At 48.8% G+C, this 66553-nt stretch overlaps 9 protein-coding genes across 13 annotated transcripts in view; 4 read left to right on the top strand and 5 right to left on the bottom strand.

Moving 5' to 3' along the window:
• Window positions 1–1706, bottom strand: part of LOC124482533 (mitochondrial ornithine transporter 1-like) — a 2054-nt gene extending 348 nt beyond the window's left edge. Inside the window, exons 1-5 of the mRNA XM_047042889.1 lie at window positions 1634–1706; window positions 1148–1406; window positions 775–915; window positions 294–460; window positions 1–43 (exon numbers count right to left, since the gene is read on the bottom strand). The exon at window positions 1–43 is cut by the window's left edge and continues 116 nt beyond it. Of these exons, the coding sequence (XP_046898845.1) occupies window positions 1–43; window positions 294–460; window positions 775–915; window positions 1148–1406; window positions 1634–1706 (683 nt within the window). The remainder of the gene's footprint in view (window positions 44–293; window positions 461–774; window positions 916–1147; window positions 1407–1633) is intronic.
• A 638-nt stretch (window positions 1707–2344) lies between these two features.
• On the bottom strand, window positions 2345–6854 carry hmgb3b (high mobility group box 3b). Of its 2 annotated transcripts, none has more exons than XM_047043100.1 (5): window positions 6780–6854; window positions 4971–5155; window positions 4668–4819; window positions 4311–4485; window positions 2345–4056 (listed from the first exon to the last, which is right to left on the bottom strand). In XM_047043100.1, exons 2-5 carry the CDS (start codon window positions 5118–5120, stop codon window positions 3916–3918), a joined length of 618 nt encoding a protein of 205 aa, XP_046899056.1. In that variant the 5' UTR covers window positions 5121–5155; window positions 6780–6854; the 3' UTR covers window positions 2345–3915. The 2 variants fall into 2 exon arrangements, with proteins under 2 accessions (XP_046899056.1, XP_046899055.1); XM_047043099.1 differs by having other exon boundaries at window positions 4971–5186; window positions 6780–6834.
• An 87-nt stretch (window positions 6855–6941) lies between these two features.
• map4k6 (mitogen-activated protein kinase kinase kinase kinase 6) lies at window positions 6942–19598 on the bottom strand. Its single transcript, XM_047043056.1, has 31 exons — window positions 19178–19598; window positions 17569–17626; window positions 16506–16596; window positions 16294–16358; window positions 16089–16144; window positions 15613–15660; window positions 15274–15316; window positions 14984–15056; window positions 14766–14897; window positions 14490–14552; window positions 14266–14347; window positions 13629–13739; window positions 13359–13437; window positions 13180–13232; window positions 12693–12739; window positions 12217–12255; window positions 11997–12030; window positions 11611–11869; window positions 11405–11499; window positions 11202–11243; window positions 10592–10676; window positions 10116–10195; window positions 9785–9845; window positions 9488–9605; window positions 9249–9307; window positions 8941–9044; window positions 8521–8776; window positions 8314–8397; window positions 8164–8234; window positions 7495–7550; window positions 6942–7392 (listed from the first exon to the last, which is right to left on the bottom strand). Exons 1-31 carry the CDS (start codon window positions 19268–19270, stop codon window positions 7305–7307), a joined length of 2625 nt encoding a protein of 874 aa, XP_046899012.1. The 5' UTR covers window positions 19271–19598; the 3' UTR covers window positions 6942–7304.
• Window positions 19599–20036: 438 nt separating this feature from the next.
• On the top strand, window positions 20037–24835 carry LOC124482652 (reticulon-3-B-like). The gene is made up of 8 exons (XM_047043097.1): window positions 20037–20138; window positions 20260–20357; window positions 21859–22066; window positions 22256–22394; window positions 23034–23103; window positions 23440–23486; window positions 23556–23614; window positions 23815–24835. Exons 2-8 carry the CDS (start codon window positions 20279–20281, stop codon window positions 23861–23863), a joined length of 651 nt encoding a protein of 216 aa, XP_046899053.1. The 5' UTR covers window positions 20037–20138; window positions 20260–20278; the 3' UTR covers window positions 23864–24835.
• Window positions 24836–27612: 2777 nt separating this feature from the next.
• Window positions 27613–34853, top strand: oatx (organic anion transporter X). The gene is made up of 9 exons (XM_047043117.1): window positions 27613–28248; window positions 28628–28731; window positions 30314–30468; window positions 30712–30880; window positions 31572–31695; window positions 31895–32010; window positions 32954–33168; window positions 34374–34482; window positions 34643–34853. The coding sequence occupies exons 1-9, from the start codon at window positions 27829–27831 to the stop codon at window positions 34851–34853; spliced, it is 1623 nt and encodes a 540-aa protein (XP_046899073.1). The 5' UTR covers window positions 27613–27828.
• A 1766-nt stretch (window positions 34854–36619) lies between these two features.
• Window positions 36620–49154, top strand: LOC124482621 (arf-GAP with Rho-GAP domain, ANK repeat and PH domain-containing protein 1). Of its 3 annotated transcripts, XM_047043045.1 has the most exons (25): window positions 36620–36761; window positions 37321–37418; window positions 37537–37595; window positions 38753–39062; window positions 39301–39405; window positions 39784–39912; window positions 39990–40050; window positions 40385–40505; window positions 40883–41040; window positions 41241–41347; window positions 41666–41865; window positions 42348–42433; window positions 42630–42812; window positions 42946–43114; window positions 44098–44175; window positions 44849–44972; window positions 45060–45159; window positions 45879–46071; window positions 46175–46217; window positions 46308–46480; window positions 46971–47180; window positions 47320–47425; window positions 47596–47758; window positions 48567–48635; window positions 48864–49154. In XM_047043045.1, the coding sequence occupies exons 2-24, from the start codon at window positions 37321–37323 to the stop codon at window positions 48597–48599; spliced, it is 3009 nt and encodes a 1002-aa protein (XP_046899001.1). In that variant the 5' UTR covers window positions 36620–36761; the 3' UTR covers window positions 48600–48635; window positions 48864–49154. The 3 variants fall into 3 exon arrangements, with proteins under 3 accessions (XP_046899001.1, XP_046899000.1, XP_046898999.1); XM_047043044.1 differs by lacking the exon at window positions 48567–48635 and having other exon boundaries at window positions 36621–36761; window positions 38756–39062; XM_047043043.1 differs by lacking the exon at window positions 48567–48635 and having other exon boundaries at window positions 36621–36761.
• On the bottom strand, window positions 48863–56051 carry ik (IK cytokine). The gene is made up of 19 exons (XM_047043065.1): window positions 55886–56051; window positions 55514–55580; window positions 55290–55382; window positions 54974–55033; window positions 54557–54839; window positions 53361–53431; window positions 53079–53125; window positions 52650–52813; window positions 52267–52375; window positions 52056–52095; window positions 51291–51480; window positions 51118–51136; window positions 50942–51023; window positions 50746–50829; window positions 50461–50518; window positions 50259–50347; window positions 50034–50142; window positions 49922–49956; window positions 48863–49482 (listed from the first exon to the last, which is right to left on the bottom strand). The coding sequence occupies exons 1-19, from the start codon at window positions 55899–55901 to the stop codon at window positions 49455–49457; spliced, it is 1644 nt and encodes a 547-aa protein (XP_046899021.1). The 5' UTR covers window positions 55902–56051; the 3' UTR covers window positions 48863–49454.
• A 174-nt stretch (window positions 56052–56225) lies between these two features.
• Window positions 56226–57345, top strand: ndufa2 (NADH:ubiquinone oxidoreductase subunit A2). Its single transcript, XM_047043115.1, has 3 exons — window positions 56226–56359; window positions 56949–57055; window positions 57160–57345. The coding sequence occupies exons 1-3, from the start codon at window positions 56256–56258 to the stop codon at window positions 57243–57245; spliced, it is 297 nt and encodes a 98-aa protein (XP_046899071.1). The 5' UTR covers window positions 56226–56255; the 3' UTR covers window positions 57246–57345.
• A 191-nt stretch (window positions 57346–57536) lies between these two features.
• Window positions 57537–65751, bottom strand: LOC124482630 (nucleolar protein dao-5-like). Of its 2 annotated transcripts, none has more exons than XM_047043062.1 (16): window positions 65514–65751; window positions 64927–64982; window positions 64552–64709; window positions 63867–63982; window positions 63584–63691; window positions 63346–63435; window positions 62153–62350; window positions 61687–61821; window positions 61507–61582; window positions 61302–61330; window positions 60900–60999; window positions 60468–60710; window positions 59702–60298; window positions 59401–59465; window positions 59112–59148; window positions 57537–58514 (listed from the first exon to the last, which is right to left on the bottom strand). In XM_047043062.1, exons 1-15 carry the CDS (start codon window positions 65628–65630, stop codon window positions 59119–59121), a joined length of 2118 nt encoding a protein of 705 aa, XP_046899018.1. In that variant the 5' UTR covers window positions 65631–65751; the 3' UTR covers window positions 57537–58514; window positions 59112–59118. The 2 variants fall into 2 exon arrangements, with proteins under 2 accessions (XP_046899018.1, XP_046899019.1); XM_047043063.1 differs by having other exon boundaries at window positions 63885–63982.
• Window positions 65752–66553: the final 802 nt, after the last annotated feature.

Here is a 66553-nt window from a genome sequence, read left to right as displayed (position 1 = left end):
AACGACCCGCCCACTCCTCCACTCACCAATAGAGACACAGCATCTGACCGGGAAGAAGGAGGAGGCAGTTACACAACCGGAGATTAACATCGGAGGAGAGAGATGGAGGAGAGTTGAGGAGAGATGGAGGAGAGGAGAGCGGAGAGGAGGAGAGTAAGAGAGAGGAGAGAGAAGGAGGACAGGAGAAAGGGTTGTAGGAGAGGAGGAGGCGAGTTAAGGAGGAGAGATGAGAGAGGAGAGGAGGGAAGAAAGAGGAGACGAGAAGCTCTAGAAGAGAGGAGAGAAGAGGTCACCCAGGTCCTCCTTGCGTCCTCCGGCAGGGGTCAGCAGGGTTCTGCAGGTCTCATAACCACCGAAGAAGAAGAAGTATCCAGGCACCTCCCTCAGCCAGGTGCTGGTCAGACCTTGCATTAGGCCACGCCCCCCCTCCGCTTTCACAATCTCCCTCACCACGGCCCAGCTGGAGCTGCACACACACACACAGTCCTTTGTATGGATGGAGGAACAAATCGGACCTGTCTGACTCCCATACACACACACCCACATACACACACTGAGTCTAGAGGAGGGCATCCCTTCCTGAATTGTTCCTTCAAAGTGTTTTTATCCGTTTTCTCTCTGAGTGCTCCTGGGAGTTTTTCCTTGTCTTCCTTGAGGGCTTAGGTAGGTGTAGCAGTTCTATGGGCAAGTATCAAGCCCTTTTGTGTCATAGCTTGTAAAAAGGCCTATCCAAATGAAATTTGTTTTGACTCACACACACACACAGACACTTACACGTGTGTCTCCATGCTGGTTCTGCCCAGCGCCCTCAGCTCACTCAGAGCCTGAAGGCGACACTTGACCAGCTCTGTGGGGCTAAGGACCAGGGAGGAGGCGACCGATGCCAGGGAGCCAGCCACCGCGCTCTGGAAATCACTGAGGAGGAGGGAAGAGTCTGGGGTTAGACACTGTCCTGCGGAAAGGAGAGGACAGGGCCGGCCCGACCCAATAAACAAATTAAACATTTGTTTAGGGCCCTGCGATTGGTTCGCCCTCCCCCCCAAAAAATCATGACTAAAAAAAATATTTTGCCAATCAAAGGGCCCCCTACACTACTTGTGTTTAGGGCCCCCAAAACCATAGGGCGGGCCCTGGGAGAGGAATCCACCTGAGCGCCGCGTGTTCATCCAGACCGAACCCGATTCTGGTGACCTGCTGGCAGGAGCTGTAGCACGCGAACAGCACGGCATTCTCCGCCACGTTAGAGAGAAGCGCGGCTGCGGTGCCGCGGTAGAGTCCGCGCAGCCCGTCCTGACGGTAGCTGTGCAGGCTGCAGTGAAGGAAGCCACGGTACATACGCGGGAATGTTTGCATCTTCACTTTCACCGTGTCGAACGGCTGACCGCTCAGAACGCACGCGACACCACCTGATCAATACATCTCATTAGTCCAATCTTTCGTACTTAGCCTACATGTTCTTCTAATAAACATCGTATCTGTTTGCAACGCTTGAGGTTTGTTGTTGTATACCATAAAACGGAACTTTCAAACATTGTGCAGTGGGCTACATAATATTTATCAGTAGCCTTTTCCAAGTAATAAAATAAAGTTTATTGGTCAGGAGAGGTTTATAAAGTTTTAAAAGTGTACTTGCCCATAGCCCCGGCCATGAAGTCAATGACAGTGCCGGTAAAGGAATGCAGAGAACATCTCTCCTCCGCCGCCATAGATCCGAAGATGATACACACAAAAATAAGCAGCACCAGCAACAAAAACACGCAAAACGAGTCTGCCTGTAATAGATGCGCTGTGAACGATTGCTCTTTAGACCCGTGATGTCTCGGTGTTGATGCGTCTGGCTGGCTGATAGCTTAGTCCCTGCCGCTGGAGAAATGACGCTCATAGATTGAGCTATCTCTCCACAACAATCAATCAATCAATCAATCGAATTTAAACACAGTAGGAAAACTCTCTTGGCAGATGATCACATGTCATGCCTAGTCTGGTCTAACCCTGGTCTAGTCTGGTCTAACCCTGGTCTGTATTAATTTTGGCTTGGTCTGGTCCAACCGTGGTTTACTCTGGTCTAAACCTGGTCTGTACTAATTCTGGCCTGGTCTAACCGTAGTTTAGTCTGGTTTAACCCTGGTCTGTACTAATTCTGGCTTGGTCTGGTCTAACCCTGGTCTAGTCTGGTCTAACCCTGGTCTAGTCTGGTCTAACCCTGGTCTGTACTAATTCAGGCCTGGTCTGGTCCAACCCTGGTGTAGTCCGGCCCAGCCCTGGTCTAGTCTGGCCTAACCCTGCCCCATCCCCTCTGCAGCCGTTATGCCATCAGGTTAAAAAAAAAGCCAATAAACACATGTAAAAATCTAGTACTTTATTTGGAACCACCCTAAACATATAATACATTACAGGTGTCAAAACCTTCCGTTCATTAGCACAAGGTTACCTTCAACCTAAAGCGGTCCATCCAAACGTAATATTCAAAACACAGACCTGATATTTGTGACCGAGCAAGGAGACAGCAGGGAGGAGACCGGGGGCCTCATTTATTAACATTGCGTACGCACAATTAATGCAAACACCAGTTTGTACGGCAAACTTTAGAATTTATAAAAACAAACTTGACGTGAGTCCTCCACGCACTCTGTTACCCATACGTATGCACAAAACCTTGAGAAATGGGAAACTGCGACTCCGATGGCAGGAGGATGAAACTCGAGAGAAGCCTTCAAGTTGATAACATTGTGAAAAAGAAATCAAAAGATAACCTCACACGTGTTACATTTGAAGAGTTCACTAGAGTGCACGCACAAAATACATGATTTCCAATAGATACAAACGAGATATCTGTTCATGCAAAATAACCCCTCCAATATGTGTACGGTTTAATCTGGAATAATATTTAATTGGATCGATAATCAGTCAACACTTGCATGTTATGAAATGTATTCTCATAAATAATTAGGTGAACATATGGACACATTTGGTTTAAACTGATGCCGTTGCTTTAGTCAGGAATGCTCAGTGTCATGTGTTTTCACATATTCGTTGCGCATAACTGTCAATGTGATAATGGCCCTGTAATTGTCAATGACAGTCAGTGCAATTATCACACCTGAAAGTGTTACAAACCCTAACCCTATTCATATTAATTTGACCCTTTATAAGCAATTATGGGCGTTACTTGGGTGGGACGAAACACTTGCGTACGTGCACTTAACTGCCAGCAAGTTGTGATTTATAACGGAAAACGTGCATGTTGAGCGGAATGTGCATGTGTTTTATAAATCTGAATACATTTGTGCGCACGCACTTTGTGTTTTGTTCGCACGCAACGTTTTTCCGTGAAATCTACTCATAGTTTTATGAATGAGCTCCCAGGGGCGGATAACTGGGGAGAGACCAAGGGGGAGCCCAGCGAGGATCAGGGAGAGACTAGGGAGAGCCAGGAGAGAGCAGGGGGGGGGGGGTCAGGGAGAGGGGTGGGGTTAAAAACATTTGACCTCTTAAACCCCTCTCTTCCTACGGGTCGGGGTCACGACCTCCCAGGGCTTCTTTCTCCAAACCATGGCCTCTCACTCAAAACAAACCCTACATCTATTCCAACACCGTAATATATACACAGCACAAATCCTAAATAAGGGGAGGAGTCCTACTAGCACAGACAGGGCTGTCTGGAGAAGGAGGGGTCAGGAGAACACTGGCCTGCAGAGAAAGGGGAACCGTCACAGGTCATGCAACCCTTAGGTTCTGTAGATGTCAACAAGGATCAGGACCTCCGCGGGCTGCAGAGCTGGGACTCTGAACGGCCTACGGTGGTCTTACAGTAAGGTGATCCCGTACAAACTTAAAGCCAGTGTTTTCGTAACCCCCGAACCATTCGAAGGGCGGAAAAAGAAAATAAGTAGTGTCTAGAAAAGGAACGGCCAGCTATTCGTCATCGTCGTCGTCGTCATCGTCGTCTTCCTCCTCGTCGTCTTCCTCGTCGTCATCGTCGTCGTCCGCAGCCTTCTTCGATTTGGAGGCGGACGCCCCGCCCATTTTGCCTTTCCCTCTGTAGTCTGCCATGTCCTGCGGGACAGGAAGGAAGTGTCTTAGAAACCGGAAGTTAGACAGCCCGGTAAACAAACCCCCTTACTGCCTCCTCAAAATGGCGGCCATTAATTCAACAAGAATGACTTCAGGAATTCTCAGCAATTAGCTCGGCTGTCGCGCCTGGTAGCTGACGTGGTTGTTATTACACTGTGCCTGGAAGCTGAGATGTGGTTCATGGGCACTGTGCAAGGTGAAACACAGGCCGCGAAAACCCTCTTAGAACTATGCACCTTCTGGTACTTATCCTTCAGCTTGTTGGCCTTGGCCACGTAGGGCTGCTTGCTGGAGTCGGACAGGTTGTTCCACATCTCGCCCAGCTTCTTAGCCACGTCCCCGATGCCAAAGCTGGGGTTCTGGGATTTGATGTTGGGGCGTTGCTCAGCACAGAAGAGGAAGAACCCAGACCTGGAGGGAGGGGGGGGGGGAAAGAAAGAAATAAAGAAAAAAAGAGAGAGAGAAAGAGACAGACATACAGAAACACAGACAGAGAAACAGAGACAGAGAGAGGATCAGAGTGTACACAGACAGTGTTTAGGCTCGGTGTTATGGAGGTCCGTAGTGAGAGTTCAGAGAGGGTATAAACATACGGGGGTCTTTTGGGGGCGTTGGGGTCCTTCCGAGCCTTCTTGCCCCTGCCCGCACCCTTGCTGGGTGTGTAACCCTTCATCTCCTGGTCAAAGCGAGCCTTGTCCTGCTTGGCCTGGTCCTCGAACCTCGACTTCTCCTTGGGAGACATGGTCTACAGGAAGACAACACACACAGGACTGTATGGACAGGCTGTGTGCGTGTAGGAGCAGGCCCTATGTGTGTGTGTGTGTGTGTATAGGAGCAGGCTGTGTGTAGGAGTAGAAACAGGCCCTGTGTGTGTGTATAGGAGCTGCTTCTCTCACCTTCCACCTTCCGGAGCACTTCTTAGAGAACTCAGAGAAGTTGACCGGGACATCTGGGTTCTTCTTCTTGTGTTCGTCACGGCAGGTCTGAACGAAGAAAGCGTAGGCGGACATCTTGCCCTTGGGCTTCCGAGGGTCACCTTTGGCCATCCTGAGTAGCAGTTGATGCAGTCTCTTTTCACTTCCTGTAGGACCAGAAACACTTGGTAGCACTTCCTGCAAGACCAGGAAACAGTGGGTCACACTTCCTGTAAGACCAGGAAAGACCAGCGGTGACAAGACGTAGCAAAACATTTAAAGAAAACTGTGTGTTTGAACACCCCCAGTGTGAAACGTTGCCAGCTTCGCACTGCCTTCTTAATATTGTGATGTTTATATCTACAGGTTGCTTCTAATTGCGTAATACCTCACAGACACACCAGACGCCCCTGCTTGCCGTATTTGAGGAACGTGTCCTTTCTGGGTTGAAGGAACGTGTCCTTTAACCCAGAAACCATAACAGATTTTTATGCACCGTTTTATGATTGAACTTGATTGAACTGTGCCCCAAGGTCACAGCAGGTTTACAATTGGCCTACTGCACTCAATAATGTCTGTAATATCCACTTTAGAGGTGCATAAACCACAGGTAATACAACTATTCATCTAATTGGATCGTTATATGCTTAGCCTATCCCTCATGCAACAAGAGAGTTTAATAAGGCTATTTGAGGGTAAATATGATTAAACCCACGTTGTTATCCATTCGTTTATGTTGATAAAATATCCTGAGTATTGAAGTGATGAAGAATGAGACTAGACCTCATGAACGTGTCCGACGTCCACGAACGCTATTGCATCACGTAATCACCTATTTCGTATCCTTGTCCGAGTTTACAACTTAATTATCTTCCATTTTGTGAAATGTCATCTCATGACAGAAACAACCCTTGAATTTGAACTATGTTTTTAAATCCTCCCCCTGCTCTTTAAAAAAGCGACGATGTGAGGTATATTTGAACTCACTTTCATGACGCGATCGCAAAGCTATGAATTGACAAGCACACTTTAAAGCGAGGGGTTGAGGCAATGGGAGCTTTCGCTCTGTAAAATGGCTTCAGCTCGCTGTTGTAAGCTTCTATAGCTGAGCGCAAAGACACACAACCTTGGATTACACTCAACATTAGACCAGTGTCAACGCTCAATACATATTCAGATCCTATTTATAAAAGTGGACTACAAACTCTGTCCTTTTTCACGACGTTTCTGAAATATAGCACACAATAACGCAGTTTGTTAAAGTTGCGAGGTATAGCGCAGCCACAGTCAGAAGCGAAGGCTGTATCAGCCAGCCAGGACTGGTATGGAGGCGACAGTCAGCAGACCAACAAAGCGCAAACTAAAGTAGAGATGCCAGTTGGAAAAATATTTATTTGTAGCGGATACAGAAAGAAAACAATTAACATTTTAAACTTTAAGTAATGATTATTTTTGTAGCGGTTATTTGACATCTGATGGACGGTCGTGGTTAAAATGGCTTAGCGTTCAGCCAGCCATCTTATTACGCCGACTACAAAACATATTCAACTGATCTGTTTCAAATAATTTCACGAATGTAACAATTTTCCAATCTAAGTGGGTCACGGTTTAATCAACCAATTAAGGTTTTGTTCTAACATTCTCATCTTTAGCCAACAAATGAACATCACTCATCTATTTTCAGGAAAATATAACCGTACAACCATTAAGAGTATTGCATATTATAATAAACTACTGTTTTAAGATTGAGACTTTAAACAATTGTTTTTGTTAGGCCGCTCGGTCGCCTACCTGAGTTGTTTGTTTGAGCGCAGCAGCCGGTCACACGGTCTCGGTTCCTTTAATAGCTCTGTACTCAGGCTCGCGCTACCTTACTACGAGACTGGCGTGATTGGCTCAAGCGCGCAGCAGCTGAATCAGCTGCCACGAGGGGCTCCGGGCAGCATCTTGTAAAAGGATAGTCATACTGCACAGTACAGTGCTACTGCTACAGTAACGGGCTAATACTCGGTTGAAGGATAATTCTGTTGAAAGTGATAGGTGTAAGGTTGGGTGTACGATGTAGAAAGACACAGGACATTGAGGCATGATTATTTATAAAATAAATAAATACATGTAGACGTTTATTTCCCCAAATTGGATCAAAAAACAGCTGAAACATTTAATAGTCCTGGCTGAGAAGCATTCATAAACCAGGGTGGAAGTGACAGCCATCTTGTCCTGTTTCTGGTCTTGGTCCTGGGTCTAGAATGGGGTCTGGGTACTGTTTCTGGTCTTGGTATTTGTCCTTGGTCCTGGTCATGGTCTGGTTCCCTGTCAGTAACTGCTCTCGTGTCCAGTCAGGATGTACAGGTTGCTGGGGGAGGAAGCGTCCTCGGTAGGGGTGCTCTGGAGAATGATGTCCCTGGGGGGGTTGGGGTGGTGGTTAACCCAGCAGGCCAGCTGAGAGGTGTGTGTGGTCAAGTCAGTAGAGAGGTGTGTGTGTGTGAGTCTGATGCTACTCTACCTGGTATCTCCCAGGACCTTGAACACTCGGCTCTCATCAGTGATGTCCTGAGTCACCTGTAGGGGCACAACACACCTGTGTTACACTGGAGCTGTTACAACTGTGGCTATTACAACTGTAGCTGTTAGCTGTAGCTGTTAGCTGTAGCTGTTAACTTTACCTGTTATAACTGTTGCTGTAATAAATGATAGCTGTAATAACTGATAACTGTAGCTGTTATAACTGTAGCTGTAGTTGTTAGCTGTAGCGGTTAACTGTAGCTGTTATCACTGAGAGCCATTAACACACAATACCATTAACACGCCATTAACAAAAAGCGTACCCGTTATAACCGTAGCTGTTATAACTAATACCCGTACCTGATATAACTGTAGCTGTTATAACTGATAACTGTAGCCTACCTGTTATAACTGTATATTTTTTGTACTGTAGCTATTATAACTAATAACTGTATTTGTAACTGAAGCAATACTGATAACTGTAGCTGTTATAACTGTAGCTGTTATAAATGATAACTAGCTATTCTGTGTCTGTTATAACTGTACCTGCTTTAACAGTAGCTGTTTTAACGATAGCTGTAGGTGTTATAACTGTATTTATTACTGATGACTCTAGCTTTTATAACTGTGGCTGTTATAACTGATATCTGATGTATGATTGGACAATCACCTCGTCTCTGTCCAGGCTCCTGCCCCTCAGGCCATGTCTCCAGAACACCAGAACACTGTCCTGCAAACACACTGGAGACAGAAAAACAGTCAGTCAGCCATCAGTCAGCCAATCAGTCAGTCAGCTGAGGCTACAGACTTCCTGTCTTACCTAGAGTCTGGATGGGAAAGTCAAAGGTCATGGAGGTCATTCCTGGGTTGACCATGCCCTCCAGGTTCACCACCTCCACCGAATCTACACAGAGACAACCAATCAGAATGGTCCTATTCTGTATCTGTGTCGACGTCACCCTCCATGACAGTCAGTCATGTCTCAGTTCAGGTGTGTGCGCGATACGTGTGTGTGTGTAGACCTCACCCTTCAGGACGATGAGGATGGAGTCCCTGTCCCTCTGGGTCACCTGCACCACCTGTAGCGGCGGCCATGTTGGGGGCGGGGTTAGCGGAGGAGAGTCATCCAGAGGGATGATGTGAAAGCTGATGTGTCCGGGGGCGTGGCTTTGGTCGGGTGACTGGCGTCTGCTCACGCCCACGCAAAGCTGCGGAAGCTCCTCCCTCTCTCTGACCAGCAGCTCAAACACAGGAGGAGACTCTGGCAGGGTGATGGTTATGTGCTGGGGGGAGAGGGGGGGACATCAGGCGGGCAGGGGAAGGAGGGGGGGAGGCAGATGGGGGGTGGACATATGTTGATCAATACATTTCATTCTATCTATCCATCTACCCATCGATCTATCCACCCGCCCACCCACCTACCCATCCATCCATCCATTGGACTCACCTTCAACTGCATGAACTTCTGCAGGGGTTCGTACCAGAGCAGCAGAACCAGGCCTGTAGGAACCAGCGCACACAGGAACACACTGTCTGTGTAGGGGCTACGCACTGGGCAGGAGGAGGAGGGGCGCAGGGAAGGGGGAAGGAGAGGAGGGGGGGGCAGAGAGAGGGGGGCAGACAGGATGGGGGAGGGAGGAGAGACAGAGAAGAGGGAGAGAAGGAGGGAGGAGAATTGGAGAGGGAGGAGAAGGACATTAGCTATACAGAGAAAACACCCGTTCTGTGTTCCCCAAACGTTCCGGCCTTCCTCACCTACAGCACAGCGCCGACAACCCTTAGTGTCTGGAACCTTCCCTGATATGGAGAACTTCCTGGAGAGAAAGGGGGGGGGAGGGAGAGCAAGAGAGAGGGGTATAGAGAGAGGGGTATAGAGAGAGGGAGGGGTGTGATCAAGGGAGGGAGAAAGGAAGGTTGTAGAGAGAGAACTTATTCAGTAACTCCTGGTCAGTCTTTTAGGCTGCCTCTGTAGTACACTATCCAGGCCCGCCTACCTGGAGTTTATCCTCTCTGATAGGCGGTGAGCGTTGATTGACAGCTGCCCTTGCCTCTTGCATCTGCGCTGGTCGAAGAGGGAGGTGAGCCGCTGGGAGCAAAGCTGAGAAGACTTACCTGAGGGAGAAGTTCTTGTTTCACGTACTAGTTTATCGTCATTTGTCACATACAATAAGACTTTTACATTTGCAGTCAAGTGCTTCACATTTCTGGATAAGTAGACCGGAGAATACAAGGTGTAAAAGCGAAACGATCGAACCTTAAAGTGACGTAAAAACAATGTCATCCTTTACTACCTGAGACAGACATGAGGACGTTGTTCATCACATACAACCACGTACACCTCTGAGCCACCAACTGGAGGAGCAGGAGGAGGAGAAGGAGGTGGAGGAACAAGGGGTGGAACGTAGAGAACAGGAGGAAAGGGAGGTGGAGGAACAGTAGGAGGAACAGATGAAGGAAGGATGGAAAAGGAAGGGCGGGGAGAAGAGGAGGGGAGGAGAGAGAAGGATCAGTATATATACAGCATATGTTGTGAACATGATGATCGAATCAAAGTTCTTTTTACAGCCCTCGAGCCGAGCCCCTACAATACCAAAGATGGCTTCACAGATAAGTGGTCCCTACCTTCTCCATGCTGTCCTCGTGGAGCTCGTTGAGGTTCAGGGTGTAGATGCCCTGCTCTGTGCCCAGGATCAGGTGCTGGTCTGGAGGGGGGGAGAGAGAGAGTGAGATAGAGAGGGAGGGAGAGAGAGAGAGAGAGAGAGAGAGAGAGAGAGAGAGAGAGAGAGAGAAGAGAGGGAGGGAGAGAGAGAATGAGAGAGAGAGAGAGAGAGAGAGAGAGAGAGAGAGAGAGAGAGAGAGAGAGAGAGAGAGAGAGAGAGAGAGAGAGAGAGAGAGAGAGAGGACCACAGGGTCTGGCTGCTGAACATCCCAATGATCTGGTGCATCAAGTTATCCCTTCCACGACCTTGAACTTTGACCCAGACTCCCAGTCGGATCCTCAACTCCCAGCCTGATGCTAGACATCCAACCTGATCCCAGCCTGACCCCAACCTGACCTCTGACCCCCCGTTTGACCCCAGCCTGACTCTTGATCCTACCTTTGGTCTTGGGTAGAACCCATGTGGCCGCACAGTGGACAGTCAGTGGACATCCGTTGAACACTTTGGAGAAACACGCCCCCATCTGGAGAGGCAAGGTCTTACAGCTCAGCACTCACAAGCCGGGGGGAAGTATTACACTGAATGTTCTGGTGTATAGACTGACTGACTGGTTCTGGTGGTCAGATGAGGTGTGCAAATTTGATTTTATTTCTTGCTTTTTGACTGTTTTGAATGTCTTATTGAATGTTCTTAATTGTTTTTTCCATCTTGTTTTCTTTTGCATTATGTTTTGATGCGTTTAATGGTTTTAAGTGAAGCACTTTGAATTGCCTTGTTGTTGAAATGTGCTATACAAATAAACTTGCCTTGCCTTGCCTAGACTGATTAGTTCTGACTGATTGGTTCAGGTGTTGAGGTATGTAACCTGACTGATTGGTTCGGACTCACTGGTTGTGAGGTTGAGGTATGTAACCTGACTGACTGGTTCAGACTGACTGACTGGTTCTGGTCTTGAGGTGTGTAGAGTAGACTGACTGACTGGTTCTGACTGACTGACTGGTTCTGACTTACTGACTGGTTCTGGTATTATAATGAGACGTGTACTCACGTGGACTTTGGGTGTGGGTGGAAGTCCATGACAAACCCCCCCCTGGAAAAAAAGGCATCACATAGTTTGTCCTCCACTTTTTGAGAAGTGTGTGTGTGTGAGAGAGAGAGAGAGAGAGAGAGAGGAGTATGTGTGTGTAAGAATGAAAGAGGAGAGTGTATGTGTGTATGAGATAGACAGGAGAGTATGTGTGTGTGTCTGACCGTGTCCTCGGTGTTCCTCCTCAGGGTCCAGGCTGGGGATGGGAGGGGGCGGGGCCTCTCCTCCGCCCTCTGACCCCGCGCCTCACTGTTGCCCTCTGCAGCAACAAACACGGTGTGTGAGTGTGTGGGGGGGGAAGAGAGCGTGTGTGTGTGAGTGACTGAGTGTACAAGCATGTGTGTGTGTGAGAGAGTGTGTGTGTGTGTACCTTCTGGGGAGTCCAACAGAGTGAGCTCAGAGAAGACGGAGTCATCAGTGAAAAGGGAGTTGCTGAAGAGTAAAGCGTCTGATGACAAGGCTTTTGATTGGTCTGTTGATGTGCTGGTGGGAGTGAAGGGGGTGGGGCCAGTGGAGGGGGAGGGGTCTGTATAACCTGGGTAACCTTCGGGGGGGTAAATGGGGACGGTCGACAGCAAGGGGGTGGGGCTTCGCTTCACTGTGCCGCCCCAGTCCTCCTCTGGAGAGTCCTACACACACACACACACACAAACACACACACACGTACATACCATGCACACACACACAGATATGGTGTTTTTGGTGTATTTCTCTGTGGCCTGAGCAAGGCTGAGTGTGTCTGCAGTTCTCTCTTACCCCACCCGAGGGCGCCCTCTTCATGGTCAGACTCCTGCAACACAACACAAACTAAGTTAATATCTGCTTCAGCTTAGATTCGTTATGTATACAAGGACACATACATGTATCACACATACACGCCGCACATAGACACACAATCACCACACACACCCACACCACAATCACACACCACACCACACAGTTACGTATTCAGCTGAAGTGTTCTCGAAAGGCTCACCTGCCCTGAAGGGCCTCCTCCACACTCTCTAGTAGACCCCTGGAAGACAGACAGAGAGAGAGGGAGTGAAGAAGAAAGAGAGAAAGACGAAGAAACAGAGAGAGGGAGTAGGAGAGGAGGGAGAGAGGAGGTGAAAGGGAGGCATAGGGAGAGACAGAGGGAGGGAGAGATTTGGATTTCTGACAGCCTTTCTTGGGTATTAAAAACAACCAGTAACACCCCCATAGCACAATAGCATATTCGACGGGAGGACTGCAAACACATTTGACCCATGGAGACAGTTCAAGTTAAAAGAGGGAGAGAGCAAGACGCGACAAAGAGAAACAGAGCGAGGGAGAGAGACAAAGACAGAGAGGGGGGGGGAGAGAAATGGAGACAGCAGACGGACACAAAGAGTAAGAGGGGGAATAAGAGAGAGCGAAGAAGAGAGACAGCGAAGGAGGGAGAGAAGGAGAGAGAGAGAAGGAGGGACTTACAGAGAGCTGCTCTCCTCTTCAACCATACACCAGTCCTCATAGCTGCCCTACAGGGGAGGGAAGGGGGGTGGGGGAGTGTTAGCTGATGTGAGTGTGGGGCAGGTGCAGAGGGACAGGGGGTAGAGGGAGAGACAGAGAGAAAGAGAGAGGAGGAGAGACAGAGAGAGAGAGAGAGAGAGAGAGAGAGAGAGGAGGAGAGAGAGAGAGAGAGAGAGAGAGAGAGAGAGAGAGAGAGAGAGAGAGAGAGAGAGAGAGGGAGAGGAGAAAGAGAGAGATAGAGAGAGATAGAGAGAGAGAGAGAGAGAGAGAGAGATAGAGAGAGAGAGAGAGAGAGAGAGAGAGAGAGAGAGAGAGAGAGAGAGAGGGGAGAGAGAGAGAGAGAGAGAGAGAGAAAGAGGGAGAGAGAGAGGGAGGGAGAGGAGGAGTGGGAGAGAGGGAAATCAAAAGGAGGGCCGGGGGGAGGGGGGGTAGCAGGGTTGTGACCCACCAGATCAGGCTCTGTCTCCTTCCTCAGAGGGCAGGGGAACAGCACCTGACCAACTGACACACAAAACAACCCTCAGTCAACTGGACCTCATGAGTATGTGTGTGTGGTGAGGGTACATGTGCGTGTATATGTGGTTTATGTGTGTGTGTGTTGACGGGGGGGTGGGGGGGGTCACTCACACTTCTCCTCCGACTGTGTCCTCTGGGGAGGCTGTTGTTTCGCCAATGACTGGATCTTATCAGGGAATGCACTGCAGGTCTGCGGACACACAGACGCATGCTCATACACACACACGCACCACAAGCACATAAACACACCCCACACACGCGCACGCACACAAGGAAAAATGAAGCCATAGAAATGACAGAGTTAGAGGAGAGTGGAGGAAAGGAGGAGGTTGGAGGGAACAGAAGCACAGTGACGACAGGAGAGGAGGAGAGGGGAGGTACCTCCAGGTCCGACTCGTCCATGGAGTGCGAGGTCAGAAGGTCGGCGTTCCCTGCATGGTCCAGCAGCTCGATGGCCAGGTTCCTGGTGAGCAGCTGGGTCACGAAGACATGCTGGGAGAGGGGAGAGGGGGGTCAGGGGTCAGGGAGGTCAGAGGTCATGGGGACAGGTGGGACCTGGAGGTCAGAGGGTGAGAGGAGCAGTCGAACATCCTTCCACACACTGTGGGAGACATTAAACGGTGTAATGCTAATTTATCAGGCACATTTATCCTGAACAGGGTTTAGGAGTGAGGTGAGGGTGAGGGAGGGAGGACTGGAGCCAGGTTAGGGTGAGGGTTGGAGGGAGGGAGGTAAGGGAGGAAGGCAAGGCCGTAGCCATGGAGCCAACATTGGGGGGGACGAAATCTGCTGGGGAGTCTGAGGGTCCACCCCTGAAAACATTTTAGGGTTAGTTCTGTCCCCCCCCAATATGTATTATGATTACGACCCTGGATGAAGGTGAGGGTTAGGAGAGAGGGAGGGGGCCAGGTGAGGGAGGTTAGGGTTAGGAGAGAGGGAGGTGAGGGTTAGGAGGGAGGAAGGGGGTGGAGGGTTGGGTGGGAGGGGAGGGAGGGTCAGGAGGGAGGTGAGCTCCTACCTGCAGCATCTTCTCTGCTGTGGGTCTCTTGCGAGGGTTCTTGGTCAGAGACAGTTTCACAAAACTGTGCATGGCAGCTGACCTGGGTGGGGGGGGGGGGCGTTACTATGGATGCTCCTGGGAGGGGGGCAGTCATGAGCCTCATACACAGTCACACACAATCCCGGTACAACCCATGGATCGCACCTTTCACTCGTCACATGACAGGAAGTAGTTTACTGTACCACTTGGCCTTGTCCTTCAGCTTGGGAGGCTGGAAGCTGCTCTTCGACATCAACATCAATGCCCTGGAAGAGAGAGCAGAGTATAGTTCAACATAGCACAGTATAACCTAACATAGCGTTGGTAGCTTAACATAGCAGGGTTTGGTTTTGTTTAGCATTGTCTAGCATAGCATAGCATAGTCTTGCATGGCATAGCAGATAACGGCATAGCATAGCATGGTTTAGCATAACATAGCATAAAATAGCATCGCATTGGTTTAGCGTCGCATAGCTCACCTCATGGGGTGCAGGTCGAACATGGGCGGCTGCAGCTCAGCCAGCTCGATGGCCGTTATGCCCAACGCCCAGACGTCACACAGCTGGTCGTACCCGCCCTTTTTCTCCACCGCTGCCACCTCGGGCGCCATCCTGCAGGGGTAGGACAAGGCTTCAGTTCACAGGGCTAACACAGGACCAACACCGTGGTCACAAGGGGGGGCGGTTCGGGGACTCACCAGTAGGGGGTGCCGATGAAGGATTTCCTTTTGGCCACTGAGGCGTTGATCTCGGCCGCTACGCCAAAGTCCGCTGGGGTGAGAAGGGGGAGAGAGGAGGGGAAGATAGGGGGAAGGAAAGGAGGAGGAAGGGAAGGGGGGGATGGGGTTTTAGGGAGATAAGGGTTAGGGAGTGGGGGTTAAGATTAGTGCGGAGGTGCTCAGACTGAGATAGTCAGAGATACTGAGAGGGTCAGTGCTGACAGTGTTCGTGGAGAGGAATGAGCTGGGAGGGGGAGGTGCTGACTTACCCAGTTTGACGTCTCCTCTCTCTGTCAGTAAGATGTTGGCTCCCTGAGAGAAACACACACTGACACAATGAGTTCAAAGTACAGTACGCACACACACACACACACTCTGACACAATGAGTTCACAGTACACACACACTCATACAATGACCTCACGGGACATGGAAGATCCACCCAAAGTTAGAATCACACATGTACACACTGCATAGATACAAACACACACACAATTGACATACTTACATACAGTATACACACATTACACACACAAACACTACATACACACACAAGTACCCTAACCCACATCTCCCACACACACACAGTTCATTCAACTCCAGTCTCACCTTTATATCTCTGTGCATTTTACCAGCTTGGTGCAGGTGATGTAGTCCCTGCCAGAAAACACAGTAAAACAGGATACAGTTTAACAGGATACAGTTAAACAGGATACAGTTATACAGGATACAGTTATACACGATAAGACTACCTTTTGTCCAATACAACATACAAATAGTGTGCACTGAAACTACAGCAGGAAATCAAGAATCAGAATTGTATTGTTTTAACAGTGTTTTGTTGGTCAGAGTCAAGGAACAGTCTGTATTTTGGTTGGTATGTCTTTACCATGCACAGTGCCAAGGAACCACATTAACCACATCATACCAGGCACGATGGACAATAATCATATCTCAACTGAAATGGTAGACAGACAAACAGGCAGGCAGGCAGGCAGGCAGGCAGGCAGGCAGGCAGGCAGGCAGGCAGGCAGGCAGGCAGGCAGGCAGGCAGGCAGGCAGGCAGGCAGGCAGGCAGGCCTCACCTGTAGTGTCTCTCTGCAGACATACGCTATCTGTCTCTCCTTCAGAGGGCCCGTCACTACGGATACAAGACAACAACGTCAAAGGATGAGAAGAGGAGAAACTCCAGTTAAAGGAGGAGGTGGAAGAGGTGAGCTGGAGGAGGTAAAGGCAGAGGAGGTGAAGGAGGAGGTGGTGGAGGTGAAGGGCGAACAGAGAGTGGTTTACCTCTGTAGAGATCCTGAAGGGATCCTCCTCCACATAACTCCATACAGATCCAAAGCTTGTTGTTCCTGACCAACGGCACGTAACAACCAGTCATTAACATCACTAGTAAGGATGGCAAATGTGTGTGCGCGTGTGAATGTATGTGTGCTATGAGTGTGTGTGTGCATGTGTGTGGGAAGTAAGTGTGTGTAGCAGGTGTGTGCGAAGCTCACCTGTTGTAGCTGCCGTAGTACGCCACTATGTTTCTGTGTGAGCATTCCCTCATCATGGTAATCTCCTGCTGGATACATGTGATGTCATCACCTGGGGACAGCAGAGCACATGTGATGTCTTCACCGGTGGACGGCAGGGGGAGAGAACCCCTATACCCAGTGCAGTGGCGGTTCTTTATCATTCCCCAAAGCGATAAAAAATATTATGTCAATCAATCATGAGCTGTGTTAGGGGGTTTCAGGGGAAAAGGGGTCAGGGGTGTCTGGAGGGACAGGGAGGGGTGTCTGGAGGGACGGGGAGGGGTGTCTGGAGGGACAGGGAGGGGTGTCTGGAGGGACAGGGAGGGGTGTCTGGAGGGACAGGGAGGGGTGTCTGGAGGGACGGGGAGGGGTGTCTGGAGGGACGGGGAGGGGTGTCTGGAGGGACGGGGAGGGGTGTCTGGAGGGACGGGGAGGGGTGTCTGGAGGGACGGGGAGGGGTGTCTGGAGGGACAGGGAGGGGTGTCTGGAGGGACGGGGAGGGGTGTCTGGAGGGACAGGGAGGGGTGTCTGGAGGGACAGGGAGGGGTGTCTGGAGGGACAGGGAGGGACAGGGAAGGACAGGGAGGGACAGGGAGGGACAGGGAGGGGTGTCTGGAGGGACAGGGAGGGACAGGGAGGGACAGGGAGGGGTGTCTGGAGGGACAGGGAGGGACAGGCAGGGGTGTCTGGAGGGATAGGGAGGGGTGTGTGAAGGGACAGGGAGGGGTGTCTGGAGGGACAGGGAGGGATAGGGAGGGACAGGGAAGGACAGGGAGGGATAGGGAGGGACAGGGAGGGACAGGGAGGGACAGGGAGGGGTGTCTGGAGGGACAGGGAGGGACAGGGAGGGGTGTCTGGAGGGACAGGGAGGGTTGTCTGGAGGGACAGGGAGGGACAGGGAGGGGTGTCTGGAGGGACAGGGAGGGACAGGGAGGGGTGTCTGGAGGGACAGGGAGGGTTGTCTGGAGGGCCAGACAGAGGCAATGCTGTTTGGAAGGGTAGTAGAACAGCTGGAGCTGTGAGGAGGATGAGGAGCACTCACCAGGGTCCAGTTTGACCACCTTGATGGCAGAAATCTCAGACGTCTGGAGGTTCCGAGCCTGAAGGAGGAGGAGGGTCAAACAGGGTGAAACAATGGGTTCATTCAGAAGCTGCTTTTAGAAAAAGCGACCTGTGGGGGAATTTGAACCCGTGACCTCTTGAGTCTGACCTCTGCAGTCACAAGCTATACCACAGAGCTGCACTGCAATTATACAGTGAATCATCATCATCATCATCATCATGATAATAATAGTGGTAATCACCATAACAATGTTCAGGTGTGGACGTGGCATATCTTAACGAGAACTGCAGAAAAGGGATTAGAAACGTGAATGCAGAAGTAAGCCCGTCTCTATGACAACCAGGAGAGCAATCTCACTTCCTGTGGGTGTGGGACAGGGATGTCTATTGTCATTGCACGTCCCAATGGGGACTGCAAGCTCTCGGGTTCTGGGGATGTCTGATGTATATATCAGATCATTTGGACCGAGAGTTCCAACAATTGCCGGAAACAAATGACGGGAAGGGATGAGGGTGCAAAAACCCATGAAAACTGTCAGGATGATAAATAATCTGATATGATAACACTCTCAAATAGAACTACGTTATAGCGGTACCCCACTTCCTGTTTCCTGTGTGTAGAGTGAGACACTTCCTATGAGCAGAGATCCTCTTGCAGGCCTGGACCCCAGCACAGCCCCTTCAGGCCTGGTTGTTACGGTTATGGTTACGGTACAGTACGGTTCCTACGGTTACGATGCGGCATGGTTGTGTTGTCTGTGTATAATGGGCCTCATTCAACCCAGTTAAGAAATCCACAGTTACTAACTTCCTCCTTCACTTTCTCAATTCTCTGGCTTACTGTCATGAACTGTTTACACATCTCTACGCTCTCCGCAGACGCGCATAACCAGCCAGCCAACCCTGAACATAACAACACCTCAATAGATTTAACAAGTGTATATAAGTGTAGGTATCATATGATATAATATAACATGCACAGGAACAGGAAGTTAGCTTCCGCAGATGCTGTTCCCACGGGCTTGTTGACATCAGTCAGGCATCATCATCATTATAAACAACAACATACCTCTCTGGAACTGTTGCAACCATACTGCCTAATAATAATGATAATAATAATATGACAAGACTGCACCACAGACTGGTTATCAGTTGCAGAGTTTACCTCACAACACGTTTGCACTAAGGCATTCTCTACAGGTGATCACAGACAGGGATGCACAACGTTCCTTGAGTGTAACCACAAATACTGTTAGAACTGCACTTCTGATTTACTGCTGTACTTTCTGCTCTATTTGTGTGTCGCTTTGGATAAAAGCCTCTGGCTAATGAATACAATGTAATGTAGCCAACTGAAACTAACACCAGCCGCAACAAATACTATTTCTAAGCCCATTTTGGACCGTGATGGCCAACTGACGCGGCAATCGGTCACGGACACGGCGGAACAACAGGTGTCTCTCCTGGGACGGAGAAAAACGGTTATGCAGCTTCCTTGGTGTAGGGCCACCTTTGAGACCGTAAATGGAACCTGAACTGGTGTGGAAACGTGTTCGTATGTGGAATTAGGAAAGACGTTATGGAAATACCTTAAAAACGTCCCCGTATGTGCCGCTCCCAATTCGGTGTATTAGCTCGTAGTCATCTAACGGGTTCGTATAGGAAACACCGATTGCATCCATTGCTGCGGCAAGAGCAGGCGCGCGGGCTGTTTCGTCGCCGACTCCTTTGTGAATATCATTCACTTCCTCCGCTGCCGTCCACTACACAGCTTTCGTGAAACATCACAGGCTGTACACGGGAGCCAAAAGACAGCTAGCGGTAGGGCTGTGATGCTGTCTGAAGTGCCTGAATTAGGCTACATGAGATGCCCGAATTGCATATTGTGAACAAACACAACAACAACAACACAACAAGTTATCTAAAGAACCTAAGTGAATTCTCCCTCAGGCTCACTTCATCTCTCTCTATTTCGCTCTATCTCTCTATTTTCCTCTCTCTCTATTTTCCTCTCTCTATCTCTCTCTCTCTCTCTTTCCCTCTCTCTCTCCCCCTCTCTCTCTCCCCCTCTCTCTCTCTCTCTCTCTCTCTTTCTATCTCTCGCTTTGTCCATATCCCTTTCCTTCTCTCTCCCCCTTTCTCTCCCCCTTTCTCTCCCTCCCGTTCCCTCTCTCTCTTTCTATCTCTCTCTTTCGCTCTATTTCTGTCTGTCTGTCTGTCTGTCTGTCTGTCTGTCTGTCTGTCTGTCTGTCTGTCTGTCTGTCTCTCTCTCTCTCTCTCTCTTTCCCTCTCTCTCTCTCTCTCTCTCTCTCTCTCTCTCTTTCTCTCTCTGTCTTTCTGTCTCTCATACATCAAACAAACATACATTCTTTATCTGTATTTTTTCTGTCCACACCCCCCCTCCCGTTCCAATTTCGGCAAGTTCAAATGTAGGTGGCCTGTTACTTTAACGGAATATGGGGTACCACACCTTCAAAGCCCCCACTCTTAAAGACACGCCCCTCGTTGTGCTGAGAAAACACCATTTTCACAGCAACGGCGGGACTAGTTGTAAGCCAGCTAGTCATCTATTACTATTTGCGTAATCAATCCGAATTTGCCCAAATTTAAGCTGAGTGTACATGTCTGTAGTATTTGTCTAATTTGGGGGTTTCTTGTTCAATTGCTTTAGAGGCGATATCATCCTAAAAATGGACCCTACGGCCCAGTCTGCTGACATCTCGTCCTCTCAAAACTCCGCCGCAGCGATGAAAGAATCCACGTTATCAGGTCTGTATTCATTCAGCTGCATTAACGAATCGAATTTAATGTATAGAGGGGACTGCATTTATGTCAAACTCTAATGTCGAAACCCATTTTCAACAGTATGTTTTGCGTTGCTGGTTTCTCCTGTTCAGCAGCATCATTATTTCGGAAGAACAGGATGATGAAAATGCTAGGTTAGGTCTAGCCTGCTACTACTATCCAGCTAGCTAGAGCCAGGGCGCAGGGTTTGGCAGTTTGACAGTGATTGACGAACATGTCTGCTAGCTAACTAGCATGTGTAGCAAGTCCACCCACATCGGCTGGCTAGATAATCTGAAACGAAAGAACCCGACGTTATGTTCATGCAAAAAAAAATTGTACAGCTAACCCAACAGCCTGTGTTTGTGGTAATGGTATACTAACATCCTGCTGTGGTCCACACTTTCGTAGGCCGTGGATGTAGCGGCAGGTGTTTTCAATGCGGTCAATTATCCGCAGTGTAACGTTCAGTTTAACGTCTTTACTTTAGTAAAGTATTTATGTACGTTCTGATATTGCATTAGCCATGGTGTACAGTAGCAAATCGTAACTGTTAGTGACAGTTTTGAAGAAGGCAATTTGTAATTAGCCAGCCATCAAATTCTGGTTTCCTTTGCTCAAGCAGTTTGTGCCCATCCTCATCACATTGACGAGCATTTGTCTCCCAACCACTACCCCGTCACAGTCCACTAACATAAACGATGAACCTCGACTAGTCGAACAAGTGGATATCACACACACTTGGAGCATGCTGACACAATTGCCCGTTGTAAAGCGCCTGTTTAGCAGCTTTTTGTGAGCTTGTGACCGGGAAATAATGGACCACTATGAGGTTCTATTGTGTCGGTTACCCAAGACGTGTAAGGCCTAACACATGACTCCATTCCAGCGTGGTCTAACCCTTGGAAATGTCTTTGAGGTATGTGAGCCCCTGTGTTGTAACATGGATTATCCTGCTAGCTAGGCTGAGGATGGGGTGTGGAGGCTCAGGGTAGGGGATGAAGGATGGGGGTGGAGGCTGAGGAGGGGGGGGGGGGGCTTGGGGGTGGAGGCTGAGGGGTGAGGCTGGGGATGGAGGTTGGGTCCGCATGAGGAAACTAGCTGGCTCATTGTTGGTCACCACAAGATGGCTGTCAGGAAACACAATGACGTAGCACTTCTGCCAGTGTGCTAGTGTGGGACATATCGGTTGTGACTATGTGCCCTGTAAGGTCTTAGCGAATGAACAGAATTCAAGTAGAATGTATTAGTATTTGTAGAATATAGCCTAAGTGCATGTGGCATTTTTTATGGAAGGTGGTGCCAAAGAAAAATGACCAGCCTGAATAGACACAATTTTGGTCCATTTGTTCAAGGATTGAACTCTCAAAGCAATCAACACTCAAACTGTTCTTTCTTTCCCCTCTTCTCCTACCCTCTCCATCCCCTGTGTGTGTGTGTGTGTGTGTGTGTGTGTGTCTCTCTGTGTGTGTGTGTCCATCTCCAGCCCTAGAGCTGGTCTACTGGCGTGACCCCAAGAAGTCAGCGGTGGCGTTCGGCCTATCCCTGGTGGTGCTGGTCTCCTTGGCGACATTCAGCGTGATCAGCGTAGTGTCCTATCTGCTGCTGGCCTTCCTCTGCGTCTCCATCACCTTCCGCATCTACAAGTCTGTCATCCAGGCCGTGCAGAAGTCTGATGATGGCCACCCCTTCAAGTGCGTCCTAGACTCTTGCCCCTTCTAATACACGCTGTACTGGATGTAAAGGCTGTGTTTTGAGTGGACTCAACCTTTTTAGAGCTTTGTTCCTCAAACGTTAAAGGGCCAGTGCACTCAACAGAGCTGTATTTTATAGCTGTATTTTGAGCGGACTTCCCCTTTAATGTTTAACCCTTTGTGCGGCAGGGCCCTAATGGAGCGTGACATCAGCGTCCCAGCGGAGACCTTCCGGAAGGGAGTGGATGTGTCGCTGGCTTACGTGAACCGCTTCACCAGACAGGCACGCCGTCTCCTACTAGTGGAGGACCTTGTGGATTCCCTCAAGGTCTGCATGCACACACATACACCACATACACGTGACATCAACGTTCTTCAAACTTAAAAAAAAAATAATAATAATAATAATTTCTTCAGAATTCACTAGTTACTATCTAGACAGGCAAGGCCTTTTCATCTTCCTTTGTATTAAATGTCCCATTTTCCATCAAATACTTGTTTTTACTCATATCTTCTAGAATGAAAATGCATATTTAACAGATTCCTCGTGTAAATGTTTATGAGATGCCTTGCTTTCAAAACACTTGAATTGTATCGATAATGATCACACATACAAACTGTTGTTCATTATGTGAATATTGCAATTTGTACCATTCTTCCCTTTTTTTGTGTGCAATCTTTGATTACCAGTATTTAGAATGTATTGGTGATTTTGCATGTTCATATTGAACCTTTTGTATGTCTTTTGGGTGTGGTTTTTCAGATGAGCCATTACAGGTTTCTTCCACACCCTCACATGCGTGTGAAACAAATAAAACAAAACCACTGCACACACACACACGCCACTTCGCACACATCACCTTCTACTCAAACATGCAAACACCACATGGACTCCCTCAAAGTTCACCTACCAACCATTCATGCACTTCTGAGAAGTGTGGTTCTGAGCTGTGTGTGTGTGTTCCAGTTGGCAGGTGTGATGTGGCTGATGACCTATGTGGGAGCTGTCTTCAATGGCATCACCATCCTCATTTTGGGTAAGACCCGGCAGTGCCTAGCAACACAGCTTCCCCTAGTGCCCCCTAGCAACACCAAGCCACCCCTAGCAACACCAAGCCACGCCCTAGCAACACCAAGCCACGTCCCAGCAACACCAAGTCACCCCATAGTAACACCTAGCCAGCCCCCCAGCAACACAAAGCAGAACATGTAATTCCTTTAGCGTTGGTTTTCATCCAGCGACTCAAATAGTGCAAATAGAAAGTACAGAAGATCAAGAGTCATGAAACAGCATTTACTTACCACATAGCCTAGCGGCCCCTAGTGGTTTCCTTTAACGTGATCTCTCTGCCTCTCTCTGTCTCTCTCCCCAGCTGACATCATCTTTTTCAGCACACCTCTGATATATGAGAAGAACAAGGTATGATTATCCTCAAATGCCTAGCTGTGTGCATGCAAACTGTTAGCTAACCCCTGTGTCTTCTACCAGACCCAGATTGATCGATACATTGATCTGATTCGCTCCCGGGTGGAGGAGACCATGGCCAAGTAAGACACCCCCCCTCGTCCCGTCTGTGATTGGTTAGGAAAGCTGTCTTTCGCTTTTGATTGGTTAGGAGGCGCATGTCTCCCCAGTGATTGGTTGGGAGACTTGTAACTTGATTGGTAATTGATTAGATTTTTTTTTAGTATTCTAGGATTTTCTGGTTGCTAACATTCTCCATCTTTTTGTTCCTCATCTCCTCCAGGCTTCAAGACAAGCTCCCAGGAGCCATAAAGCGCACTAAAGCAGAGTGATTCCTCATCCCTCCACCCATCCCCCCCATCCTCTCCTCTTGCACTCCTCTCCATCCCTTAATTCCCCCCCTCCCCTCCATCCCCCATTCCTCCCCATGCTTGTGAAACAGCAGAATATAATACTAGTGATCAACCCATCCACCACTGGAATCCTGTCAACCACCAGAACCAGTCTGAACCTGTTTGAACCGGTGTAACTCTGTCTGTAACTAGCCAGTATAGTATAGAGTGCAGCTCACCTGTGTCATAGCAGCTCAGCACTACTGTCTCCCTGATTACCCGTCTCTGTGTATTTCTGTCTGTATGTATGTCTGTATGTCTCTGTGTGTATGGGTCTGTCTACCTGTCTGTGTGCGTCTCTCGTCTGTCTGTCTGCCCGCCTGCCTAGTCTGTCTGCCAGCTGCTACCTGGATGGTGTGTATGTACCGAGTGTGAATACTGTTAGTCATGGGCCCTGTTCAAGCAATGTACACATGCTCCCTCCATCCCCTCCTCTCCTCTGAGCTAATGTGACTGGGTGGGTGTTAGCCTGTGCTACCACACCTCTGCTACCTGTCCTGTCATCACACCATTACCTGGAGGACGGCGGGAGGAACGGATGCAGTTGTCGAGCATGCGAACTGGGCCCTGTGCGCGCGCGCGTCTGTCCACATTTCAAGTGACCAGGCTACTGGGCCCGTGAGGTTCCACTACTGTTGCACCGCTCAAAGCAAACGTTTGTACTCATCTGTTTAGTGTCTGTGCGTGGAGGAAAAACAAACAAAAACAAACACAAAAAAATGACAACCAATCTGTTGTGGTAGTTTAGTTGTAGTTTGTAAAAAATTGTCTTGGAAATAACGATCATTTTTAATTTATATGTATGAGAGATGAAGTCTTGTGGTCGTTCTGTTGATTTGAGGTGGAGCTTTTGTGCACTGAGGGTTTGGAAAACAGCTCATCAACTTGAAATAAAAGAGAAAGAAACCATGAGAACTGTCTTTTCCCCCTCTTCTTTTCTCCTCTCTTCCCTCCCTCTACCTTCTCTCCTCTTTCCCCCCCTCCTCTCTACCTCCTCTCTACCTTCCCCTCTCTCTTCCCTCCTCTCTACCTTCCCCTCTCTCCTCCCTCCTCTCTCCTCTTTACTTTCCTCTGCCTCTATCCTCTCTGCCTCCCTTTCTACGAATCATACCTTCCCTCTCCCTCCCTACCATCACTCTCCTTTCTCTCCCTCCCCACTTTCTCTCTTCCCCTCCTCAACCCTCTCTACCTTCTTTCCTCTCCCTCTCCTCTATACCTTCTCTTCCCCTCCTCGACCTTCTATCCTCTTTCCCCCCTCTCTGCCTTCCCCTCTCCTCCCTTTCCTCTCGACCTTCTCCTCCTCTCTACCTTCCTCTCCCTCTATCCTCTCCGAGTCCTTTTGTACGCAGAAAGCCGTCCTTCTTTCCCCCATGCACCCACCCCCTTTCCTTTCCCTATCCTTCCCCCCCACCCCCTTCTCTCCCACCCGTGTCTTGCTCTTAGCACAGCGCAAAATGAAGGTTCAAAAGGGCATACTGTTTCGGTGGCAAGTCAGGGAACTGTCTGTACCTGGGAACGATCTGTAACGTGTCACAGTGCAGAGGAACCACATCTCAGCAGTCAGCCACGCGGCAACAATAACATCTCAACCATGGCATCACAGACAGTGATGTAATATCAGTGTGCACGTGTGTGCAACACAGGTTGTGAGATGAATAAAGGTTCCTTCTTTAGCTTCACACACACACACACATATTTATTGACACAGTAGCATGGTGTAGTAAAAAATGGATGACGAAAGACTTCTACAACTTGGACATTAGAAGTGCGAAGATGCAGATAACGCGACGAAATGGTCAAAACGAAATAGCACCGGCCTCTGCTTTCACTCTGAAATGCACAAGGGCCCACGACTGCTTGTGTGGGTTAACATCGTACAAGGAGGTGTTCAGTTCTATCCGAAGACGAGATACAAATGATGCAGACTCGGCTGGCAGCTGGAGACAGGCTGTAGAAAACTGTTCATGGTGACCAGTCATCTAGTTCCAGCCTCCCACGGATCACAGTCGATGATTCCGATTTTCGCTTCCTGGACTTTTTAGAAGATGTACCTGATGCGGTATCATGTCCATCATGATAGCCGACAGCCGACTATCAAGACAGCCGACCTCGCGCACAGCTGGGCTAGACTGAGCCCCCCGACACACACAAATGCAAACACACATATACATGAGCACAGACACACACAGTTTCAGGGAGACACGCACAGACATGTGCAAACCTTTCTGGAGTGAATCGCCTCATGCCGTCAGAGACACACACAGTCTTACATGCGCACACATACGTACACACACACTCCATGACACCCACCACACTCACATACATGCAGGGCGAGCGGTGAGGCGGGCTGAGAGGAGTTCATCATGGACTGGGTCAGATGTGAACGTTTAATCCATGACTCAGCAGAATCTCAGGAGCAGGAAATGGATAACTCGGCAGAGACTGATTAGCAGAACAAACACAGTGTACACAATTTACAGAGAACACGGTTCAATCCCCAGTCCACACCCTTGGCTCCTCTCTGCTCTGACAGTGTATAGCGTCTATATTTCCTAAGAGCCATTTCCTGTTCCCTGTCCATCAACTCCTCTTTTTCCTGATGGTTATTTCCCATTTCCCGTCTGTTGGTTGCTCTATAGGGGGATGGGGGGTTGGGGGTAGAGGGGCCTGAGAAGGAGATAAGGAAGAGAGGGGGTAAAAGAGGACCCTCGCCAGATGAGTAGTTTATCAGGTCTATTTGTCCAATAACAGCTTCTTCAGTTAACACCTAATCACAGACTTACTACCTGGTTACAGCCTGGTTGCTGCCTGGCAGCCTGTTCATGGCCTTACTGCCTGATTACAGCCTGGTTGCTGCCTTACTGCCTGGAAACAGCCTGGTTGCTGCCTTATTGGCTGCTCAAAAACTTACTGCATGTTCACAGCCTTACCACCTGGTTATGTCTAACCACCTGGTTACCGCCTGTCTCGGATCCTAGTTGCCACTGACAGGTAGCCTACACGCACGTTATCAGACATGAACTCTCTCACGCCAAGGTCTCCATGGTGAGACATGGTCTGGCCATGATATTGGACCAAGACGGAGGCGACCCACGTTTGCGGGCTGCATACTAAGCAGTCGAGCGCCAGCGCTACATGATCATAAAGCATGTCTTGGACCGGACCGGACTAGGGCTCGGTACCGAGATTAGCATGTCAATGAGGTCTCCTCTGAGCCTCGCTGTTCCCGCCATGCTGGCACAGCCGGTAAATCCTCCACAGGATTTAACACCGCGGAGGTGCTAATGTAATGACCACTAACCATGACACGTGAGCTGAAGTTTTGGAAAGAGCTCCATTTTGTATTTGAGTTTGTATTTATGCGTCTATATGTTTTTTTTTCGTGTTTAATATCCTGCTAATGATGCCAGGATCGCTGTAATTATACCACTACAGTTTAAACTCAAGGCTATGAATCAAACTCGAGGACGAGCAAGTATAACCAAGGGCTCCAACACAGTCCCCCAACCACCTCAGCTGCAAACGCACACATGACACATGACCACTCGCTCCCAGCGGGCCCGCGGTGTCGGAGGCCGGGGTCTGTCCCATACATGACCCAGTACGACGGACGCTTGACAACCATTAACGGCTCCATGAATGATTGCACGGCCGGATTGGTTTTATCTCCATGTCGTAACACCGTGACACTAAAATAAGTTGTCAGGCTCCTCAAGGAAAAACTATTCAGGTGGAACATTAACTTCAAAGCTGCCAACAAGATTTGGAGTAGATGCGCTCCGGGTCTCCGCGCTGTATCCCCACTCAGCCATACAAAGACCGCCACAACGGACCCGGAGTTTCTCAAGACTTAGGACAACTTCTACTACTACTCGGTGTAACGGCGTTCAGTGTCTTTCGCCGGTATGGGGTTCGCGGACCTCCTGAATGACGTTGGCGGGTTCGGAAAGTTTCAGTGGCTCCACGTCACGCTGATCTCGATTCCCGGTCTGCTGATGGCTAGCCAGAACCTCCTCAACAACTTCACTGCGGGAACGCCGGGGCATCACTGTACCATCCCGAACAGAACTTCCATTGCGAGGATTCACAACGTCTCCCTCGAGGATGTGGATGAGAGTCAACTGCTGCGCGTCTTCATCCCGACCGACGCTGGCGGGAACAGACTGGACAAGTGCACGCGGTACGTGGAGGCGCAGTGGCATCTCCTCGAGGGCAACGCGAGCACACCGTTTACGTTCGCTAATGGGACAGAGCCTGAGACGGAGTTGTGCCTGGACGGGTGGACGTACAACCGGACGGAGTTCCTCTCCACCATCGTGACAGAGGTGAGCAATTGGGGTTGCGCGCACTACGGAGAGGGTAAATGTCTTTGCGCGTGGCGCATTTTTGGCACGGATACGTTGGTAATGTGTATAAAGTGATGAAACCCTCATAAAATGAGTGATTTAGTGGTGTAGGTGATGGAGAAGATGATGATGATGATGACGTGTGTATTTGTGTGTGTGCGTGTGCTTGTCTGTGCACGTGCGTGCATTTGTTTGCATGAGCATGTGAGGGTGCATGCCGTGTGCTTGCGTATGTGTCTGTGATGTCTGTGTGTGCGTATTATTTCGTGTGTGCATGCGTGTGAATACGTGTGTTGATGGTGTGTATATGTATATTGTGTGTGTATATGCATGTGTTTATGGTGTGTGTGCTCCATAGTGGGACTTGGTGTGTACGTTGCGCCCCCTGAAGCAGATGAGTCAGACCGTCTACATGGGCGGAGTCCTGACTGGTGCCATCATTTTCGGGGGGCTGTCGGACAGGTGGGTGACCTTTGACCTCTCACCCCTGACCCTTTCACTTCCAACTCGTCACTCCTGACCTCTCACCACTGACCTCTCGGCTCCAATCTATCACCCCTGACCTTTCACCCTCTCTCAGGGTTCAAGTTCAAGTTAAAAGTATTTTATTGTCAGATGCACAGAACAACAAAAGGCCAGACTGGGCACTGAAATTCTTAGGACAAGACCACGCAAAGCAACCTGGTTTAACATACATAGCATAATTACTCAGAACATAGATTACATGATAAGCTCAAAAATAATAAACCTCCTAAATATACAAAATAAAATACAATATACAATACAGCATACTAAACCTCTAATACGCATAGTAAACTATACTAACCTTATAAACCTATATTAACCTAAAGAAGGTTCTGGTCAGGGTTCTGATTCTCCAGGGTTCTGTTCAGATTTCTGGGTCAGGGATCTGGTTCTGCAGGGTACTGGTCAGGGTTCTGATCAGGGTTCTATAGGGTTCTGGTCTGGATTCTGGATCTGGGCTCTGGTCAGAGTTCTATAGGGTACTGGTCAGGGTTCTGATCAGGGTTCTATAGGGTTCTGGTCTGGATTCTGGATCTGGGCTCTGGTCAGAGTTCTATAGGGTACTGGTCAGGGTCCTGGTTAAGGTTCTGGTTGTAGCCAGGGTTCGGGTCAGGTTTCTGGTCAGTGCTGGTGCTGGTGCTGGTGGACAGAGCAGCTGACAGGAGGATTAACATTCCTCAGAGAACACAGTTCTGTTTGTTGTTTCATTGTTTGAGACTTTCACAGCTTCACTCTGGGAGACCCTGCTTGTGAGCACGCAAACAAGCCAGCTAGCAAGCTGCGTATGTGTGTGTATTAGAAGCAAGCGTGTGTGTGTTAGGAGTGTATGTGTGTGTGCAGGTGTGGACACGTGCTCTCCAAACCCCCTGCTCCCAGTGTGACAGAGGGACTCTGCTGTTAACGTACAAAGCTTTTTATTTTGTTGTGCAGGCCAAGGTCCACAAAGCAGACAGACTGGGACTAGCAGCCAGGTCCACAAAGCAGAAAGAACTATAGAATTACTAACGGAGAACTACAACATATAATAGCATAATGCTACAGTGCTACAATAGTATTACTTCATTCTTCCACAGTGCTGAATTACTAGATTTAAACTATAGAATTACCTCAGTAAAACATTAGAAATACTACAGTACAACTACAGAATAGGATTATAACAGTACAACAACAGTATACAATACATCGATTACTAAATAACTACCATGTAATTATTACAGTACAACTAGAGCATAGAATACAACAGTCCAACTACATTATAGAATAACTACAGTACAACTACATTGTATGATCCTACAGGACAGCTGAATTATTGAATAACTAAAGAAGTTAAGTAATGCAGTACTTCTAGTAAGCAATCTCATGTAATGTCATTGTTTCTTTCTGTCGTGTATGGTAATGTGTGACTGGGCATACCTGCGTGCATACATGCGTGTTTGCGTATGTGTATGAGTGTGTGTGTGCGTGTGTGTGCGTTCCTGTGTGTGTGTGTGTGCGTTCCCGTGTGCGCGTGTGTGTGCAGGTTCGGTCGTAAGGCTCTGCTGGTGTGGTCCTACTTCCAGCTGGCTGTGCTGGGTTCCTGCACGGCCCTGTCCCCCTCTTACGTGGCCTTCTGCACCTTCCGCTTCCTCGCCGGCATGTCCGTGTCTGGGATCATCCTCAACGCGGTCTCCCTCAGTGGGTCCCTCTAACACACACACGCACACACTCGCTACCCCCACCCCCACCCCCACCCCCACCCCCACACACTACCCACCTACACACACACCTCACGCCAAAACACACGCACGTACACCCACGCCTCGTTTTAAACTCTCACAGACCTGACTCTCACTCCCCCCCTCACCCCCCTCTCCACCTCTCTCCACCCCTCTCCCCCCCCCACCCCCGACCTCTCTCTGTGCGTGTGTATCCCCACAGAGGTGGAGTGGATCCCCACCAAGTCTCGGACGGTGGTGGGCACCCTGACCTCCTTCTTCTTCACGTTCGGTCAGATGCTGCTGGCAGGGATCGCCTACAGCGTCAGAGACTGGCGCCACCTGCAGATCGCCGTCTGCGCCCCCTTCTTCCTGTTCTTCCTCTACAGCTGGTGAGCAGCACACGCGCAAACACACACACCGACACACACGCACACACACGCAGACAGGTGAATACACACCCACACACACAGACGGTGTATACACACGCTCACCCAGACACACATACACACACATTGTGCACTCACACACGCACGCACACAGTGTATACACACGCTCACCCAGACACACACGCATTGTGCACACACGCTCTTGCACACTCACACACAGAGTGTACATACACTCACACCCATTCTGTTTTGTGACAAAGCAGTGTTCCTGCAGAAATATTCTGTGTGCTTTACTCCAATGCCATCAATGTCCACCTTCCACCTTCACTACCCGTCTGAACTGCACATCACTAACACACACACATTAATAAAACACATAACTATATACACAAACTACTGTCACACACACTCAGACCAATGTATGATCTAACAATAATATCTGACTATCTCTGTGTTCCTGTGCTGTCCTCTTGTTGGCTATCTGCTCCCGTACTGTCCTCCTATTGGCTTTGTGTTCCTGTGCTGTCCTCCCATTCGCTGCTTGTTCCTGTGCTATCCTCTTACTGGCTGTATGTTCCTGTGCTGTCCTCCTATTGGCTGCATGTTCCTTTGCTGTCTCCCTACTGGCTGTGTGTTCCTGTGCTGTCCTCCTATTGGCTGTGTGTTTCTGTGCTGTCCTGCTATTGGCTGGCAGGTGGTTCTATGAGTCGGCCCGTTGGCTGGTTCTGAACCGGAGGACCAAGGAGGCTGTGAGTCTGCTGCATCGCGTGGCTCGCACCAACGGCAAGCCAGAGATGGTCGACAAGATCACCGTAGCGGTGTGTGTGTGCCCGTGTGTGTGTGCCGCATGTGTATGCGCTGCGTGTGTGTGCTGTGTGTGTGTGCATGTGGGTGTGATGTGTACTGTGTGAGATATGTGTGTTTGCACCATGCGTAGCAAGTCCCGTAGGTATCAATCATACTGACCGCATGTGTGTTTGTGTGTGTGCATGGGCGTGTATATGTGTGTGTTTGTAGGTGGTGGAGTCTCACATGCACAAGGAGATCCAGTCCAGTAAGTCTGTTTACACGGCCTACAGCCTGGTGAAGACGCAAGTCATGAGGAGGGTCTCCATCTGCCTCATGGTTGTCTGGTGAGGAATGATGATCCATGACCCCCCCCCCATTCTGCTGCCCTGCTCCACCCTGTTCACACCTGGTTAGGAAACGGCTTTGGGTGAACCCAACACGACGGCCAGCCGGGATGCCTCGCGTTGGCTCCTGTGAGGTGTCCGGCCCACGGCTTCGTGTTCAAATGTCATACATGCCTACCTCACTTACACAAAACGCCACGATTTGGTGTTTCTTAAGTTTCCCTCCTTGGGGGGGGGGGATGTGTCAAGATGAGTGGGTGTTTATACATCAAAGGATGTGAGGTCAGGTGTGTCCCAGACTAGGCGGGTGGCTGGAGGGATCTGATCACGACGGGTCTTGGTGGGCATTTACACTTGGGCTCTCCACTCGTGATCAGATCGCCCAAAACCAAGTGTAAACAGGGTATTTGTGGTCTATGTGTGGTCTGTATGTGGTCTCTATGTGGTCTATATGGGGTCTGTATGTTATCTATACGTGGTCTATATGGGGTCTGTATGTTATCTATACGTGGTCTATATGTGGTCTCTATGTGGTCTATATGGGGTCTGTATGTTATCTATCCGTGGTCTATATGTGGTTTGTATGTGGTCTATATGTAGTCTGTATGAGGTATCTATGTGGTTTGTAAGTAGTCTGTATGTTGGATGTATTTACATGTTGTCTATATGTCAATAATATCTATTTGTGGTCAGTATGTGTTCTGTATGTGGTCCCTATATAATCTACATAAACTCCATATTTGGTCTATAAGTGGACTGTATGAGGTCTGTATGTGGTATGTATGTGATTTGTATGTCTGTATGTAGGCCAAGTCTATGTTTTGTGGTCTGTATGTGGTCTACATATGGTCACTACGGTCTTTCTCTGGTCTCTTTCTGGTCTGTCAGGTGTGTCTCTGTATCTACATCTAGTCTATAACTGGTCTCTCTCTGGTCTCTGCAGGTTTTCCACCAGCTTTGCCTACTATGGCATAGCCATGGACCTGCAGAAGTTTGGTCTGAACATCTACCTCATGCAAATCATCTTTGGGTTTGTCGACTTCCCTGCCAAGTTGGTGGCACTGGGCATGCTCAGTTACCTCGGCCGGAGGGTCACCCAGGCCACCTGCCTCATAGTGTCCGGGCTTATCATCTTTGCTAACATCTTTGTCCCTTCAGGTCTGACACAACACACACACAAACAGATAAATGAAATCCAATCAAACTTTATTTATATAGCGCATTTCACACCAGAAGGCAACACGATGCGCTTCACAGAAGGGAGGGGGGGGGGGGGGGGGGGGTGGAGTGGGTGGGGGTGGAATACAAACTGCAAATATGGACTTTTCGACAGGTCTGCAAACGCCTTTGTAAGCAGAGATTTGTTAAAACATTTGTTGACCGTGACCTAGTCCAAAGTCCATATTTGATTTCTTATAAACTACAACAATAATCTGGCAGAAAAACGAAAAAGCAGACGCCATGTTGTCAACATCTCCAAGGCAACCGCTTGTTGCTAGGTTTGTAAAAACGTTTGCAGACCTTTCAGAAGTCTGCAAACGTTTTTGCGGACTGCTTAGAACTTCTCTGGACCAATAAGAACAGCGTATTGGTCTAATTATAATAATTATGTGTAAGAAAAACGGATGTTTCACACTAATTTTCCAGAGGGAAGCAAAAAACCAGATCACCCATTTGGGCTAATATATGTATAGGAGAAATTTAAAAATGATTCTCTGACCACTCTAAAATTAGACAATTGACAATCTCTCCTGGAGAATGAGAAGTGCCAACATATTACAAAGCACACACATAGCATGAATGAATACAACATCATAAAAAACATGGCAAACAAAAATTACAATATCAATTAAGGGAATAAATAAAATAAATACAACATTTTACAATTAATGAAGGTGAATATACAGTATGTGCATTATAAGTATATACATTTCAAAACTCACTTAGCATTTAAAAGTAAGCTACTGGAAAATATTGGATTAACAAGAGGCCTATATACTTACCTGCCTAAAATGGCATATATAACCTGAAAACACCATAGGACACAAACATCAAGCTTGTAAAGCTAGTTCTGCAGCAGAGGTAAAGAGCTATTGGAGATGCTACTGCCTTGTAAAGCCCACTCAGCAGCAATAGTTAAGAGACAATACAGACCAAAAGTATCTATCCGTGCTGCTGGATTTTAGAGATAGAGACCCTCTCTCTCTCTCACACCCACACACACAAACACAAACACACACACAGGGAGAGACACACAAAGATTGAGAGAAACACACAAAGACATTCACATGTATACACACGTACACAGACACATGTGTGTGTATTAGTTGTAACGGCCGCCGTGTGTATTGCTGTCTTCTCAGACATGCAGACCTTAAGGACCACACTAGCCTGTCTGGGGAAGGCCTTCACCTCATCCTCCTTCACCTGTGTTTACCTCTTCACTGGAGAACTCTACCCTACAGTCATCAGGTAACCCTCCTCTCTCCTCCTCTCCCGTCCGCTCTCCTCCTCTCTCCTCTTTTCTCCTGTCCTTCATCCCCTCCGCTCCTCTCCTCCCTCCCCCAAATGTCAACCTCCCCACCATCTCCTCCCCTTTTCCCCCCTCCTCGCCCCCCCCCCCCCCCCGCAGACAGACGGGGATGGGCTTCACCTCCACCATGTCTCGGCTGGGCAGCATGGCGGCCCCGGCCGTGCTCATCCTGGACGAGGTCCTGCCCGTCCTGCCCGGCCTGGTGTACGGGGGCGCCGCCCTAGTGGCCGGGGTGTTTGCCTGTTTCCTGCCCGAGACGCTTGACGTGCCGCTGCCAGACACCATCGAGGACGTGGAGGAGAAGTGGTGAGGTCACTGGGGGTCGCCGTGGGGTCACCGAGGGGTCACTGGGGTTACTGGGGACTGGAAGGAGAGGGTTTGGCTCCACAAGGCTTGATTACGCTTCATTACCTTGCTGTATTTAAATAAGACAACTTGTGTGTATGTGTGTGGGGGAATGTTTGCATGTTTGTGTGTGTGCTTGTGTGTGTGTGTTTGTGTACTTGTGTGTGTGCGCAGGGGCAAGGGTGCGTCAGGGAAGGAGAAGCAGGAGCTCAAGGAGAGCGTGGCGTTGCAGGATCTGAAGGAGACGGCCGGAGTTGAAGAGGATTCTGGGAAGGCTGCAGGCCTAAATGCTCTCTGACCAACTGATGCTCTGACTGCCTGTTTTACCGCCTGTTCATCCACTGTCTGGCTGATCTATGCGAGACATGTGGCCTGTGGTTTATGACAATGTATCATATTGTAGTATAATAAACAGTACTGGACTGGGACTGAATAGACTAGAAGAGTACACACTAGATAGATAGATAGATAGATAGATAGCCAGTATCACATGCAGGTAGGTAGGCAGACGGACAGACAGACACACAGACGGGCAGAAGGACAGAAGGACAGAAAGACAGAAGGACAGATAGATAAATAAATAGATAGATATATACATACATACATACATACATACATACATACATACATACATACATACATACATACATACATTCATGCATACATACATAGACTGCAGATGTTTTCATAATCACATTTTTAAGGTACAAAAATGTATATGACCTAACATGAATCATTTTGCATGTGTTCACAACTATGAACTGAACTTATTTTTCTGTCACATTGTCTAACATAGAATACAATTATATTATATACAATATGTGATTATAACTGGAAGTTGTAATCATGCATACATTACTAATCAGTTATGAGTGCCAGTGGCTAAATGAACTGTCCGTTAAAAGCTTCATTTGTTACTGTGAACCATTACATTAACTCACTAAAAAAACCTGTGTACATTGTTATTCTTGATATTTGGGATACCTTTCTAGTACCTTACAACCCTCAACCGCATTACCTTTTAACCTTATAATACTTATAACATCATAAGCAGTATTTCACTAGTTTAAATGTAGAATGTAAATTAGGTATATTGTGGTCTTTCTTACTCCCTTCTGATTGGAGTGTGTTCGAATTATCCTGTGCCCTCCCGCCCAATCTCGGTGTCACGGTGATCATGTCATAAGGAAATCCCCAGTTCCTTCTCTAGTGACTACATTCATATATTAATTTAGCAATCACATTCATTTTGCAGACATCTTTATCAAAATTGACGTACAGTCGAATTCGACCCTGGCAACCTCCATCCCCAGAACCCCATGGAAGGAAGCTATTAATTATAGCTAATAAACTGAATCTAACCTACATGTTTTCGCTAGAAGTAGGGTATCTCTAAAACAAATTGTGTTTCTGTACCTATTATTAATAATTATGAATTTTTCCTTTACTTAAATAAGAAATACAATACAAATTGATTTGATTTGATATGAGGCGAGTGACATTCATGCTGATGGTGACGCTACGTGACATGACCAATCTTCTCCGCAAGGTAAAACGCCAAATGATTCGGTGTGCTCCCGGAAGGATATAATTAGATAAGCTACTGTTATTTAGACTTATGCCGTGCCCCGAGGTTGTCCCCTGCCCGCACACCCGCCTCTTTCCCATAACACACCTGTTCAACTGGTTATACAGGTGCAACGCATGGACGTGTGATATCACAACCAGGTAAGATTGAAATGCAGTTTCACGTGAACAAAACACACCGCTGACGCACAACTGAACAGCAGTATATATATATACGACTATCTTAGAACTCCCTGAACTACCGTGGTGGTCATTTCTACACCAATACACCGCGGCAACCGACGAGGTAAACGTCTGATTTACAAGTCAAAAGGTTTTTGTGTGTATACATGTGAAAGTTAAACGTTTTTTTTTAACCGTTTTTATTCTTATATCGATCACACAAGTGTGTGTAATTGTTTGTTTATATTGTATCTGATGTTTATTACTTTCCTTGTTCATGCTACTAACTTGCTCATGTGACCTACTATCAGCGTGTTTTCACCTTTGAACACCTTAAGCAGCGCATGCAGTGATTATTTATGTCACTGAACTGCTGGTTGGATCCCAGTTTTGGTATAATATTTTCTAAATGTAATTTGTTGCCAAGCCGTCCCGCGTGAAGTTATTTATTTTTCATATGACTCACCCCTACAGGACTACATTCCAGTTTAGTGGTAGTAGCTCAAATTCAAGTTTATTGTCAAACATATTCAAGTTTCATGAAATGCATGATTGAGCTATGAGGTTAGAGAACAGACCGGTTCTGATGTAAGACTTAATGTCTAATAATACCTTGAGTAGGTGTGTGTCCATGGTGGTGTGTTTGTGTGTGTGTTGATATGTGTGTGTGTGTGCCCCTTCAGATGTCCTCAGAGTTATATACGGACCTGCCGGTCCCAGTGCCTAAGCCTCGCAACCGGTACAAACGCTCTGGAATCACCGTACAGACCTCCACTGACAGGTCAGACTCTCCTTCTCTCCCTTCTATAGTCCTCTTATTCTCTCTCCTCTCCTTTTCTCTCCCTTTCTCCTTTTCTTCTCCTCTCCTCAGCCCAGTGTGTGTTGTTCTTCCTTTACAGTGCCGTCCTGTCCCCAGAGATGGACAATTCTGCATCCTCCCCTGGACGTCACAGCAACGGTGAGTCAAGATGCTTATTGTCATGGCTGCAGTACCTGTCAGTTAAAGCTGGGGGTCAGATGGCTGAGCGGTTAGGGAGTTGGGCTATTAATCAGAAGGTTGTTGGTTTGATATCCGGGCCCTGCCAAATAACGTTGCGTCCTTGGGCAAGGCACTTCACCCTACTTGCCTCGGGTCCCTGTACTTACTGTAAGTCGCTCTGGATAAGAGACATTAGAGGCTGGTATGATGTGATGATTTTGTGGTTTTTATTGTGTAATATTGGAATTGTTGACATGGTGATTTCCTGCTTGGCTGCAAGGTTGAACATACAGTCAGATGAATACATGAAGTGCACGCTAGTGCTGTTCATGTACAATAGTCAAGCTCGGCTGTGGCTCTAACCTGTACTAAGTAGTTGTCAACTGTACACACCTGTCACCTGTCACCCAGGTAGGGAATGACTGGCTGATCTGGTCTTCAGATAGGGAGACAGACAAACAAGGTAATCAGACAATAAGGGAGGCAGGCAGGCAGACAGACACAGGCAGGCAGACAGACAGACAGGTAGGCAGGTAGGCAGACAGACAGGTAGGCAAACAGACAGATAGGCAGACAGACTGCTGCTGTAGATAACTGCTGTGTTTTGTTTTACTCCTAGCCTTTAGCCTCAACCTTGACCTAAGATCTAAGCTTTAGCTGTCATCTTTAGTGAAACATTCCTACGTGTGTAAATACAATCTGTATGGTTCTATCACGCCAGCACATAAAGTTCCTTCACTAAATGTTCCCTCTTGTTTACTGAAAACTGGTTTGGAAGAATGTAAGACAGGCGATTCAGGCACATGTACTTTGACACTGTGAACATCTTTTTTCTGCACACGCACTTACTGAGACATGACGAGACCAATTACCTGTCAAAGCTAATTTTTGGTCTATCGCGCTCTACATCTTTGTGTCTCTTTGTGTCTCTCTTTCTTTGTCTGTCTTTCTTATGTTTTTCTCACTCACTCCCTTCCTCGCTCCTTTTCACTCTTTTTTCTTTCTTTCTTTCTTTCTTTCTTTCTTTCTTTCTTTCTTTCTTTCTTTCTTTCTTTCTGTCTGTCTTTCACGCTCTCCTTCTCTCCCTCTCTATTTCTCTATTTGCCTGTCTCCCTCTCCCTCTTTCTTCTCCTCAGCAGATGCAGCTGTTATCCTCCAGACAGCCAGGAGTTTTGTCTCCCCCACCTCGCCCACCTCCCCCGTCCCCCGCCTCAGTCTACGTCGCGTGGGGAGCTCCTCCGCCTCCCCGGCAGAGTCCTCCCCGCCCCCTAGCCCGGAGGCGGAGTTTGACCCCTATGTGAGGGTAGTGCCTAACTGGGGCGACGGCTCCGGGTCCGGGTCCCTGTCGTCCGGGGGGGAGGAGGACTGCCCCCCAGCCCCCTCCACCCCCCCGCGGCCCCTGCCCCCCTGCCCCGGGGAGGGGAACACTGAGCTGAGGAACAGCAGGTAGGGACACAGCTGTCTGCTGTGTGTGTGTGTGTGTGTGTGTGTGTGTGTGTGAGATGGTGTGTCTGTCTCTGGATTGTTTGTGTACGATGCGTGTGTGGGGTGTTTGTGTATATTGTGTCTGTGTGAGGTATGTTGGTGTACCTCTGTATTGTGTGTGTGTGTGTGTGTGGATGGTGCGTGCATGTGGATGGTGCTGGTGTGTGTGTGTGTTAACGCTACCCTGTGTGTGTTGCAGCTCTGCCGCAGTCCATGTTAGTCCTGTTCCCTATAGACAAGCCCCGCCCCCTCCCCTGATCCGGGCACATTCCACATCCAGACCCCTGAAACAGAAAGCCCCACGGTACACACACACACCACACCACACACACACCCCTACACTATACACACACACACTCCACCTCCAGACCACTGCAATAGAGAGCCCCACACTACACACACACCAACACTAGACACGCACACCTACACTAGACAAACACACACTCCACCTCCAAAAGTCACACACACACACACACACATGCACACACCATACACACACTCCACCTCCAGCATACTCACAGACAAACACACACCATACACATACACCAACACCATACACACAATCACACACCTGCACATACGCATCTCACACACACCGTTGCACCCCCAACCCCATCTGGATGTAGTCTAGGTGGTTGGGTGACCGCTGTCCTGTCTGAGACTTGGTCTGCTGTGTTCTCAGAGCTGCCACCATCCGCGTCAGCCGCAAGAAGCAGCGGGGGGCCGGGGGGGCCGGGGGGCCGGCAGACCCCACGAGGAAGGAGAGCGTGGTGTCTCGCTCCAGCTGGCTGGACGTGTGGAAGGGTCGCAAGTAGGTACCGACGTCACGGACGATGTCACTTCCTTCACGAACCCTGTCCCTGACCCCCCTGACCCCTGTCTCTGCAGGCACAACGTCGTGTGGGCCAGCCTGGACGGACAGCTGATGTCTCTGTGGAAGAAACGCAATGTGAGTCAACTCTGTTGGTGCTCTCTTGTATCACTCTGATAGTATCTCAGTGGTACTCTGTCAATGCTCCAGGTGGTATTTGGTTAGTTCCTCGATAGTACGCTGGTGTTGCTCTGGTAGTACTTCAGTGGTACTCGGATACTACTCTCATTATGCTCCAGTAGTACTCTCACTATACTCCAGTAGTACTCTGGTAGTAATTGTTTTCTAGTTACACTCCAGTGATACCCTGGTAGTTATCTCTTAGTTCTATGGTAGTACTTTGACGGTAATTGTATTCAGGTGGTGCTCCAGTAATACTCTGACGGTAATTGTCCTCTGTATCTCTCTGTAGGACAAGTTCTCGGATGTGGTGTTCCATGTGTCCAGCGTGACCACGGTGAAGAAGCAGGAGAAGAGGCGCTTCTCTGTGTACTTCAAGAAGAAGCACTTTGAGTTCATGGCCCACAGTGACGGTGAGGCGCGCAGCCGCCGGCTCCAGCACACGGCTCACAGCCCCTCTCCTCACGCCTCCCTCCCGGAGGCGACGGGGAGATACTTGGGACTTACCTCCTCTCCTGTGCTCCCCTTTCCTCTCCTGTCCTGTCGTAACCTCTCCTCTCCTGTCCTGTCGTAACCCCTCCTCTCCTGTCCTCTCCTCTCCTGTCCTGTCGTGACCTCTCCTCTCCTCTCCTGTCCTGTCGTAACCTCTCCTCTCCTGTCCTGTCGTAACCCCTCCTCTCCTCTCCTCTCCTCTCCTGTCCTGTCGTAACCTCTCCTCTCCTGTGCTCCCCCTTCCTCTCCTCTCCTGTCCTGTCCTGTCCTGTCGTGACCTCTCCTCTCCTCCGCCCAGTGGTGCAGGAAGGCTGGGTGGCGTCCCTGCTGGCGTCCCGGGGTCGCGACCCCCCCGCCCCCCCCGAGCAGCAGGGTCACCTGACCATGAAGGACCCCCGGAGCCGCGTCTACGCTGCCGTGTACCAGCACCGCCTCTGGATCTACAACAACAAGGAGGTGTGTGTGTGTGTGATCTGAGGATAATCGTGTGTGTGTGATCTGAGGATAATCGTGTGTGTGTGTGTCTGATCAGAGGATGATCTTGTGTTGGACCTGAAGATGAAGTGTGCGTGACCTGAGGAGGATGTTGTGTGTGTGTGTGTGAAATGAGGATGATGTTATCTGTGTGTGGTCTGAGGATGACGTTGTGTGTGCAGGACTTCCAGCTGGGTGTAGGTATGACCTATGTCTCCATGGAGGTGGCGTCAGTCAAACCAACGGGACGTCACAGCTTCAGTCTCATCACCCCATACAAGACCTTCAAGTACGGACCTGGAACGTCCCTCTACCGCTATCTCTCTAGCTCTCCACCTCTCCCTAGCTCTCTACCTCGTTACCTCTCTACCCCTTTCTTTATCTCCCTCTCTCCCTCTCTCCCTTCTCCCTTTCCCCTTCTATCTCACCTTCTCTCCCTCCTCCTCTTTCCCTCCTTCTCTCTATATCTCCTCGCCAAATTTGAGTTGTTTAATCCAGTAAACAACCTTAATAGACTTACGTAAGACATCCAACCAGCAAACCTGGTCCTCTCCATCAGACCAGTCTCTGGACAGGAAAGTCACCTTAAAGTCCTCTTCCTGTCTAGCTTCTCGGCGGACTCGTCCAGAGACCTGGCCGTGTGGGTGGACTGCCTGGGGCAGGTGATCCGCAGTGCGCTCTCCTGCAGCCAGGTGGCGCTACAGCTCTGGGCCAGCCCCTGGAACAAAGTGTGTGCCGACTGTGGCAGTGCCAGCCCAGAGTGGGCCTCAGTCAACTTGCTGGCTGTCGTCTGTGAAGAGTGTGCCGGTAAGGTGGCGTTGCGAATGGTTCATTTTGTTAACTGGTTATGTGGTTGACGTGTTGTTATCTAGCTGGCTAAATGGTTATCTGGTTGTTATCTAATTTGTTAGCTGGTTAACTGTCTGCTTTGTGAACTGGGTAGCTGGTGAACTATTTTGTTATCTAGCTGGCTAAATGGTTATCTGGTTAGCTAACTTGTTAGCTGGTTAACTGTCTGGTTAGTGAACTGGGTAGCTGGTGAACTATTTTGTTATCTAGCTGGCTAAATGGTTATCTGGTTCGCTAACTTGTTAGCTAGTTAACTGTCTGGTTAGTGAACTGGGCAGCTGGTGAACTATTTTGTTATCTAGCTGGCTAAATGGTTATCTGGTTGGCTAACTTGTTAGCTGGTTGATGAACTGGATAGCTGGTGAACTATTTTGTTAGCTAGCCGGTTAACTGGTTAGCTAGTTGGTTGACTATCTGACAGGGTTGTGTGTGTTTCTCAGGTCAACACAGGTCTCTGGGTATCGGACTCTCCAAGGTGAGGAGTCTGAAGTTGGACAGCAAGGTTTGGACCGACCCTCTCATACAGGTGAGACAGGAAGGGCTCACACACGCATCATCTGCTCCATCACACTCCTCACCTGCCACACACTTTACACACCTCACCTGCCAACACACACCTCACCTGGTCCCACACACACACACACCTCGCCTGCTCACTCGGGAAGGATCAACATGATGACCGCCCGCCCCCTCTCTCTCTCGCCCCCCCCCCCCCTCCCCAGTTGTTTGTTCTCCACGGTAACCAGGCGAGCGGGGATGTGTGGGGTCACAATGTCCCGGCAGCAGAGCAGATCCTGCCCGACTGCTCGGTACAGCAGAGGTCAGAGTTCATCCAAGCCAAGTACCGCCGGGGGCGCTACCGACGCCTGCACTCGCTAGCCTCCAACCAAGCCCTCCTCTACAAGGTCAGACTGAAGTGGTGTGTGTTTGAGATGTTGTGTGTGTGTGTGGGGTGTGTCCTCTCCTCCAGAGGTGGTGTGAGCTGGTGTATTTGTGTGCGCGTTGGTGTGTGACGTGTGTGTGTTCTCTCTCCTCCAGAGGCTGTGTGAGGTGGTGTGTGGTCCGAATGTGGTGGAGACCCTCTCCCTGCTGTGCTCTGGGGCCCGGGTCCACACGGGCGCCGCCTCCGTCGCCTCCCCCCTGGCACGGGCTGAGAGGGCGGGGCAGGCCCTGCAGACTGAGCTGCTCCGACACAACGAGTACACAGGTACACACACACTAGTACAGGTACACACACACACACACTAGAACACACATACTCACACTAGTACACAGGTACACAGGTACACACACACACACACACACTAGTACACATCACTAGTACAGGTACACACACACACACACACACACACACACTAGAACACACATACTCACACTAGTACACAGGTACACAGGTACACACACACACACACACACTAGAACACACATACTCACACTAGTACACAGGTACACAGGTACACACACACACACACACACTAGAACACACATACACACACTAGTACACAGGTACACAGGTACACACACACACACACACACTAGAACACACACACACTAGAACACACACACACTAGAACACACATACTCACACTAGTACACATCCCTAGTACAGGTACACATACTCACACTAGTACATTTTACATTTACATTCAGTCATTTAGCAGACGCTCTTATCCAGAGTGACTTACAGTAAGTACAGGGACATTCACCCCGAGGCAAGTAGGGTGAAGTGCCTCGCCCAAGGACACAACGTCATTTGCCACGGCCGGGAATCGATCTGGCAACCTTCAGATTACTAGTCCGATTCCCTAACCGCTTAGCCATCTGACTCCCCCTAGTACACAGGTACACACACACACACACACACACACACTCACTAGTACAGGTACACACACTAGAACACACATACTCACACTAGTACAGAGTTCAAGTCTTTTATTGTCAGATGCACAGAACAGCACAGGGTCAGACTGGGCTCTGAAATTCTTAGGACAAGACAACGCAAAGCAACCTGAAATAACATAAGTACACAGAACATAGATTATATGATAAGCTAAAATATAGTAAACCTCCTGATATACAAATAATACACATGTACACACACACCACCTCACACACAGGCACAGACACACGAACACACAGTGTGAGCTGATTTCACTGAAATCTGTCATGTCATTGCATCCTATCTTCCAGAGTACCCAGCCTATCAGCACGAGAAGCTCAGGAGTGACCCCGCCTCTGACCCCGCCTGTGACCCCGCCTCCACTCCAGGTACGCTCCACCTGAGTTGTCATCATTCCCCACAGAGACACAAACTCACACTGTTGGTGTGAAAGTTGACCAGAACGTAATAACTGAAATGTTTTGGGTTGTTGTCGACTAAAACTAGGCTACAACTATGAAGGCAGGGCTTGAAATGAACTTTTTAACTTGGTAGGATTAGTGCACCTAACTGATAAAACCCAAATATCGGAGCACCCACTGAAAATGTTCATATTGTCTTTTCAGCTCTTCAAACTTTTAGCGCGAGTTAACTCCCTGTCACGTGACAACGTAGCGCAGTGACAAGGAGTGATTGATGGATAATTTTAACTTTGCATTCAAGTTAAGAACGTAAAGATGAAGTTAAACTGGTTAATTTACGTTGGATAGAATGGTAGACTGCATCAGCTCACAGCAGACACAGACTGTGCAGTAGGCTAATTTGCGAGCGTTTTGTAAAGAAATGAAAACGGGTCGCACCATAACGATTATTTTAACTTGCACAAATGCTCACACATATATTTTGAGGTCGCACAGATACAATTTCAGGAGCATATGCGACCAAAATGGAAGCATTTTCAAGCCCTGTATGAAGGATAAAGAGATTTTTTTTTGTCTAAGACAAATATGAAATATCTGCTCAAATGAACACTGGTGTGTGTGTGTGTGTGTGTGTGTGCAGGGGAGGAGGAGCTGCATGGGAAGCTGGAGGAGGACCGGTTCTTGTTCTCCCAGGAGAACAACGATGCAGCCTGCGACGTTCTGGACCTGAGAGAGGTCGTCTCTGTGTTTGACCGCTCTGCCGGGTATGGCGCACATGCACACGCACTAAGACACAACACACACAGACTGTCACTGTGTTGTGATGGAGGTTGTTGGTTTGAATCCCGCAGGTCCAACCATGAGTTTGAGATTGTGACCCTGACGGACAAGCTGCTGTGCAGCGCAGACATACGAGAGACACTCCTGGCTCACCTCACACACATCCTCAAGGTACACCTGTCTGTCGGCCTGTCTGTGTGTCTGCCTGCCCGCGTCTGTCTGTATGTCTGTCTGTGTCTGGATGCCTGCCTGCTTTTTTAGTTAAGTTACAGAAACTAGAGAGGGTACCATTTCTTTAACCTCAACTTTCCTAGACTTTTTTTTAAAAGTCAAAAAATCCAAAGTCGTAAAATCCAATACAAGCAACGCAATTGTGACCAAGTGGAAAATGTTCACACCGACATTATCTATATAGTGCAAAAACTGAGTGACTGAGTTAGGTTGGGAAAATAGATAATAAATAAGTACATGTAATATTTGTGACATAACACAGTGTGTGCCTTGCTGACGCAAGCACACCAAAATACTAAACCAAGGTAGCAAAAGATTTACTAAAACAACTTTCAGCTCAACTGAACATGGCAATGTGACATAAGAATCTCATATTCAAATAAATTATTCACCTAAGGAAATGCCAGTGCCTAGTTGCTGTGATGACAGGATTTTGCCATGATAAGTCATGAATTATATATTTTATTAAATAGTGTACGTACATTAGAAACTACATGTCTCGTTGCTTTGTGGGAAATTATTTGTGGCAAATTCTGTCCTTCTGTCAGTGTAAAGAACTAGTGCTAATTGTGTGTGTAAATGCGTGTGCGTGGCTGTATATACGCTTGTGCGTGGCTGGGTGAATGCGTGCGTATTTGCGTGTACGTGTGTGTGTGCAGGTGGTGCTCCCGGGCCCAGTGGAGGAGGCTGATCTGGGGGGCCTGCAGGCCGTGGCCAGGGTCTCCCTCCGGGAGGGCGACCGCCATCACGACGAGGTGTGGGCGGGGCTACAGAGGGGCGGGATCATCCTCTACTCCGCCGACGCCCAGAGACACCGAGAAAGACTGCCCCTCACCTCACACATGCGCTACAGTAAGACACACACACACACGCTAACTACAGTACGGACCACACACACATGCTACAGTAAGACACACGCACTCACACGTTGTGTAACCTTGCGCCTCCTCTCCAGATATGTCCTCTGAGACCACCATAGAGCTGCAGATGGAACTCAGGTTAGTCGGTGACACATAATGACCCTGGTCACATGACCCTGTCACAAACACACACAGGGTAGCACCTGAGCGTCTCCTCTCCCCTTCCAGGACCCTCTCTCTGCAGTTCGAGGGACAGCACAGCTGCCAGTCGTGGTTCGAGGGGCTGGCACAGGCGACCGTACCCATGGAGGAGGGCAGGGATGCGGCCCTGCTGCCCTCGGCCCCCCTGGGCAGGGTTCCCCCTGCGGTGGATCGCTGTATCTCACACATCACCCTGCACGGTGAGAAGGGGAGAAGTTACACTATTTTTGCGTTTTGACCACAAGAGGCAAACTTTAAATCACATTATTTTTTATTGTATTTATTCAACGATATATATATAAGTGAGAGAAGTCTGTTCATGGCTAGATACCTACTGTTGCTAACTCGAAGGTGGTGTATATTGTGTTCTGAATTATGGTTTGGTCTGCATTTCCATTGAAAATCGAAGAATGGGACTGCTAATATTTCTGCTGTGTCACAATCTCGCGTTGTAAATACCCAGCCACTGTCAATAACATTTTCACATCTGTTTGGTCGTTTTCTATATTCCTTCAAATATTTCGCTTTCTGGCTAGCTCCATTTTTGCACACACCTACAGCTAACACTGCGACTGGGACTGCTCTCACGTCAAAGGATTAGCCGTGGTTAGCCTAGCCTAGCAAGATTCTCAATGCATTTTCTTCTGCTCCCCCATATTTTTCCTCCTTCCTTCCCCTCTCTCATCTCAGGTCTGAAGGTGGAGGGCGTGTACCGGCGCTGTGGCGTGGCCACTAAGGTGAGACAATTGGTGGAGGCCCTGTGCGCCTCGCCGGGCTCCGCCCCCTTGGAGACAGACGAGCAGGGCGTGCTGGACGCGGCCGCCGCCCTCAAGATGTACGTCCGCCAGCAGGAGGCGCTCATCCCCCCCCAGCACGCACAGCTGTGGGTGGAGGCTGCAGGTGAGGCTGGGGGGAGAGGAAGGCTAGGGAAGGGTGGGTGGGAGGCTGGGGGGGGGAGGCTGGGTGGAGGGGGGGGAGGTTAGAGGCCCGCCTTCTCTCTATCTCACCACTTTACCTGTGTGTGTGTGTGTGTGTGTAGCTGAGCCAGTGGAGGCTGTGAGGCTGGCCTCATACAGGAAGCTCCTGAAGCAGCTTCCTACCGATAATAGAGCCACCCTCAACACGCTGTGCGGACACTTCTACGTGTAAGAACACACACACACAATAATACACACATCAGACAGTACACACACACACGCACATCAAACACACACATCAAACTGTACACACACACACACACACACACACACACACACACACCTTCAAGACAATTGACCTCTCTTTCCATGCCTTCCCTCTCTCCTCCCCTCTCCAGAGTGCAGCTGTACAGTGGGGATAACAAGATGACAGCCCAGAACTTGGCTGTGGTGTTTGTTCCCACTCTGTTCCCCGACCAGCTGAGCCTGAACCCGGCCTCCAACTCCAACATGGTCCGACTCTCCCGCGAGCTCATCATACACCACGCCCTGCTGTTCATGGTACGCTCTCTCTCTCTCTCACACACCATACACTGCTGTTCATGGTACGCTCTCTCTCTCTCTCACACACCATACACTGCTGTTCATGGTACGCTCTCTCTCACACACCATACACTGCTGTTCATGGTACGCTCTCTCTCTCTCTCTCTCACACACACCATACACTGCTGTTCATGGTACGCTCTCTCTCTCTCTCTCTCTCTCTCTCCCACACACCATACACTGCTGTTCATGGTACGCTCTCTCTCTCACACACACCATACACTGCTGTTCATGGTACGCTCTCTCTCACACACACACATCATACACCATACACTGCTGTTCATGGTACTTTCACACACACAGATACACACACAAACACTCATGCATATCATATACATGCACACACATCGTACTCCACACCGCTGTTCATGGTACGCTCTCTCTCTCTCACACACACCATACACTGCTGTTCATGGTACGCTCTCTCTCTCTCTCTCACACACACACATTATATACACACACATCATACATCGGTGTTCATGGTAAGTTCTCTCCTTCACACACACACAGCCACACACTATCAGGGGGAAAACCCCTAAGATCTGGCAGTTTTAAATGGTCACCACCAGACTCAACTAACACACTAATCACCAATAACCAGAACCACCAAGCTGTTGGGCGCCAAGGGTGTAGAATGCTGTTTGGTACTAAGGATCTACAACAGTGTTTAGCACTAAGGTTCTAGAACACCGCATTTGGGACCAAGGTTCTAGAGCACGTTTGGTATGCTCCAATCACACATGTTCCTCCGTTTCTCCCTGTCAAGAGTGTTCTGCTGGCTGGCCAGGAGTTAGACTGACCCTCGGGGGCAACCCCTAACCTGTAACCCCCGCAGGTAACCCTTAACCTCTAACCTCCTGCTTCCCCCTCAAGGCTGTATACCTGGCTGGCTGAAAGCTTACCTGGCTCACTACTGATCTTGCTGGCTGACTGGCTATCTGCTTACCTAACTGGCTGATTGCTGACCTGGCTAACTGCTGACGTGGCTGACTGCCTACAGAGCCTGACTGCCTGGCTTGCTAGCTGTTTGCCTAGCTGTGACCCTGTCTCTCTCTGTCTGCAGGGCACCAATGTGGAGGAGTGTGAAGAGCAGATCACCGTTCTCTGACATCTTCGTCACACCTCCACCCTCCTCTTCCTCAGCTCCACCACCGCACCTCTTCACTTAGCTATGGTCTGGGGAAAAAAATAACTCGCCATTTTCAGCTCACGTTTATTATAACATGTGTATAGTGTATGTAATACAACATATTTGGCTTTTTTTTAAACTTTATTATACAAACTTGCTTGGATCTATACAAATGTCTTCCTAATCATGTGTTGTGTTAAAAAAATTAAAGCCAAATAAATCAGAGGTACTGGTTGGATTCACTGCTTGTAGTTCAGCATGGGAGGGAGGGAGGGAGGGAGCAGCCCAGACTAGGATATCACATTCGACAATGGCAGGAGCAGAAGTAACATGTATAATAAATGTTATAAGAATAATGTTGAAATAACATAGTATCTTAATGGTAGTAGTAATATTAATAATAATAATAATAATAACAGCAGCAATACTAGGAGAGGCTGGAAATGGAGAATCTAAACATCTGACACGTCCTAAATTTACAAGCGGGGTTTTGTGGAAGGAGGGGTGGAGGTGCAGGAGGAGCTATCAGTACTTGGGCCTCTTCACACTGACCCTGAGGAGAGAGAGAAAACACCAAACATCAGCATAGGACCAGACTGGGACTACAACACCCATACTGCTAGATCTACTCCCTCCCATCACATCCCTGGAGGTAGTGGAGAGATGAGAGGTAAGAGGAGAGATGGAGGGATGATGCAGATGGAGGGATGAGAGAGGGGCAGGAAGAGGAGAGACGGAGGGATGAGGGGGAGGAGGAGGCAAGAAGAGGAGAGACGGAGGGATGAGGGGGAGGAGGCAGGAAGAGGAGAGACGGAGGGATGAGGGGGAGGAGGAGGCAGGAAGAGGAGAGATGGAGGGATGAGAGAGGAGGCAGGAAGAGGAGAGATGGAGGGATGAGAGAGGAGGCAGGAAGAGGAGAGATGGAGGGATGAGAGAGGAGGCAGGAAGAGGAGAGATGGAGGGATGAGACTGGTAGGAAGAGAGGAACTTACCCGTCAGCCTCCATCTTCTTCCTCTTCTCGATGATCTGTGAAGGAAAAGGCACGTGGTGAGCTCGCATCCTCCAAGACGTCTACGTATGACATCACATCCTGGTGTACTCACTGCGCTGATCTTCTTCCACTGGCGGTCCAGCTCTGCTTTCTCATTGGTCTCTTTGAAGCGCCGCGTCTTTCTCCCCTCGGACATTTTAATGCCGTACTGGAACGCCGCTCTGCGTACAAACACACACAAACACACATTACTGCAGTTTTGCACATAAGGAGGAGGGTGCATTCCTTGGGCAGGACCTCTTTGTTATAGTGTGTCAACAATGTGTGTGTGTATTACTTGGGCAGGGCCTCCTTGTTGTTCATGTAGTCGCTGTACTCCTCCTGAGTATCAAAGTCCCAGCGCCCGAGAGGACCCTTCTTGTTACCCTGGAAACACATACACACACAGCCAATGAACACACTGAACTGTGCTACGGGGGGGGAAGGACCTTGGAGGATCTTTGGCATTGTATGGTGCATTGTGGGAAGTGTAGTCAGACCTGGTCCATTTTGGTGTAGTCCACTTCCTCGTCACTGTCCACTGCCAGGTCATCCATGCTGGGGGGGGGGGGGGGGGGGGGGGGGGGGGGGGGGGTGGGAGAAGAGAAGGGAGAGACCAGAGAATAGGACATGGTAGAGAACAGAGACCCCAGTTAAATTCTCAGTAACAATGCGACATTTAGATATGGACCAGAAGGTTCTAGCAGGGACTGATTCTAACAGGGTCAGGTTCTAGGGAGCTAGAAAAAGGTCTGGCTCTAGTGTTGTAGCGGGCTGAGACGTACGTTGCAGGGTAACACTCTGCGTAGCTGTTGGACATCCCAAAGAAATCTCCCAGGTGCTGCTTCTCCTCACGACGACTACCTGCAGTGGAGACAAGTCAAGGAGAACCAACACACTACACACACACATACAGGCCAACCAACACACACACACTCTCCCTGGACAGATGGATTGGCCAATGAGCATCGAGAAGGATATGTCTCCTCGGCCTGCCATTGGGCAGTCGTTCCAGCAAACTTCTCATTGATCAGCTTGATCTGGTCCTTGATAGACACTGGGGCTGTAAAGAGGAACACACACACAGGGAGAGGGGTCAGGGATAGGTCAAGGAGGGTTAGGTATGAGGGGAGGCTTAAAGACGAAGAGGGGCTTACCCGGCTCAATCTCCAGGGCCTGCAGACAGACAGACACACGGACAAACACAGAGATGACAACATTAGTCACTCCATCGTCAGGGGCTAGGACCATGTGATCCGGTATTAACAGTAGCGGCGCCAAAGACGGCGCGCGTGCTCATGTGATCAGGCGTCGCCGCCGGCCAACCGACCTCGTCGTCGGCCTTGGGCTTCTCAAAGTAGCTGTGTCGCTTTTTCTCCTCCTCCCGGTCCCTCTCCCGGTCCCTCTCTCGCTCCCTCTCGCGGTCCCTCTCTCGCTCCCTCTCCCGGTGGCGGTCCTTCTCCTTGTCCCTCACAGCCTTGGACGTGGAGGGGATGTAGTCGCCGATGTCCTCGAAGATGCTGAGGAACGCGGGGGGAACCGAGGGCTAGTTACTTACCAAACGCTTTTCCTGCACTCGGTTGGATTCATGTGGTCTACTTTCGAGATATGACATTGGAGTACAATCTGGGATTATATTTATATATTGTGTCATTTCTATGTATGAAAAATGATCAATCCAACTTCAAAGGATTCGTATTCCGTATATAATTTTTTTTTTTACAGACACATTGGAACTTGTGTTGAGGTTTTGTCTGTTGTTTCTATTTTTGTGATAATTATGATGATCCGATGTTCGAGAGCGAAACGTCGTTAGTAGGTGTGGTGGGCCTCTTGATTTAGTCCAGGTGGAAAGGGATTACACGGGAGAGGAAGGGCAAACATTTTCCTACTGCACAGTCTCTGGTCAATGGGGATACGGCATACGAATCCTTTGAAGTTGGATTGATCATTTTTCATACATAGAAATGATCATCCAATAAAAGGTGAATCGCTGGAGGAGGAGAGAGGAGGCCAGGAGGAGAGAGATTCACCCAATCAGGGGTCTGGAACATGCAGGGTTAGGAGAGAAGGTGCGAGTCTGAGCTGGTCTCACCTGATATCTGCTTCCGGAGCCTTCTTCTCATCCAGTTTACCTGTTCACACACACAAACACAGAAAGAGAGATCAATTCTTCACACACACACACTATGTATATAAAGTAGGTACAGTATTCTGCAGGTAAACACATAGATGTATGCTGAGGCCTGCAGTAGTGCGTGTGACCGGAAGCACGCACGCACACACACACACACACACAGGCCTACCCTTCTCCTTCCTCTTCATCTTCTTGTTGCGTGTCCCCTGGCGCAGGTAGGACAGGATCTGGGTCAGCTTGCTGATCACAATGTCATTGGTGGTGAGGGTGGTCTGGGCCTAGGGGGGTTACACACACACACACACACACACACTTACACACACTTGAAGACAGACTCTGGTGAGAGGTGTGTGTACCTCCAGGGTTGGGCAGTCAGCCTTGCTGCGTATGAGCGTGGTGGGGATGTGTGTGTGTGTGTACAGGTGTGTGTGTGTGTACAGGTGTGTGTGTGTGTACCTCCATGGTAGGACAGTCAGCCTTGCTGCGGATGAGCGTGGTCGGGATGTGTGTGTGTGTACAGGTGTGTGTGTGTGTACAGGTGTGTGTGTGTACCTCCATGGTAGGACAGTCAGCCTTGCTGCGGATGAGCGTGGTGGGAATGTCAGTGTCCGCGTACTCGTCCTCCAGGTCGACCACGTACGCCATGCGACCAGGCAGGAAGAGCTCGTTACGCTCCGTCTGGCGCCCCTTGAACAGGATACGGTAGATGTTCCTTCCTGTGGGGCGCGACGGTTGCCGGCGTTAGCCACGAGCTAACCAGGGAGTGTCAGCCACATGCCTGCTAAGTGGCTAGCATTAGCCACATGCTAACCAATAAGCGTTAGCCACATGCCTGCTAACACAGCTAGGGTTAGCAACATGCTAGTCGGGCCAGTTGTAGAGAACATTACTAACGTAACTAGCTTTAGCTATAGGCTAACAGCAGGTGAGCATCTGGCCGGCTCAACATGGCGGCGCACTGGAGACCTGTGGCTCACTTACCCATACGAGTCTTGAACTCAATCTTTTCCTCCGGCTCCACCTCTCTCCTGGGGGGGGGGGGGGGGGGGGGGGGGGGGGGGGGGGGGGGGGGGGGGGAGGGGAAGAAGGGGTAATGTTAGCTCAGGGGTTAGAGTGTGGGGGAAATTTTGTTTTACAGAGACAGACAGACATGGGAGAGAGACACATACAGAGTGAGGGGACAGACAAATAGAGAGGGGGACAGAGAAAGGGAGAAAAAGAGACAAACAGATACATAAAGAGAGAGAGACTAGACAAACGTACTTGACTTCTTTCTGTACTTTCTCGATCAAGTCCTCCTCTTCCTTTTCCTTGCTGGTGATCTCAGCTCGCACCTGGAGACACACACACATCAGTATCATGCCTAATGCAAGAAAGTCAAAGTGTTGCATTTGTCAAGTGGACTTCACAATTTCTTAGGTCACATGGCAAGCAACAGCTACATAGTACATTAAAAAGAGTCAAAATAATGGCAAGAAAACCTTAAGTAGCGATAAACATTAGCAGCAGTTCCAGAGCCAGGGAGAAGACCTTGTTCAGGCACTACGTTATATTTGAGTGATTTTGTTTGTCTTCCCCTGAGGTGTCTGGAGGGACAGAGAGGACAGACTGGCCTAGATTATATTTATACTCTTCGGACAGACGGAGGAGAAGGACAAGGAGGAGCGGGAGGGAGGGAGGGGAAGGAGGTGAGGACAGCAGGGCATCTAAACCACCATCTTTTTTTCAGTCTATCAAGGCGTTGGCCAGTGGGAGCTTGCTGGCCATCTCTGCTCCATGATAACACAATTCAGGAGGAGAGGAGGGAGAGGGGAGGACAAGATGGCAGGAGACGCTTTTTCGCCGCATGGTACTGGCTCCACTCAAATTCTTTTAGAACCAAGTATATTTGTTTTCCACTGTAGAATTGTACACCCTCAATGTAGCTGGTCGTCTTAGCGATGTCGCATGAAACAGACGTGACATCCTCATTCTATACTCTACACCGCTGGATCCTTTGGTCAGCAACCAAACAGAGAACGTCTGCACCTCCTCAAAAACCACGTGTAGTATTGCGAGTTGCTATTTAATCAAGGAGTAGGCAGAAGTCAGTGGGAGCTAGCTTGCCATCTCTGCTTCACAGGTATGAACATAGATCACACCAACACTATCTTCCATTTGTAGAGGACTGGCCGAGTGGACTTCAAGAGAAGGGAGGAAGGGAGGAGGAAGGGAAGAGGGGAGGGGAGAGAGTAAAAGGAGGAGGGGAGAGATGAAAGGACGAGGGGAGGAGGGGGGAAGAGGAGGAAGGGAAGAGGGGGAGGAGGAGAGGAGAGAGGAAAAGGAGGAGGGGAGAGATGAAAGGAGGAGGGGAGACGGAGCACGAGAAAAGGAGGAGAGAGGAAAGGAGGAGGGGAGAGGAGGAGAGAGAAAAGGGAGGCGGAGGTGGAAAGCAGGGCTCGGACTCCCGACTGCCTCACCTTCTGCAGCAGGGCAAAATCCAGCCCCTTCACCAAGTGAGTGTGCTCCATGTCACCTCCCAAGAACTTGGACTCCTGGATGAGTTGGCGCCTCTTCTCCGCGGCCGAGTGGTCGGCCTCGGCGGTGGGGCCCACGGCGCGGTAGTTTGCCGTGGTGCTGATCAGCTCCGTCTCCTCGTAGTCCTTGTTGACGCCGTCGCGGCGCTCGCGGGCCCGGTCGCGGTACTTCTCCGCCAGCTCGCGCTCCCGCTCTATCTCCTGCTGCCGCAGCTTGGCATAGTAGCTGGGGGACAGGGGGGGGGGGGGGGGGGGGGGTCATACAGATATTTAGGTGTGCCGTTGTTCCTCACAGAAAAATATAACCCATCATGGATAATCTGGCTGGAACGCCACCGTGGTAACAGATACGCAGCTCACCTTTTCTTCTTCCTCCTGCGAGCAGCTGGATCCTCATCCTCATTGTAGTCACGTGGCATTCTGGGAAAGGCATGGAGGAGGTTAGCCCCTGGACTTAACAACAACTGACACCAGATATAACTAATTTTCATCATTATCAGGAAGCTTGGCCGTTCACCCCAACGTTTAGTTTTTCTAAATGTCCCAATTCGGCAGTTGAAGATCATTTGCACAGTAAGGACAAGGTTGATGAATGCGCCATCGAGAATAACTTTGGGAAACATCTGGCCCCCTTATGACACATTTTTTATCACTGCTCGTCATCACCATCACTCACTCATGGTGTCTGGACTTGGAGGGTGGTGCCGAGGACGGTGCGGAGCGCGGGGTCATCAACAGCTTACGGAAGTCGTCATTGGTCAGTTTGGACCTGGTGGTGACGGGGGAAGATATTCAGGTCACTCAGAACATAAATACAGAAGACAACACAGCTAAACCAGCTACATTACCGCTGCTGTTCAAATAAAAAGACAGACAGAGAGAAATAAACACTCGTCTTACTGCATCGCGGAACGGTGGTCCTCCACCTCATGGTTGTCGGGGGCTAGGGGGTTGGAGTAGGCTTCGGCTGCGAGGGAGACATGGGTGTTAGCACATGAAGCCATGGAGAAGCTGCTCTAGACTGTCTCAGCACAAACTGCTAGAAGTACAGTCATTAGCTATGCTATAGCTCCATAACTCCCTAGAGAGTTAAAAACTAGGTTGCTTCAACCCTAAGTTGAGTATATCGCCATGATCTACATAGCTTCAGCCGTCCCTCGGTAGTTGATCTAGTTAGCACTAGCTAGCTTGTTAGCTAGCTTATACCTATAATAACGTTAAAGCTAGCTTGTTAGCTAGCTCTAATGCAAATGCCAAATATAATGTACTTACTTTCTCGTTCCGGCATCTTGATGCAGATGTGGGTCACACTCCCTAGAAGAGTGTACGATAAATGATAATTCAAATTAATAAACACACGAGCATTAGTCTTTTGCGTTCTTCCTTGTTGTCTACGAGGTTGCTGTGAATTCGCTTCGGGAAAACGGAAGTGACAGTCCCTTGTAATCAACAGTCGAACGTCTGGTTGACTACTCGATCACTCTATTGGTAGAGTCTAGTGTTTTCTTACTAGTGATTGGATCAAAATACACGTCAATCTTAACGGTGGATTACAATTGGCTACATGATCTGGGCTTCTTTGGCTGTGATTTGCTAATATCCTAAAGTAGGAGGGTCTAATCACATAGACACAAAAATCATCATGGCTGCTGCGGTGGTACGGGGTATCGGCTCTAACCTTGCCAAAAACCTTCGCGAAATTCGTCTGCATTTGTGCCAGAGTTCACCTGCAAGTCAAGGAGCTCGGTAATGTCATAACGCACACTTTACAAACATGTTAGTTACAGTTAATAGGTGCTGATTGAAGGAATTGTTAACTAGCGATTACTACGAGACTACTAGCTTGTGTGAAGGAGGTATTTTTTCAAGCTTATCTGTGAGGCTATGTTTGCTTGCCAACATGTAGAAGTTTTAGGTAAGCATGTACTGTTTCACGATGGGCAACCCAAAAACTGAGTATACATCGAGGTTCAGTGGGGAGAAAGAGAAAATATCATGTGTAGTTTAGCATCAACACAGCTCACAGAATAGCAAAAGCACGCCACACTTGCATGCTATACTAACACAGGCCTATAGAGGGTGAATCTATTCTGACTCCATAGGCCAGCATGTTTTAGACCAGTGGTTCTCAACCCTGTTCATCAGGGATGGGAACCACTGTTTTAAATATTTCCCTAACCGATATAGGTCTGCAACAGTCTTAAGTTATCCTTGCAAGATACTTGCTAGCTATTAGTATATTATTATTCATTCATTCATTATTATAGCTATTAGATATTTGCTAGCTTTAGTGTAACTTAAATCTCACTGTAGCGCACCGTCCTTCTGTCCGCAGGGACTTCGTGGAGCAGCACTATGTAGCACTGAAATCAGCGAACCCCGGTTTTCCCATCCTCATCCGAGAATGCTCCGGAGTCCAGCCCAAACTTTGGGCCAGATACGGTGCGGCGCGACTCATTATCACAACCTCATTATAACAATACAACTATTAAACAACTTCAGTACGAGCACCAAAGCTATCCCTGAAGCGTTGTCTTGTTTTGCAGACTTCGGGAAGGAGACCAGTGTGGCGTTGGATAATATGACGGTGGACCAGGTGGCTTCAGTGCTGCAGACTGTTGTCAAGGTGTAGAAGCTAACCAGAGAGAAGAGATATATTGTAAATGGCCTGTATGAAACTAATATTAACCTACTGTTTTGTTGTTCTAAATAAACGTGATCATTATTCCTGATTGTATCATAGGAGTGCTTTTTTATGTCCTGTTCTTTGTCCATGTTTTAGTTGTTGGTTTCTTAGTTGTATTATGTTGCTATTTCTATGAATGTTTCATGCCTTGATGTTAAAAGGGCCTGCTTTAAGATTACAGACTACAGACTACAACTATGGCCGATCATCCCCCCCATGAGGAACCACACATTAGGATAGGATACCAGAGTGACACTAATTTTTATTCAACACAATAAAACAAGTAGAAATGACAAAATTAGGATTGTTCACAGTTTCAGGAGGATAATGAACAAATGGGTTTGTAAACATGAAACTTAAAAGTATACGTTAGAGATGGGTGGTGAGCTCTGAGGAGTCACGAAGCCAAGAATGGGAGTGCTTCAGATGGAAAACGTCACACTTCAGTTGTAGTAGGTAGACAAGACATTGTTGGGACAAACGTCACGGTTTCAGCAGTCAAAAAATGGACATTTAACAAAGTTGTCGTTCATGACTCAGGCCCATCTCTTTGTGTGTGCGCACACTAAAACAGTAAAGTAAGGAGCTCAACGTTAGGGTCTTTGAGGTGCATAGATAGAATACCGGAGTATAAAAATCCCTTTCCTAATTCATGAGCAGGTTCACAGCTTTGAAAAAACTACAGCAAATAATTCATCAGAACACTGATAACCGTATCAGCTGAGCAGGTAGAGAGGAACACAATGTGAAGATGTGGTTCCCGCTGGTCACATTTACTTGAGAAGAAGCAACCGGAACAGACCCAACACTAATGTGTCATCATTTCCCTTTGGATTATCATCACCTGTCCAGTTTAGCAAATATAAAATGTATTCATTTCAAGATGAGCTCCACTTCTAAAATTATTTAAAACTTAAAATGTAAAACTAAAGAGGGTAAATGTAACAACGCCATGTTCCCAGAAATGTGTCACCAAGGTAACCACAAATCATACCATTATGTTATTTAAATTGCCAAATCGATAGACAGGTCAACATCTTTTAAGACACTAGTTTTGGAGCTTTCAACGTAGAGAATGGGATCTGAACCCTGCTTAAGACATAGGGCTCCCCCTGGTGGTGGGCTGAAGGCACTGCACTGGTGGGGTTGAGAGTTAGATGGTTGTGAAGATCCTGAGCTCCGTCAGTTTGAACTAGGAGGTCCTGGAAAGCTCTCCTGCAGAAGAAACACAACATCAGTCTCAACATTAATGCGTACAACTCAAAATCAATGGACAGTTCATTTATGTCATTTGTGTTCCTTTCAATGTTGTGATGCTACTTGTCACTAGTTTTATGTGTGCTTCGAGAGTTTCAGAAGTGGAGCGTATAGATAGCTATTCTTTACTGTCCTTTCCCAAGCAAATGTGTGGACACAGTCTGTACAGAGCCTCACGTAAACACATATATTATATAATTACAACATACTAATATACCTGTAGCACTTTTTCGGATGCAAGTTACTGAAGTGTTCTGAGTAATATTTTCTCTTGTTATGCTGAACCGCTCAGTTAGAGATGAATATGTTATTATTGTAACCTATAGGAGCAAGATGCAATACGTAGTCTGTTACATAACCAGGGCACAGCTCAATGGTAGAGCATTTGTCTGCATACATGGCAAATAGAACCAAATTCTGATTCTGATGTAAAGGCATCCCAGGTTCAAATCACCCTGTATGTTGCTTTGAACAAAAGTGTCTCTTAAGTGAATGCATTATCACTATGACATGGTTCTGCACAGAAATGTGCTCACGGCAACAGCAAACACTCACCACAGTCTCACCACACGATGGCCTTCTTGGTCTTCTTCTGAAACAGGAAGCAGCATATTAGGTTGACCCGCAGGTCTCTCACACACACACCTCAGTAAGTCCGACAGGGAAAAAAGCCTTAAACAGCTCGACACCATCACTGACCACAGGGTTCAACTACGCTAAACCTCCGAAACGATCGTTGCTCTTAGTCGAAAGAGTCGAAGTCTGATGTATTCAGCTTTAGTGCTGATAAAACAGTAACTAAAATGTTTTATAAAAAGCCTAAAGGATGGAGGGGAGAGCTCACCTTCCCAGCAGGGGGCGCTGGAGGAGCAACAGGAGCTGCCTTCTCCTTCTTCTGTTTGTTGTTCTCTGTTAAAAAGATCCCAACACGTTAGACTTGCTCAAAGAGATGTGCTATAGTTTAGTTTAAAGACACCAGACTAAATGAACCCTGAATATACACCAACCCCAATCGTAGACACACCCACCCTAACCACAGACACACCAACCCTAACCACAGACACACTAACCCTAACTATACACCAACCCTAACCACAGACACACCAACCCTAACCACAGATACCCCAAACCTCTGGATGACTCACTATTCTTCTTGGCTTTCTCTGGTGTGATGCTCTGTTCTACGATAGGTGAGGTCACTTCCTGCTGATTTTCTTTTGCAGCTTTAGCCTTCGCCACCGCCGTCTTCTTCTTCTTTTTCTTCTTCTCTTGAAGAGCTGGAGGAGTGATGACCTCCTCTGGCGTTTCCTCTTCCACCGGCTCCACAAGAAGCTGCTTCTTGTTCTTCTTTTTCTTGTTCTTCTTCTCTGGGACAGGGGCCGGGGTTTCTTTCACAGTGTTCTTCTTCTCTTTCTCTGCGTTCTTCTTCTTCTTCTTCTTGGGGGTCTCTTCCTGGTCCTCCGGGGTCTGGGGGGGTGGGGGTTCCTTTGCTGGGGGGTCCTCACTGGCAACAGACTCCCTCTGCCTCTTCTTGGCTTTCTTGCTCTGTTTTGGGGTGACCTTCGTCTGAACGCTCTTCTCTTCCTCCTTTTCTTCTGCAGCCTCCTCCTGCACCTCCTTCTCCTCTGCCTTCTTTGTCTTCTTGTTCTTTCTGCTCCTCCTCCTCTTCTTGATAGCGTTGGAGGAGAGCAGCAGGATGGTCCGACCAGCAGGGGCAGCCTCCTCCATCTCGCCTTCCCCATCTGGGAAACCAGTCACCCCAGAGGAAACAGTCAGTCAGAGAAAGAAGTCAGTCAGACAAAATGGTGAGAGAGTTTTAGAGTATTGCCTGTTCTCTCACCCACGAAAAAAGTTCTCTTTACCTTCCTCTCCCTCTCTCTCTTTCTCTCAAACACACCGCACAGTCCATACCTGCTGGTTCATCTGCTGGCTCCGTGGTGTCCAGCTGGACTTCTGTTTCTTCACTGCCCTCTAGAGGAGCCCCAGATGATTGTTCCTCCTCCACCGCCTCCTCTTCCTCCACCTCCACCCTCTTCTTTTTCTTCTTCTTGTCCTTCTTTCCCGGGGTGTCAGCGGCATCTCTGCTCCTCTTCTTCTTCCCCCCCACGCCGGGCGTGGCTACCTCCTCCTCTACTTCTGGGACAGCAGCAGCAGCTATACACACACATGCACACACAATCACACACACACTGAGTCTCCAGATCTTTCCTCCATTTCCCATGTCCTGTCTCCTCTCCTCCTTCTCCCAGCTGATTGGTGGAAAATATACGAGGCTTCTCTCCTTCAACCTCCCCATCCAATGAGTATGGGGGGGGGGGGGAGGCGGAGCTAGCATGGTGTTACCTGTGGGGGCGGCAGGTGTGTCGTTCTTGTCCTCTGGAGTGGTCGATGTCACTATCTGATCCTCTGCCTTTAGGTTGCCAGCTAATACAGTCTCTCCACTCTGCAACCAGGCGACAGCATAGTATAGCATATCACTCTGTACTAGAATATATGTACTACATATTACATACCTCTGTACTATAGTACCTGTACTAGATAGTATACTGTATAACAGAACACCTGTACTAGAGGGTACATAACTCAGTACTTGATAGTGTATTCCCCTGTACTAGAACACCTGTAATCATGTATAACTCTGTACAAGACCGTACTAGATAATATAGAAATCTGACCAAGAGCTGTACTATAAAACCTGTACTCGATAGTATACAACCCTGGACTCTAATTGGTGGAGGATCTTACCTGAGACTCCTCCTCTTCCTGTACAGGAGCTGGAGAAGAGCGAAGGAGGATCGAGAGAAGAGAAGGACGAGGATGGCGAGAATGAGAGAGAAGGAAGACGAGAAAGATGGAGAGAAGAAAGCAGAGGGGAAGCATAGAAAAGAAGTTAGTATCATTTAGAGAAGGGGACACTGCAGTGTGGGATGTGAACTACAGAATCACCTACCCTCTGGGGGAGGGGCTTCAGCATCATCATCCTTGGTCTCCTCCGGTGTGGGTGCTGCCAGAGCAGCTTCTTCCGTCTGTGATTGGACGGATGGGAACATCATCATCAGAATGAATACCCAATAGGAGAGCAATGCACACAATGTCACAATGTCTTTACACTCCATCTCCCGTACTGCACCTCTTCTGGACTGTCCTCTTTCTCTGCGTCTTCCTCCTGGCCTGCAGGGGGAGGGGCCTGGGTGTGACTGACAGGTGTCTCAGAGGCAGCGGTTTCCGTGGCGACCTTGGGGGGTTCTGAGGTGGACTCTAGGTTCTGGTAAAGAGGCAGAACAGAGAGGTGAACACACACCAACGGTTGAATATATCAAGGTTGCAGAATTGAACTGTGGTTGCAAAGAATGCAGAAGTTTGGATGTCATGGGACCACCTAGTGTCTCCCTTCTTCCTGTCTACATTCATCTTCCTACTTCCTGTCTACCATCACCTTCCTGCTTCCTGTCTGAATACAACTTCCTACTTCCTGTCCACCTTCACCTTCCTGCCGAAATGAATCTTCCTATTTCCTGTCTATGTTCTTCTTCCTGTTTCCTGTATGCTTCCTGTTTGCTTGAATCTGGACCCGAGTCTAACTGCGACAAACTAACCTTGACTGGTTCGTCCTCCTCGCTCTCGTCACTGGAGCTGGAGTCCGTCTTGGCTGAAGCAGGGGCCTTGAGCTGAGCCTTGGACAGGACGGGAGTAGCCGGGGTCTTCTTGGGGGGGGCCTCGTCCTCAGAGGAGTCTGAGCTGCTCTCCTTCTGGGTGGGAGCTGAGGCAGCAGGGGGCGCTTTGGCTGGTGTTTTCTGAGGGGGTGGAGAGACACTTAATACCTTTTCAGAGTTACTGTTAGTGTCACCCTAATCTAGGACTAGGTCTAATCTGGGACTAGGTTTAATCTGGGACTAGGGCTAATCTGGGACTAGGAGCCCTGAGGTCTTGTGTGTCTCTGGGACTGTGGTCAGGCCAGAGCGAGGTTGAACAACAACCAACAACACCTAAATCCACTTAGAGGCCAAAGTTAGAACATCTTGCCTTCCACCTGGCTACCAGGCTATCAAGTAGACAAAGCAGGGGTCAGATGGCTCAGCGGTTAGGGAATCGGGCTATAAATCAGAAGGTTTCCGATTCGATTCCCGACCGTGCAAAATGCCATTGTGTCCTTGGGCAAGGCACTTCACCCTACTTGCCTCGGGGAGAATGTCCCTGTACTTACTGTAAGTCACTCTGGATAAGAGCTAAATGTAAATGTAAAGCAGGTCCCATGTCAGTGTCCATAATCTGCAAAGGCTCATGGGTAATCACTGTTTCTCGTCCTTCATATATGGCCCCTGGGGCCAGACCCACCCCAGAGTATAAACCCCTAAGCCAGTGGACCCAGGTCATGTCGACGTTGTCCAAACAACCCTGGGACCCTCACGGCCCAGTGGGTCAGAACAAAGCCTGACAGAACCGCCGGTCCAGAACACACAAACACGGGCCGGAGCAGCCAGGAAACCAGAGAGACCCAGCAATGCTGAGGTCTAGACACACATTAGCACAGTGACTGGGCATCAGATATGTCACTCCGTGGCTGTAGGCCTGCTCACACACGCATGCACTCAAACACATTCTCAGGCGCGCACGCGCCGTTGTGTGAAGATACGTTCGGATTATTCAGTCCACTTGTTCAACACCACACCCTCCCGACCCCGCCAGCAGACCAGTTTCAACCAGTTAACCGATGATGGAGGGTGAGTGTGTGTGTGTGTATATGTGTGCGGGTGAGTATGTGCGTTTGTGTATCTGTGTGCGTCTTCACCTTTGGTGGAGGAATGTGTTCTTCACTCTCTGACTCACTCTCACTGTCTGAGTTGGGGGCAGGTTTAGATGCTGGGGTCTCAGCTGCCACCTGTTAGAAACAGAGAGAGAGAGAGAGAGAGGGAGAGAGAGAGAGTTTTACAGAGCTCTACAAATAAGACATGGTTTAGTTTAGCTCCCCCCCCCCCACTTGACAAATCCCAGATCTAGCATTACCCTTTCTGGGCTGTCCTTTTTACCTGGGTTAGCGGAAGCTCCTCCTCGCTCTCTGATTCGCTATCAGGGGTAGTGGCGAGGGCGGGGCCAGGCTCTGTCTTGTCTACTTCTGTGTCCTGAGTGGCTGCTTTCTGTGACGGACAGGTGGGACAAAGAGAGGTCAACATTTAGGACTGACCAGAAGCTTCTTATCACGTCTGTCTCTACCGCACCGTCATCCTCACTTCTAACCAACTAGCAACCTCTCTCCCTATCTCCGTCTGCTTCTTCTTCCTCCCTCTCATCCTCATCCTCCTCCGCCTTTACCTCCCCCTCCTCCTTCACCTCCTCTTCTTCTTCATCCTCCTCTTCCTCCTCTGGGGGTGCTGTCTTCAGGGGGGTCTCAGCGGCGCTGGGCTGCTCTGCAGGGGGGGGCAGGAGATCTGGGGGACACCAGCATTGGATTACAACGTAGACCACAACCCATACCAAACACAGACCCCAACCTCTACAGAACCTAGACCACAACCCATACAGAAACCACACCCCCAACACATACAATCAATCAATCAACACATTTTTATTTATAAAGCACATTTAAAAAATAACAGCTGTTAGCCAAAGTGCTGTACAATATTGAATAATTAGAACACACAGGAGGCAAAACCCAATCACAGAAAGTGCACAAACATTTGACCACGGTACCTACCTATGGCCATATGCAACAATAAATAAACAAGTTTTAAGAAGAGATTTAAAACCATCACATGTTGATGCAGTTTTTATGTTCAGAGGGAAAATGATTCCAAAGCTGTGGAGAAGGCTCAATCTCCCATCAGTTTGAGACTTGTCCTTGGAACAGTCAACCGAACACTACTGGTTGATCGGAGGTCTCGTGATGCATTTCGATGGAATGAAAGATCCGGAATATATGGAGGAGCCAAGTCATGCACACCCTAATAAACGAACATGAATGCCTTCAACTGAATACGGTATTCAGAGCCAGGGTTACCTGTAACTGGTTTGGCATCTAACTCTTCTTCTTTGGTTTGCTGCAGACAGAGCTTGTGTTCTTCTGTGGTGGGGGAAGGGTCGGCCTTGATGCCCTTCTTCAGCGTGGTGGAGTCCACCTCGGCCTCCTGCTTAGCTACCTGGCCTAGTGCTGAGATCCTGGAGGACACACACACACAGGCACGCACACAGGTGCAAACACATACACACACACAGTATGAACAATAGCATTATTGCAACATAGTCATGACACAAGAAAGTAACTTCACAAATATTTTTGGAGGAATTGATTTAATTGAATCCATCTTTTATTCATGCTTGATTTGCATTGTTTTGAATATGACTGGTTGTGTAATGTACAGGTTTAAGCTCATACTTGGTCCAGGCTGAGTAGATATCGTGTAGAGAGAGAAACTCTTCTGGGCTCTCCGACTGTAGGAGGGCAAAAACATCTCAACGACTGCCATACTGACGAATCTAGTTATAATATTACATTGCATTTATTTTGCAGATGCTTTGATCCAGCGCAACAACCTTGCATGTGGGTTTACATATACTACATAATACAGTTTTTGTGTCCATGTTTTCGCCTGAAAAACATCTCAAAAGCGAGGGGCCCAAGAGGGTCGGAGACATACTGCCATGTGTCCCTCTGTTACATAATGTTCTTTACATGCTAGCAGCCAGGACACTGGCCCAACACGCGTCCCGTTCACACAGGACCCAACCGACAAACAGACCTTTCTCTTCTGCGTTTAATTAACATCTCACCTGCATTTATTTAAAGGTATTACACGATTTGACGTACGAGATTGCATAACATGACAGTTGTCGACTTAACAAATAGGGGGTTGCAACACACGTTGCAGCGTATTATATTGAGCTATATCCTAAGTATTTTTTCTGCGTTACACGGGAAAATCTTTACAAACGCTGGAGAGATAGTTTAATCCAACTATTTACCTGAGCAACATACTTCTTCAGTCCTTTCGCAGCTTTTAGATAACCGTTTTCCTTTAAATGCTGATAAATTAGGTAAAGCAAGGCACTATCGGACGCATCTGGTTCCTTTGAAGTCATCGTCTTAGAATAGAACGATTTCACGACCAAATACTTGTAATATAATGAGTTTACTAAACGGATAAACAAGGTTACTTCATCCTCGCACAAACGTCTGCATGAATGAATCTACAACGCCCCCTTCTTTCTTTCTCTCTCTCTCCCTCTCTCTCTTTCTCTGTGTCTATGTCTCTCTATCTCTATCTCTCTCTCTCTCTCTCTCTCTCTCTCTCTCTCTCTCTCTCTCTTTGCATGCTGGGACAAGTAGTTTCATGACTCCGCTGAATTAAACAGAAAAAATTGCTTTCATGTTCAAACACTTTACTTAATATAAAACATCGTTGCACATGACATACTTTCTGTACGTAGTGGGTGCCTTATGCACGTCCAATACGTCACTATGTCGAATGCACATTTTATGCCAAACACGTTGTTCTCGCATATTGATTTCCTGGAACGGTCAAAGGAGGGCGCCATGCACCACCGTGTACATCAGGCTGAAGACAGACTAGCGCTTGTACACAACCCTGCCACTGTTGATGGAAATGAAGGGGGAAGGGCCAGGCAGACAGGCAGACAGGCAGACAGGCAGACAGACAGGCAGACAGGCAGACAGACAGACAGGCAGACAGGCAGACAGGCAGACAGGCAGACAGGCAGACAGGCAGAAAGGCAGACAGGCAGGCAGGCAGGCAGTCAGACAAGCAGACAGACAGACAGATGACCAAGCATGCACACAGACAGACAGACAGGCACAAAGACAGGCACGCAGAAAGACAGACAGACAGGCACGCAGGCAGGCAGGCAGGCCAGCAGTCAGACAAGCAGACAGACAGACTGACAGATGAGCAAGCATGCACACAGACAGACAGACAGACAGGCACAAAGACAGGCACACAGACAGACAGACAGGCACACAGACAGACAGGCACACAGACAGACAG

This window comes from Hypomesus transpacificus, chromosome 20 (assembly GCF_021917145.1).
Source record: "Hypomesus transpacificus isolate Combined female chromosome 20, fHypTra1, whole genome shotgun sequence".
Classification (NCBI taxonomy): domain Eukaryota; kingdom Metazoa; phylum Chordata; class Actinopteri; order Osmeriformes; family Osmeridae; genus Hypomesus; species Hypomesus transpacificus.
Note: the sequence above shows the minus strand (reverse complement) of the source record. Positions and strands in the feature narration are given on the sequence as shown.

Bases quoted from the DNA above. Each gene is read 5' to 3' on its own strand.
- hmgb3b (XM_047043100.1), bottom strand. From the start codon at position 5,120: ATGGCCAAAGGTGACCCTCGGAAGCCCAAGGGCAAGATGTCCGCCTAC. The intron at 4,486-4,667 runs GTATGTTTATAC...CCCTCCCTCCAG, and splicing joins AACGCCCCCAAAAGACCCCC to GTCTGGGTTCTTCCTCTTCT. The intron at 4,057-4,310 runs GTGCATAGTTCT...CCTGTCCCGCAG, and splicing joins TGAAGGATAAGTACCAGAAG to GACATGGCAGACTACAGAGG.
- map4k6 (XM_047043056.1), bottom strand. From the start codon at position 19,270: ATGGATGCAATCGGTGTTTCCTATACGAACCCGTTAGATGACTACGAG. The intron at 9,606-9,784 runs GTAGTAAAGGAT...CTTCTCCCTCAG, and splicing joins CGTCCTCATGTCTGTCTCAG to GTAAGTCTTCTCAGCTTTGC. The intron at 7,551-8,163 runs GTGATTGTCCAA...GTGCCCCTACAG, and splicing joins GGAGCCTGGACAGAGACGAG to GTGACTCAGGACATCACTGA.
- LOC124482652 (XM_047043097.1), top strand. From the start codon at position 20,279: ATGGACCCTACGGCCCAGTCTGCTGACATCTCGTCCTCTCAAAACTCC. The intron at 20,358-21,858 runs GTCTGTATTCAT...GTCCATCTCCAG, and splicing joins GAAAGAATCCACGTTATCAG to CCCTAGAGCTGGTCTACTGG. The intron at 23,104-23,439 runs GTAAGACCCGGC...CTCTCTCCCCAG, and splicing joins CATCACCATCCTCATTTTGG to CTGACATCATCTTTTTCAGC.
- oatx (XM_047043117.1), top strand. From the start codon at position 27,829: ATGGGGTTCGCGGACCTCCTGAATGACGTTGGCGGGTTCGGAAAGTTT. The intron at 28,249-28,627 runs GTGAGCAATTGG...TGTGCTCCATAG, and splicing joins TCTCCACCATCGTGACAGAG to TGGGACTTGGTGTGTACGTT. The intron at 30,469-30,711 runs GTGGGTCCCTCT...GTATCCCCACAG, and splicing joins CCTCAACGCGGTCTCCCTCA to AGGTGGAGTGGATCCCCACC.
- LOC124482621 (XM_047043043.1), top strand. From the start codon at position 37,321: ATGTCCTCAGAGTTATATACGGACCTGCCGGTCCCAGTGCCTAAGCCT. The intron at 39,063-39,300 runs GTAGGGACACAG...TGTGTGTTGCAG, and splicing joins ACTGAGCTGAGGAACAGCAG to CTCTGCCGCAGTCCATGTTA. The intron at 41,041-41,240 runs GTGTGTGTGTGT...TTGTGTGTGCAG, and splicing joins GGATCTACAACAACAAGGAG to GACTTCCAGCTGGGTGTAGG.
- ik (XM_047043065.1), bottom strand. The intron at 50,830-50,941 runs ATATCCTTCTCG...ACTTGTCTCCAC, and splicing joins CAATGGCAGGCCGAGGAGAC to TGCAGGTAGTCGTCGTGAGG. The intron at 50,348-50,460 runs GTCTGACTACAC...ATGTGTTTCCAG, and splicing joins ACTACACCAAAATGGACCAG to GGTAACAAGAAGGGTCCTCT.
- ndufa2 (XM_047043115.1), top strand. From the start codon at position 56,256: ATGGCTGCTGCGGTGGTACGGGGTATCGGCTCTAACCTTGCCAAAAAC. The intron at 56,360-56,948 runs GTAATGTCATAA...TTCTGTCCGCAG, and splicing joins CCTGCAAGTCAAGGAGCTCG to GGACTTCGTGGAGCAGCACT. The intron at 57,056-57,159 runs GTGCGGCGCGAC...CTTGTTTTGCAG, and splicing joins CAAACTTTGGGCCAGATACG to ACTTCGGGAAGGAGACCAGT.
- LOC124482630 (XM_047043062.1), bottom strand. From the start codon at position 65,630: ATGACTTCAAAGGAACCAGATGCGTCCGATAGTGCCTTGCTTTACCTA. The intron at 63,692-63,866 runs GTAAAGGCGGAG...TGTCCGTCACAG, and splicing joins AGGTGAAGGAGGAGGGGGAG to AAAGCAGCCACTCAGGACAC. The intron at 61,583-61,686 runs GTGCAGTACGGG...GTCCAATCACAG, and splicing joins AAGAGGACAGTCCAGAAGAG to ACGGAAGAAGCTGCTCTGGC.